The sequence below is a fragment of the Ascaphus truei genome, chromosome 23 (assembly GCF_040206685.1).
Source record: "Ascaphus truei isolate aAscTru1 chromosome 23, aAscTru1.hap1, whole genome shotgun sequence".
NCBI lineage: Eukaryota > Metazoa > Chordata > Amphibia > Anura > Ascaphidae > Ascaphus > Ascaphus truei.
In genome coordinates this window covers 7,281,693-7,353,165 of record NC_134505.1, presented here as the reverse complement: position 1 = coordinate 7,353,165, position 71,473 = coordinate 7,281,693, and the positions used below count along the sequence as shown (strand labels likewise).

The following is a 71,473-nucleotide window of genomic DNA, read 5'->3' as shown; positions in this document are numbered from 1 at the left end:
ATGGGGAGGTTAAAGGCAGGCTGGACATTGTAGTTGCCGTTACAAATATTTGAACTTGAAATATGGACGGATTAATTACAGGGGGGGGGGGGGGGCTCACCCCTGAGACAAACGCCGCTATTTTCCACTCTGGGGGCCCCTGGGTTCCCGAGATACGTAGCGGTGAAGTTAGCGGGATTTCAAAAATCGCCCTCGGGGGAACAAAAAATGGCCCGAGTCTCGGCCCGACGGAAGCTGGCGGCATCATCAGCTTCGTATCGGGCGGCCAATTGGAATCCCCTTTGGGAAGCCGGGGAGGGGGTAACGTCACCTGGGAGCTGGGAACGGTGCCGTTCAGTTCTGGAGGATCGCCCGCTTCCAAGCCTGGAAAAACGGAGATTACTTAGGGGGGAGAGTACTGCTTTAAAGTCAAGCAGGAAGTCAGTCGTGGAACAGGAAGTCACTGTGTTGTCACGCAGATGATGGCGCTTATAGGTACAGGAAGTCACTGTTGTCACCCGGATGATGGCGCTTATGGTACAGGAAGACACCGTGTTGTCACGCAGATGATTGCGCTTATGGTACAGGAAGTCACCGTGTTGTCACGCAGATGATGGCGCTTATGGTGCAGGAAGTCACCGTGTTGTCACACTGATGACGACGCTTATGGCACAGGATGTCACCGTGTTGTCACGTAGATGATGGCGCTTATGGTACAGGAAGTCACTGTGTTGTCACGTAGATGATGGCGCTTATGGTACAGGAAGTCACTGTTGTCACCCGGATGATGGCGCTTATGGTACAGGAAGTCACCGTGTTGTCACGCAGATGATTGCGCTTATGGTACAGGAAGTCACCGTGTTGTCACGCAGATGATGGCGCTTATGGTGGCAGGAAGTCACCGTGTTGTCACACTGATGACGACGCTTATGGCACAGGATGTCACCGTGTTGTCACGTAGATGATGGCGCTTATGGAACAGGAAGTCACCGTGTTGTCACGCAGATGATGGAACTTATCGCACAGGAAGCAACCGTGTTGTCACGCAGGTGATGGCGCTCATGGTGCAGGAAGTCACTGTGTTGTTACGTAGATAATGGCGCTTATGGTACAGGAAGTCACCGTGTTGTCACACTGATGAGGACACATGGTACAGGAAGTCACCGTGTTGACACGCAGATGATGTCGCTTATGGAACAGGAAGTCACCGTGTTGTCACGTAGATGATGGCGCTTATGGAACACAAAGTCGCCATGTTGTCACGTAGATGATGGAACTTATGGTACAGGAAGTCACCGTGTTGTCAAGTAGATGATGACGCTTATGGTACAGGAAGTCACTGTGTTGTCACGCAGATGATGAACTTATCGCACAGGAAGCAACCGTGTTGTCACGCAGGTGATGGCGCTTATGGTACATGAAGTCACCGTGTTGTCACGTAGATGATGGCGCTTATGGTACAGGAAGTCACTGTGTTACGTAGATAATGGCGCTTATGGTACAGGAAGTCACCATGTTGTCACACTAATGACGACGCTTATGGTACAGGAAGTCACCGTGTTGTTACGTAGATGATGGAACAGGAAGTCACCATGTTGTCACGTAGATGATGGCGCTTATGGTACAGGAAGTCACCGTGTTGTCACGTAGATGATGGCGCTTATGGTACAGGAAGTCACCTTGTTGTCACACAGATGATGGAACTTATGGCACAGGAAGCAACCGTGTTGTCACGCAGGTGATGGCGCTTATGGTACAGGAAGTCACTGTGTTGTCACGCAGATGATGGCGCTTATGGTACAGGAAGTCACTGTGTTGTCACGTTGATGATGGCGCTTATGATACAGGAAGTCACTGTGTTGTCACGCAGGTGATGGCGCTTATGGTACATGAAGTCACCGTGTTGTCACGCAGGTGATGGCGCTTATGGTACAGGAAGTCACTGTGTTGTTACGTAGATGATGGAACAGGAAGTCACCGTGTTGTCCCGTAGATGATGGAACAGGAAGTCACCGTGTTGTCACGTAGATGATGGCGCTTATGGTACAGGAAGTCACCGTGTTGTTACGTAGATGATGGCGCTTATGGAACAGGAAGTCACCGTGTTGTTACGTAGATGATGGTGCTTATGGTACAGGAAGTCACCGTGTTGTTACGTAGATGATGGAACAGGAAGTCACCGTGTTGTCACGTAGATGATGGAACAGGAAGTCACCGTGTTGTCACGTAGATGATGGCGCTTATGGTACAGGAAGTCACCGTGTTGTCACGCAGATGATGGAACTTATGGCACAGGAAGCAACCGTGTTGTCACGCAGGTGATGGCGCTTATGGTACATGAAGTCACCGTGTTGTCACGTAGATGATGGAACAGGAAGTCACCGTGTTGTCACGTAGATGATGGCGCTTATGGTACAGGAAGTCACCGTGTTGTCACGCAGGTGATGGCGCTTATGGTACATGAAGTCACCGTGTTGTTACGTAGATGATGGAACAGGAAGTCACCGTGTTGTCACGTAGATGATGGCGCTTATGGTACAGGAAGTCACCGTGTTGTTACGTAGATGATGGCGCTTATGGAACAGGAAGTCACCGTGTTGTTACGTAGATGATGGTGCTTATGGTACAGGAAGTCACCGTGTTGTTACGTAGATGATGGAACAGGAAGTCACCGTGTTGTCACGTAGATGATGGTGCTTATGGTACAGGAAGTCACCGTGTTGTTACGTAGATGATGGAACAGGAAGTCACCGTGTTGTTACGTAGATGATGGTGCTTATGGTAAAGGAAGTCACCGTGTTGTTACGTAGATGATGGAACAGGAAGTCACCGTGTTGTCACGTAGATGATGGAACAGGAAGTCACCGTGTTGTCACGTAGATGATGGCGCTTATGGTACAGGAAGTCACCGTGTTGTCACGCAGATGATGGAACTTATGGCACAGGAAGCAACCGTGTTGTCACGCAGGTGATGGCGCTTATGGTACATGAAGTCACCGTGTTGTCACGTTGATGATGGCGCTTATGGTACAGGAAGTCACCGTGTTGTCACACTGATGACGGCGCTTATGGTACAGGAAGTCACTGTGTTGTTACGTAGATGATGGAACAGGAAGTCACCATGTGTGTCACGTAGATGATGGCGCTTATGGTACAGGAAGTCACCGTGTTGTCACGTAGATGATGGCGCTTATGGTACAGGAAGTCACCGTGTTGTCATGCAGATGATGGAACTTATGGCACAGGAAGCAACCGTGTTGTCACGCAGGTGATGGCGCTTATGGTACAGGAAGTCACTGTGTTGTCACGCAGATGATGGCGCTTATGGTACAGGAAGTCACTGTGTTGTCACGCAGATGATGGCGCTTATGGTACAGGAAGTCACTGTGTTCCCACGCAGATGATGGTGCTTATGGTACAGGAAGTCACCATGTTGTCACACTGATGACAACGCTTATGGTACAGAAAGTCACCGTGTTGTCACGTAGATGATGGAACAGGAAGTCACCGTGTTGTTACGTAGATGATGGCGCTTATGGTACAGGAAGTCACCGTGTTGTCACGTAGATGATGGAACTTATGGAACAGGAAGTCACCGTGTTGTTACGTAGATGATGGAACAGGAAGTCACCGTGTTGTCACGTAGATGATGGCGCTTATGGTACAGGAAGCAACCGTGTTGTCACGCAGGTGATGGAGCTTATGGTACATGAAGTCAACGTGTTGTCACGTAGATGATGGCGCTTATGGTACAGGAAGTCACTGTGTTGTCACGTTGATGATGGCGCTTATGGTACAGGAAGTCACTGTGTTGTTACGTAGATAATGGCGCTTATGGTACAGGAAGTCACCGTGTTGTCACACTGATGATGGCGCTTATGGAACAGGAAGTCACCATGTTGTCACGTAGATGATGGTGCTTATGGTACAGGAAGTCACGTGTTGTCACGCAGGTGATGGCGCTTATGGTACAGGAAGTCACCGTGTTGTCACGTAGATGATGGCGCTTATGGTACAGGAAGTCACAGTGTTGTCACGTTGATGATGATGCTTATGGTACAGGAAGTCACTGTGTTGTCACACAGATTCTGACACTGATGGTACAGGAAGTCACCGTGTTGTTACGTAGATGATGGTACAGGAAGTCACCATGTTGTCACGTAGATGATGGTGCTTATGGTACAGGAAGTCACCATGTTGTCACGTAGATGATGGCGCTCATGGTGCAGGAAGTCACCGTGTTGTCACGCAGATGATGGCACTTATGATACAGGAAGTCACTGTGTTCTCACGCAGATGATGGCGCTTATGGTACAGGAAGTCACTGTGTTCTTACGTAGATCATGGTGCTTATGGTACAGGAAGTCACCATGTTGTCACACTGATGACGGCGCTTATGGTACAGGAAGTCACTGTGTTGTTACGTAGATGATGGAACAGGAAGTCACCATGTGTGTCACGTAGATGATGGCGCTTATGGTACAGGAAGTCACCGTGTTGTCACGTAGATGATGGCGCTTATGGTACAGGAAGTCACCGTGTTGTCATGCAGATGATGGAACTTATGGCACAGGAAGCAACCGTGTTGTCACGCAGGTGATGGCGCTTATGGTACAGGAAGTCACTGTGTTGTCACGCAGATGATGGCGCTTATGGTACAGGAAGTCACTGTGTTGTCACGCAGATGATGGCGCTTATGGTACAGGAAGTCACTGTGTTCCCACGCAGATGATGGTGCTTATGGTACAGGAAGTCACCATGTTGTCACACTGATGACAACGCTTATGGTACAGAAAGTCACCGTGTTGTCACGTAGATGATGGAACAGGAAGTCACCGTGTTGTTACGTAGATGATGGCGCTTATGGTACAGGAAGTCACCGTGTTGTCACGTAGATGATGGAACTTATGGAACAGGAAGTCACCGTGTTGTTACGTAGATGATGGAACAGGAAGTCACCGTGTTGTCACGTAGATGATGGCGCTTATGGTACAGGAAGCAACCGTGTTGTCACGCAGGTGATGGAGCTTATGGTACATGAAGTCAACGTGTTGTCACGTAGATGATGGCGCTTATGGTACAGGAAGTCACTGTGTTGTCACGTTGATGATGGCGCTTATGGTACAGGAAGTCACTGTGTTGTTACGTAGATAATGGCGCTTATGGTACAGGAAGTCACCGTGTTGTCACACTGATGATGGCGCTTATGGAACAGGAAGTCACCATGTTGTCACGTAGATGATGGTGCTTATGGTACAGGAAGTCACGTGTTGTCACGCAGGTGATGGCGCTTATGGTACAGGAAGTCACCGTGTTGTCACGTAGATGATGGCGCTTATGGTACAGGAAGTCACAGTGTTGTCACGTTGATGATGATGCTTATGGTACAGGAAGTCACTGTGTTGTCACACAGATTCTGACACTGATGGTACAGGAAGTCACCGTGTTGTTACGTAGATGATGGTACAGGAAGTCACCATGTTGTCACGTAGATGATGGTGCTTATGGTACAGGAAGTCACCATGTTGTCACGTAGATGATGGCGCTCATGGTGCAGGAAGTCACCGTGTTGTCACGCAGATGATGGCACTTATGATACAGGAAGTCACTGTGTTCTCACGCAGATGATGGCGCTTATGGTACAGGAAGTCACTGTGTTCTTACGTAGATCATGGTGCTTATGGTACAGGAAGTCACCATGTTGTCACACTGATGACAACGCTTATGGTACAGAAAGTCACTGTGTTGTCACGTAGATGATGGAACAGGAAGTCACCGTGTTGTCACGTAGATGATGGCGCTTATGGAACAGGAAGTCACGTGTTGTCATGCAGATGATGACGCTTATGGAACAGGAAGTCACCGTGTTGTCACGTAGATGATGGCGCTTATGGTACAGGAAGTCACCATGTTGTCACGCAGATGATGGCGCTTATGGTACAGGAAGTCACCATGTTGTCACGCAGATGATGGCGCTTATGGAACAGGAAGTCACCGTGTTGTCACGTAGATGATGGCGCTTATGGAACAAGAAGTCACCATGTTGTCACGTAGATGATGGAACAGGAAGTCACCGTGTTGTCACGTAGATGATGGCGCTTATGGTACAGGAAGTCACCGTGTTGTCACGTAGATGATGGCGCTTATGGAACAGGAAGTCACTGTGTTGTCACGTAGATGATGGCGCTTATGGTACAGGAAGTCACCGTGTTGTCACGTAGATGATGGCGCTTATGAAACAGGAAGTCACTATGTTGTCACGTAGATGATGGCGCTTATGGTACAGGAAGTCACTGTGTTGTCACACTGATGATGGCGCTTATGGTACAGGAAGTCACTGTGTTGTCACGTAGATGATGGCGCTTATGGTACAGGAAGTCACTGTGTTCTCACGCAGATGATGGCGCTTATGATACAGGAAGTCACCGTGTTTCCACGCAGATGATGGCGCTTATGGTACAGGAAGTCACTGTGTTCTCACGCAGATGATGGCGCTTATGATACAGGAAGTCACCGTGTTGCCACGCAGATGATGGCGCTTATGGTACAGGAAGTCACTGTGGCGTCACGTAGATGACACTTATGGTACAGGAAGTCACTGTGTTCTCACGCAGATGATGGCGCTTATGATACAGGAAGTCACCGTGTTGCCACGCAGATGATGGCGCTTATGATACAGGAAGTCACCGTGTTGCCACGTAAATGATGGCGCTTATGGTACAGGAAGTCACCGTGTTGTCACGCAGATGGTGGCACACATGGTACAGCAAGTCACTGTGTTCTCACGCAGATGATGGCGCTTATGATACAGGAAGTCACCGTGTTGCCACGCAGATGATGGCGCTTATGGTACAGGAAGTCACTGTGTTCTCACGCAGATGATGGCGCTTATGATACAGGAAGTCACCGTGTTTCCACGCAGATGATGGCGCTTATGGTACAGGAAGTCACTGTGTTCTCACGCAGATGATGGCGCTTATGATACAGGAAGTCACCGTGTTGCCACGCAGATGATGGCGCTTATGGTACAGGAAGTCACTGTGGCATCACGTAGATGACACTTATGGTACAGGAAGTCACTGTGTTCTCACGCAGATGATGGCGCTTATGATACAGGAAGTCACCGTGTTGCCACGCAGATGATGGCGCTTATGATACAGGAAGTCACCGTGTTGCCACGTAAATGATGGCGCTTATGGTACAGGAAGTCACCGTGTTGTCACGCACATGATGGCGCTTATGGTACAGGAAGTCACTGTGGCGTCACGTAGATGATGGCGCTTATGGTACAGGAAGTCACTGTGTTCTCACGCAGATGATGGCGCTTATGATACAGGAAGTCACCATGTTGTCACGTTGATGATGGCGCTTATGGTACAGGAAGTCACCGTGTTGCCACGCAGATGATGGTGCTTATGGTACAGGAAGTCACCGTGTTGCCACGCAGATGATGGTGCTTATGGTACAGGAAGTCACTGTGGTGTCACGCAGATGATGGCGCTTATAATACAGGAAGCCACCGTGTTGTTACACTGATGAGGACACATGGTGCAGGAAGTCACCGTGTTGTCACACTGATGACGACGCTTATGGTACAGGAAGTCACCATGTTGCAACGCAGATGATGGCGCTTATGGTACAGGAAGTCACCGTGTTGCCACGCAGATGATGGCGCTTATGGTACAGGAAGACACCGTGTTGTCACGCAGATGATGGCGCTTATGGTACAGGAAGTCACCGTGTTGTTACACTGATGAGGACACATGGTGCAGGAAGTCACCGTGTTGTCACACTGATGACGACGCTTATGGCACAGGAAGTCACCGTGTTGCAACGCAGGTGATGGCGCTTATGGTACAGGAAGTCACCGTGTTGCCACGCAGATGATGGCGCTTATGGTACAGGAAGTCACCGTGTTGTCACGCACATGATGGCGCTTATGGTACAGGAAGTCACTGTGGTGTCACGCAGATGATGGTGCTTATGGTACAGGAAGTCACCGTGTTGTCACGCAGATGATGGCGCTTATGGTACAGGAAGTCACTGTGTTGTCACATAGATGATGGCGCTTATGATACAGGAAGTCACTGTGTTGTCACATAGATGATGGCGCTTATGGTACAGGAAGTCACTCTGTTGTCACACTGATGACGACGCTTATGGTACAGGAAGTCACCGTGTTGTCACACTGATGACGACGGTTATGGTACAGGAAGTCACTCTGTTGTCACACTGATGACGACGCTTATGGTACAGGAAGTCACTCTGTTGTCACACTGATGACGACGCTTATGGTACAGGAAGTCACTCTGTTGTCACACTGATGACGACGCTTATGGTACAGGAAGTCACTCTGTTGTCACACTGATGACGACGCTTATGGTACAGGAAGTCACTCTGTTGTCACACTGATGACGACGCTTATGGTACAGGAAGTCACCGTGTTGTCACACTGATGACGACGGTTATGGTACAGGAAGTCACCGTGTTGTCACACTGATGACGACGGTTATGGTACAGGAAGTCACCGTGTTGTCACACTGATGACGACGCTTATGGTACAGGAAGTCACTGCGTTGTCACGGAGCGATGTATCGAAAACCAACTTCTATGCGCATCCTTGTTTCTGTTAATGTGTCTTCCCCCAAGGAAGGTCATTGTAATTACTGCAGGGAGCGGATCCCGGGCACAGCAATGTCATTCAGTGGGGTTTCATGAGGAATTCTCTCTCTTTACCCCCCTCCCCTCCTCCACCCCCTCTCCTCTCCCTTTCTACTCCCTCTCCATTATCTACTCCCTCCTCCCTCTCTCTCTACCTCTCTCTCACCCCCCTCCTCTCACTCTATTTCGCCATCTCTCTCTACACCCCCCTCCCTTTCTACTCCCTCTCTCTCTACACCCCCCTCCCTCTCTACTCCCTCTCTCTAATCCCCCCCGCCTCTCTCTCTCTAATCCCCCTTCTCTCTCGTCCCCCCTCTCTCTCTCTCTCTACTCCCCCCTCTCTCTCTCTACACCCCCCTCTCTCTCTACACCCCCTCCCTCTCTACTCCCACTCTCTCTAATCCCCCCTCTCTCTCTAATCCCCCCCTCTCTCTCTCTCTAATCCCCCTTCTCTCCCTAATCCCCTGCCTCTCTCTCACCCCCTTCTCTCTCTAGTCCCCCCCTCTCTCTCTCTCTAGTCCCCCCCCTCTCTCTAGTCCCCCCTCTCTCTCTAGTCCCCCCCTCTCTCTCTCTATTCCCCCCTCTCTCTACACCCCCTATCTCTCTCTACACCCCCTCCCTCTCTACTCCCTCCCTCCCTCTCTACTCCCTCTCTCTCTAATCCCCCCCCTCTCTCTCTCTACACCCCCCTCTCTAATCCCCCTTCTCTCTCTCTAGTCCCCCCTCCCTCTCTCTCTACACCCCCTCCCTCTCTACTCCCACTCTCTCTAATCCCCCCCTCTCTCTCTCTCTCTAATCCCCCCCTCTCTCTAATCCCCCTTCTCTCTCTAATCCCCCCCCTTCTCTCTCTAATCCCCCCCCTCTCTCTCTACTCGCCCCCCTCCCTCTCTACACCCCCCTCCCTCTCTACACCCCCCTCCCTCTCTACACCCCCCTCCCTCTCTACACCCTCTCTCTATAATCCCCCTTCTCTCTCTAATCCCCCTTCTCTTTCTACTCCCCTCCCTCTCCTCCCCCTCTCTCTCTCTACTCCCCTCCCTCTCCTCCCCCCTCTCTACTCCCCCCCCTCTCTACTCCCCCCTCTCTACTCCCCCCTCTCTACTCCCCCCCTCTCTACTCCCCCCCTCTCTCTTTACTCCCCCCCCCTTCTCTCTCTAGTCCCCCCATCTCTCTCTAGTCCCCCCCCCTCTCTACTCCCCTCCCCTCTCTACTCCCCTCCCTCTCTCTCTACTCCTGCCTTCTCTCTACTCCCCCCCTCTCCCCCATGAGATGAAGGGATTCTGGGGGGGATTGCTGGATTAAGTATGGAGTGGGGATGCAGCGCCGCCTAATGTTCAAATAGAGAACTGCATGTAACACTTACATTGTCACAGACCTTGTATGACCCAATCAATCCATTCTGTATGTGTCCCTGATGTCTGTGTATTAAGAGGGGGTGAGAGGTACGTGTCCCTGATGCCTGTGTATTAGGAGGGGGTGAGAGGTACGTGTCTCTGATGTCTGTGTATTAGGAGGGGGTGAGAGGTACGTGTCCCTGATGCCTGTGTATTAGGAGGGGGTGAGAGGTACGTGTCCCTGATGCCTGTGTATTAGGAGGGGGTGAGAGGTACGTGTCCCTGATGCCTGTGTATTAGGAGGGGGTGAGAGGTACGTGTCCCTGATGCCTGTGTATTAGGAGGGGGTGAGAGGTACGTGTCCCTGATGTCTGTGTATTAGAAGGGATAAGAGGTACGTGTCCCTGATGCCTGTGTATTAGAAGGGGGTGAGAGGTACGTGTCCCTGATGCCTGTGTATTAGGAGGTGGTGAGAGGTAGGTGTCCCTGTGTATTAGGAGGGGATGAGAGGTACGTGTCCCTGTGTATTAGGAGGGGATGAGAGGTACGTGTTCCTGATGTCTGTGTATTAGGAGGGGGTGAGAGGTACGTGTCCCTGTGTATTAGGAGGGGATGAGAGGTACGTGTTCCTGATGTCTGTGTATTAGGAGGGGGTGAGAGGTACGTGTCCCTGTGTATTAGGAGGGGGTGAGAGGTACGTGTCCCTGTGTATTAGGAGGGGTGAGAGGTACGTGTCCCTGTGTATTAGGAGGGGTGAGAGGTACGTGTCCCTGATGTCTGTGTATTAGGAGGGGGTGAGAGGTACGTGTTCCTGATATCTGTGTATTAGGAGGGGGTGAGAAGTACATGTCCCTGATGTCTGTGTATTAGGAGGGGGTGAGAGGTACGTGTCCCTGATGCCTGTGTATTAGGAGGGGTTGAGAGGTACGTGTCCCTGATGTCTGTGTATAAGGAGGGGGTGAGAGGTACATGTCCCTGATCTCTGTGTATTAGGAGGAGGTGAGAGGTACGTGTCCCTTATGTCTGTGTATTAGTTGGGGGTGAGAGGTACGTGTCCCTGATGCCTGTGTATTAGGAGGGGGTGAGAGGTACGTGTCCCTGATACCTGTGTATTAGGATGGGGTGAGAGGTACGTGTCCCTGATACCTGTGTATTAGGAGCGGGTGAGAGGTACGTGTCCCTGATGCCTGTGTATTAGGAGGGGGTGAGAGGTACGTGTCCCCGATGCCTGTGTATTAGGAGGGGGTGAGAGGTACGTGTCCCTGTATATTAGGAGGGGGTGAGAGGTACGTGTCCCTGATGCCTGTGTATTAGGAGGGGGTGAGAGGTACGTGTCCCTGATGTCTGTGTATAAGGAGGGGGTGAGAGGTACATGTCCCTGATCTCTGTGTATTAGGAGGAGGTGAGAAGTACGTGTCCCTTATGTCTGTGTATTAGTTGGGGGTGAGAGGTACGTGTCCCTGATGCCTGTGTATTAGGAGGGGGTGAGAGGTACGTGTCCCTGATACCTGTGTATTAGGAGCGGGTGAGAGGTACGTGTCCCTGATGCCTGTGTATTAGGAGGGGGTGAGAGGTACGTGTCCCCGATGCCTGTGTATTAGGAGGGAGGGTGAGAGGTACATGTCCTTATCTATTTCATGGACCTCTGTATTGTACCATACCTCTGTGTTGTAAAATGTAGTGTATACAGAGGTGTGTAGATACTTTGTTTTGTATACACACACAGGTACCACACCTCAACTCCGTCCCACAATCCCCTGAGTCTGCAGCGGCCTTCACACCCTATAATTATAGGGAGGAGTTATATGGGGTAATAGGAGGAGTTATAGGGAGCGGGTATATGGGGTAATAGGAGGAGTTATAGGGAGCGGTTATATGGGGTAATAGGAGGAGTTATAGGGAGGGGTTATATGGGGTAATAGGAGGAGTTATAGGGAGCGGCTATATGGGGTAATAGGAGGAGTTATAGGGAGCGGTTATATGGGGTAATAGGAGTTATAGGGAGCGGTTATATGGGGTAATAGGAGGAGTTATAGGGAGCGGTTATATGGGGTAATAGGAGTTATAAGGAGGGGTTATATGGGGTAATAGGAGGCGTTATAGGGAGCGGCTATATGGGGTAATAGGAGGAGTTATAGGGACAGGTTATATGGGGTAATAGGGGGAGTTATAGGGAGGGGTTATATGGGGTAATAGGGGGAGTTATAGGGAGGGGTTATATGGGGTAATAGGAGTTATAGGGAGGGGTTATATGGGGTAATAGAAGGAATTATAGGGAGGGGTTATATGGGATAATAGGGGGTTATAGGGAGGGGTTATATGGGGTAATAGGGGGAGTTATAGGGAGGGGTTATATGGGGTAATAGGAGGAGTTATATGGAGCGGTTATATGAGGTAACAGGAGGAGTTATAGGGAGCGGTTATATGAGGTAACAGGAGGAGTTATAGGGAGATGTTATATGGGGAAATAGGAGGAGTTATGGGGAGCGGTTATATGGGGTAATAGGAGTTATAGGAAGGGGGTATATGGGGTAATAGGGGGAGTTATAGGGAGCGGTTATATGGGGTAATAGGAGGAGTTATAGGGAGGGGGTATATGGGGTAATAGGAGGAGTTATAGGGAGGGATTATATGGGGTAATAGGAGGAGTTATATGGGGTATTAGGAGGAGTTATAGGGAGCGGTTATATGGGGTAATAGGGGGAGTTATAGGGAGCGGTTATATGGGGTAATAGGAGGAGTTATAGGGAGGTGTTATATGGGGTAATAGGGGGATTTATAGGGAGCGGGTATATGGGGTAATAGGAGTTATAGGGAGGGGTTATACGGGGTAATAGGGGGAGTTATAGGGAGCGGGTTATATGGGGTAATAGGAGGAGTTATAGGGAGAAGTTATATGGGGTAATAGGAGGAGTTATAGGGAGGGGTTATATGGGGTAATAGGGGGAGTTATAGGGAGTGGTTATATGGGGTAATAGGAGTTATAGGGAAGGGTTATATGGGGTAATAGGAGTTATAGGGAGGGTTAGATGGGGTAATAGGAGGAGTTATAGGGAGCGGCTATATGGGGTAATAGGAGGAGTTATAGGGAGCGGTTATATGGGGTAATAGGGGGAGTTATAGGGAGGGGTTATATGGGGTAATAGGAGTTATAGGGAGGGGTTATATGGGGTAATAGGAGTTATAGGGAGGGGTTATATGGGATAATAGGGGGTTATAGGGAGGGGTTATATGGGGTAATAGGGGGAGTTATAGGGAGGGGTTATATGGGGTAATAGGAGGAGTTATAGGGAGCGGTTATATGAGGTAACAGGAGGAGTTATAGGGAGAGGTTATATGGGGTAATAGGAGTTATAGGGAGATGTTATATGGTGTAATAGGAGGAGTTATAGCTAGCGGTTATATGGTGTAATAGGAGGAGTTATAGGGAGGGGGTATATGGGGTAATAGGGGGAGTTATATGGGGTAATAGGAGGAGTTATAGGGAGGGGGTATATGGGGTAATAGGAGGAGTTATATGGGGTTATAGGGAGTATACATCCCTACAGCACTGAGCAGGTTAAATGTACTCTGGGTTCTAACTACAAGTGCAAGCATGCACTGGGAAGAGTAACACACAGCCCCCACCCCCCATTGATCCCGCCTTCCTTTTAAATCGAGGCGTGACACGCACAGAACAACCAATCAGAACATGCCACACATACCTAAGCAGATGGAGGTAAAGAGAATCCCTTTGCTATTGGAGGAGCCCGTGGCACGAGGGGGGCGGCCGCTCAAATGTCGACGTCATTGCGGATTCAGCCAATCGCATGCCTCCCCCCGCCCTAATCCTGCGGCCTGCTCCGGTTTCCGAATCCCCGGCCTCGCGTGATTCCCTCACCCCGCCGCGGAGGGGGCTTGGCCGGACTGGCACTACCGGCTGTTCCGGAGGGAAATAAGCTAGGAGGGCCCGGTACCGAGCACAGTGTATGTCACAGCAGCAAGATATCTGCAGCACAGACACAGAGGGTGAGAATTATAGCATAACAACACGGGTATATACATATCTATAAATAAACACATTATATATAATACACACACAGTAGGAATATATATATATATATATATATATATATATTATACACACACATTATATATAATACACACAAAGTAGGAATATATATATATATATTATATTATACACACACACATTATATATAATACACACACAGTAGGAATATATATATATATATAATACACACACAGTAGGAATATATATATATTATACACACACATTATATATAATACACACACAGTAGGAATATATATATTATACACACACATTATATATAATACACACACACACAGTAGGAATATATATACATATATAAAATATATATATATATATTATACACACACATTATATATAATACACACACATTAGGAGACATACATAAAAACACACTATTTATATATAAAATGTTTGTGTGTATATTATATAGCGCCCGCAGTGTGCTCACAACTTTACAAACAATACACTGAGTTATAATAAGGGCAACAAACACAGACAAAAAAAATAGATATATAAAATGTACACACACACACACGATATATATATATAATCTTTTCTTTGAATATATTCTGTAGCGCATTAACCATTATACTCTCCATCTGTACCCGTCTCGTACCGGTTTAACTTGGAGCCTTCAGCTCATCACAGCTTAGAGACCAATTTCATTAATGATCATTTATCACGGGCTGACCCTTTAACCCATCCCTGTCATATGGTCACTTTGCCCCTACTTGGGACTGTCCCTTTAACCCATTAAACACGTCCCTGTCATTAGGTCACTTTGCCCCTAGGTGGGACTGTCCCTTTAACCCATTAAACACGTCCCTGTCATTAGGTCACTTTGCCCCTAGGTGGGACTGTCCCTTTAACCCATTAAACACATCCCTGTCATTGGGTCACTTTGCCCCTACGTGGGACTGAATCTTTAACCCATTAAACACGTCCCTGTCATTAGGTCACTTTGCCCCTACGTGGGACTGACCCTTTAACCCATTAAACACGTCCCTGTCATTAGGTCACTTTGCCCCTACGTGGGGCTGTCCCTTTAACCCATTAAACACGTCCCTGTCATTAGGTCACTTTGCCCCTATGTGGGACTGACCCTTTAACCCATTAAACACGTCCCTGTCAGGTCACTTTGCCCCTACGTGTGACTGACCCTTTAACCCATTAAACACGTCCCTGTCATTAGGTCACTTTGCCCCTACGTGGGACTGTCCCTTTAACCCATTAAACACGTCCCTGTCATTAGGTCACTTTGCCCCTACGTGGGACTGTCCCTTTAACCCATTACACACGTCCGTGTCATTAGATCACTTTGCCCCTACGTGGGACTGACCCTTTAACCCATTACACACGTCCCTGTCATTAGGTCACTTTACCCCTACGTGGGACTGACCTTTGGCGTGCTATTATTGCTGCTGTAATGGAGCGATGATCAGAGTTCACCTTTGATCCGGGACACTGGGATCTCTGTATCACACGGCGGGGACAAGCTGCGCTCCCGTCCCGTACAAACCCCACGTCTTATCGCAGAGATCGTCCAAGCGTTACTGTGTCGCAGCGACCACCCCCCCCCGAGTATGCGCTGGCGTGATGGGGACAGACCAGGACGAGATGGGACATCAGAGACAGTTCAACGCGGCGGTGACGGTCATACAGGGTCTGCCTAAAAATGGTACGTAAATCTGTGTGTGTGTGTACAGTATGTATTTTTATGTGCGAGTCTGTGTGTATTTTTGTGTGTGTATATTTTGGTGCGGGTTACATATACAGTAGTCACACAGTCACATACTAGATGAGGTTGAAAAAGACATCCGTCCATCAAGTTCAACCTATGCTAAATGTAGACGACAGATATTTATCCTATATCTATACTTACTTATTGATCCAGAGGAAGGCAAACAAAAAAACCCAGTGTCATATCATCCAATGATATCTCATAAGGGATCCAAGAATTGGCAATCGGATTACTCCCTGGATCAACATCCTTCCCATGTTTACTTATTTGGTATATCCCTGTATACCTTTCTAAAAAGATGTCCGACCTTTCCTTACACATATCTCCTGTATCTGCCCTCACAGTCTCCATGGGTAATGAATCCCACACTGTAACTGCCCTTACTGTAAAGATCCCTTTCCTTACACATATCTCCTGTATCTGCCCTCACAGTCTCCATGGGGAATGAATCCCGCACTGTAACTGCCCTTACTGTAAAGATCCCTTTCCTTTGTTGCTGGTGAAATCTCCTTTCCTCCGACCTTAAGGGATGCCCCCGAGTCCTTTGTACTGCCCTTAGGATAGTTATTTTGAAAGCTACCTGTACTGTCCCTAAATATATTTGTATATAGTTATCATATCCCCTCTTAGACACCTCTTTTCTAATGCAGATAAATTTAATTTAGCTAGTCTCTCCTCATAAGCCAGACTGTCCATCCCCTTTATTAATGTGTATGTATTTGTGTGTATGTGGATTTTTGTATGTGTGGGTGTGTGTAGGTGTGCAAACACACATTCCCCAGAGAGCGGGCAAAAGCAACACTTGACAAAAATGTATAATAAAATACAAATTTATTAAACAAACATTTGTATGCCAGTTCCCTGACGTTTCGGGTCCCAGAGGTATCTAGTTACAGCCTCTCTTCTCTACATCGCTCCCACACATTCCCTCATCCCAATGTGTGGGAGCAACGTGGAGAAGAGAGGCTGTAACCGCAGGACCTGGGGGATCACTGGGGAGGCTTCATCCAGCAGTGGGGAGACACGGGCTGGGGAGGATGGGATGAGGGAATGTGTGGGAGCGACGTGGAGAAGAGAGGCTGTAACCGCAGGACCTGGGGGATCACTGGGGAGGCTTCATCCAGCAGTGGGGAGACACGGGCTGGGGAGGATGGGATGAGGGAATGTGTGGGAGCGACGTGGAGAAGAGAGGCTGTAACCGCAGGACCTGGGGGATCACTGGGGAGGCTTCATCCAGCAGTGGGGAGACACGGGCTGGGGAGGATGGGATGAGGGAATGTGTGGGAGCGACGTGGAGAAGAGGCTGTAACCTCAGGACCTGGGGGATCACTGGGGAGGCTTCATCCAGCAGTGGGGAGACACGGGCTGGGGAGGATGGGATGAGGGAATGTGTGGGAGCGACGTGGAGAAGAGAGGCTGTAACCGCAGGACCTGGGGGATCACTGGGGAGGCTTCATCCAGCAGTGGGGAGACACGGGCTGGGGAGGATGGGATGAGGGAATGTGTGGGAGTGACGTGGAGAAGAGAGGCTGTAACCGCAGGACCTGGGGGATCACTGGGGAGGCTTTATCCAGCAGTGGGGAGACACGGGCTGGAGAGGATGGGATGAGGGAATGTGTGGGCGCGACGTGGAGAAGAGAGGCTGTAACCGCAGGACCTGGGGGATCACTGGGGAGGCTTCATCCAGCAGTGGGGAGACACGGGCTGGAGAGGATGGGATGAGGGAATGTGTGGGAGCGACGTGGAGAAGAGAGGCTGTAACCGCAGGACCTGGGAGATCACTGGGGAGGCTTCATCCAGCAGTGGGGAGACACGGGCTGGAGAGGATGGGATGAGGGAAGGTGTGGGCGCGACGTGGAGAAGAGAGGCTGTAACCGCAGGACCTGGGGGATCACTGGGGAGGCTTCATCCAGCAGTGGGGAGACACGGGCTGGAGAGGATGGGATGAGGGAATGTGTGGGAGCGACGTGGAGAAGAGAGGCTGTAACCGCAGGACCTGGGAGATCACTGGGGAGGCTTCATCCAGCAGTGGGGAGACACAGGCTGGAGAGGATGGGATGAGGGAATGTGTGGGAGCGACGTGGAGAAGAGAGGCTGTAACCGCAGGACCTGGGAGATCACTGGGGAGGCTTCATCCAGCAGTGAGGAGACACGGGCTGGGGAGGATGGGATGAGGGAATGTGTGGGAGCGATGTGGAGAAGAGAGGCTGTAACCGCAGGACCTGGGAGATCACTGGGGAGGCTTCATCCAGCAGTGAGGAGACACGGGCTGGGGAGGATGGGATGAGGGAATGTGTGGGAGCGATGTGGAGAAGAGAGGCTGTAACTGCAGGACCTGGGAGATCACTGGGGAGGCTTCATCCAGCAGTGAGGAGACACGGGCTGGAGAGGATAGGATGAGGGAATGTGTGGGAGCGACGTGGAGAAGAGAGGCTGTAACCGCAGGACCTGGGGGATCACTGGGGAGACTTAATCCAGCAGTGGGGAGACACGGGCTGAAGGTTGTCACAATTAGAGTGTAAGCTCTTGGTCCCGGGGGGGTTTCACTTTGTCTCCCTCTCCCCTCTCAGGCTCTTACCGTCCATCCTACGAGGAAATGCTGCGTTTCTACAGCTACTACAAGCAAGCCACGGCTGGGCCCTGCACCATCCCACGGCCTGGCTTCTGGGATCCCATTGGCCGATACAAGTGGTAAAGGGACAGGGCATGGCAGGAAGCAGGGAGAGGGTTAACTTATTGGGATTCAAAGTCTCTGTGTCTGTATGAACCTCCAATCCCTTACCCCAGGGCTAATCCACTCCTGTCACTGCCATTAGTACACTTTGCCCCTAGGAGGGACTGACCCCTTAACCATGTCACTGCCATTAGTACACTTTGCCCCTAGGAGGGACTGACCCCTTAACCATGTCACTGCCATTAGTACACTTTGCCCCTAGGAGAGACTGACCCCTTAACCATGTCACTGCCATTAGTACACTTTTCCCCTAGGAGAGACTGACCCCTTAACCCTGTCACTGCCATTAGTACACTTTGCCCCTAGGAGGGACTGACCCCTTAACCATGTCACTGCCATTAGTACACTTTGCCCCTAGGAGGGACTGACCCCTTAACCATGTCACTGCCATTAGTACACTTTGCCCCTAGGAGGGACTGACCCCTTAACCATGTCACTGCCATTAGTACACTTTGCCCCTAGGAGGGACTGACCCCTTAACCATGTCACTGCTATTAGTACACTTTGCCCCTAGGAGAGACTGACCCCTTAACCATGTCACTGCCATTAGTACACTTTGCTCCTAGGAGGGACTGACCCCTTAACCATGTCACTGCCATTAGCACACTTTGCCCCTAGGAGACACTGACCCCTTAACCATGTCACTGCCATTTGTACACTTTGCCCCTAGGAGGGACTGACCCCTTAACCATGTCACTGCCATTAGTACACTTTGCCCCTAGGAGAGACTGACCCCTTAACCATGTCACTGCCATTAGTACACTTTGCCCCTAGGAGGGACTGATCCCTTAACCATGTCACTGCTATTAGTACACTTTGCCCCTAGGAGAGACTGACCCCTTAACCATGTCACTGCCATTAGTACACTTTGCCCCTAGGAGGGACTGATCCCTTAACCCTGTCACTGCCATTAGTACACTTTGCCCCTAGGAGGGACTGACCCCTTAACCATGTCACTGCCATTAGTACACTTTGCCCCTAGGAGGGACTGACCCCTTAACCCTGTCACTGCCATTAGTACACTTTGCCCCTAGGAGGGACTGACCCCTTAACCGTGTCACTGCCATTAGTACACTTTGCCCCTAGGAGGGACTGACCCCTTAACCATGTCACTGCCATTAGTACACTTTGCCCCTAGGAGGGACTGACCCCTTAACCATGTCACTGCCATTAGTACACTTTGCCCCTAGGAGGGATTGACCCCTTAACCATGTCACTGCCATTATTACACTTTGCCCCTCAGAGGGATTGACCCCTTAACCATGTCACTGCCATTAGTACACTTTGCCCCTAGGAGGGACTGACCCCTTAACCATGTCACTGCCATTAGTACACTTTGCCCCTCAGAGGGATTGACCCCTTAACCATGTCACTGCCATTAGTACACTTTGCCCCTAGGAGAGACTGACCCCTTAACCATGTCACTGCCATTAGTACACTTTGCCCCTAGGAGGGACTGACCCCTTAACCATGTCACTGCCATTAGTACACTTTGCCCCTAGGAGGGATTGACCCCTTAACCATGTCACTGCCATTATTACACTTTGCCCCTCAGAGGGATTGACCCCTTAACCATGTCACTGCCATTAGTACACTTTGCCCCTAGGAGAGACTGATCCCTTAACCATGTCACTGCCATTAGTACACTTTGCCCCTAGGAGGGACGGACCCCTTAACCATGTCACTGCCATTAGTACACTTTGCCCCTAGGAGAGACTGACCCCTTAACCATGTCACTGCCATTAGTACACTTTGCCCCTAGGAGGGACTGACCCCTTAACCATGTCACTGCCATTAGTACACTTTGCCCCTAGGAGAGACTGACCCCTTAACCATGTCACTGCCATTTAAATCTAACATGACTCCCCTATGGATTGTGTCTGAATAAAACATTTCCACGAGCACCTTTCGGCACGCTGGCGTGTCCGTGACAACATTCCCCAGCCAATCGGTGTGCCGTGACCCTGAAAGTGCCCCAAGCTCCCTCCGAAACGGAGCATTCCGATTGGTCGATGACGGAGACCCGGCTCCCAACGGCTCCCTTTCCTTGCAGGGACGCGTGGAGCAGACTGGGGGGGATGAGCCGGCAGGACGCCATGCGCTCGTACATCAAACAGATGAAGATGGTGGCACAGAAGGTGAGGCGGTGCTACGGCGGCCGAGAGACGGACTCACTAGGGCCATGTTTGCCAACCAGCCGCCAAAGACTCCTCCCAACCCCGGGAGGTCTTACACGGGCAGACATGGGGCGGTCAAGTCCTATGCGTTGGGTTTGTGTACGTTGCTAGTGACCTGTCCAGGAGTGTAGACCTGGATCCCAGACGAAGAGACTGGGATCATGGAACGGCAGCGTAGTCACGGGTCCAAGGTCCGGGTAGGAGGGGCAAGGGCGCCCCAGACAGGAAGCAGAGTACAGGGCAGGAACACAAGAGCACTTTGCGCAGGCAAGGAGAGGGCTGGAATGAAGGCCGAGGCCAGGCGACGCCAATGGCCGTTCCAATCTCGAGGCTGACTCCCTGTAGAGGCGGCCATCTTGGTGCACCCGGCGGAGGCAAGAAGCATCCGTGCTGGCATCAGCGAATCCTCGCACCGTTTCTTATGGCAGAAGAGTGCTTAGTAAACATGGGCCAGAAAGCCTTAGCCGCCTCCTCCTACGTCACAGAGTTTCAGTTGCACAATTCAATGCATTCACTAATCGGCGTGTGTTCCCTTTCTCCCCTGCCCCGTGTGACCGCCCCAACCCGTGTGACCGCCTCCCACCCCGTGTGACCGCCCCCCGCCCCGTGTGACTGCCCCCCACCCCGTGTGACCGCCCCCCACCCCGTGTGACCGCCCCCCACCCCGTGTTTCCGCTTCCAGATCATCGACACGGTGCCGCTGAAAGAGACCTCTCCCGAAATGTTTGAACCCTTCCGCCCCCTGTACGAAGTGATCCCCGACATGCCGCGGCCCCCAGACTCCTTTTTTGGGGGAGAAAACGGTGAGCGGAGCCAGACGCGCTTCTCGCACAACACACTCGCCCGCCATTTATTCGGTTGTCATGTTTAAGGAGAGGGGGGGGGGGGCGGGGGAGAGAAATCTCACATAGTCGGGCAATAGAATTTCTTTGGAGCCTCTTAATGGGGGAAGGGTTTGTCAATCGTGTTTTCTTTCCCCTTGTCCCAGTCCCCCCCCCACTTGTCCTTATCTGAGAGCCAATAAAGATAAGGGGAGGGGGAGAGGGGGGGGGGCGCGGTCACTGCCATTAGTACACTTTGCTCCTAGGAGGGACTGACCCCTTAACCATGTCACTGCCATTAGTACACTTTGCCCCTAGGAGAGACTGACCCCTTAACCATGTCACTGCCATTAGTACACTTTGCCCCTGGGAGAGACTGACCCCTTAACCATGTCACTGCCATTAGTACACTTTGCCCCTAGGGGAGACTGACCCCTTAACCCCGTCACTGCCATTAGTACACTTTGCCCCTAGGGGAGACTGACCCCTTAACCATGTCACTGCCATTATTACACTTTGCCCCACGGAGGGATTGACCCCTTAACCATGTCACTACCATTAGTACACTTTGCCCCGAGGAGAGACTGGCCCCTTAACCATGTCACTGCCATTAGTACACTTTGCCCCTAGGAGGGACTGACCCCTTAACCATGTCACTGCCATTAGTACACTTTGCCCCTAGGAGAGACTGACCCCTTAACCATGTCACTGCCATTAGTACACTTTGCCCCTAGGAGGGACTGACCCCTTAACCATGTCACTGCCATTAGTACACTTTGCCCCTAGGAGGGACTGACCCCTTAACCATGTCACTGCCATTAGTACACTTTGCTCCTAGGAGAGACTGACCCCTTAACCATGTCACTGCCATTAGTACACTTTGCCCCTAGGAGAGACTGATCCCTTAACCATGTCACTGCCATTAGTACACTTTGAGCCCCTATTAAGTTTCAGTTTGCGGGTCAGATTTGCACGGAGGAGCAGCGATCGCTGTGGGTAGCACTGGAATAGCAGAGAAATGCAAGTCGGGGATAAGACGCAGCAATACCGAAATAACAGAGGGGGTGGAGGTAATCTTTCTACGGGAGCCCGTAAATTGGATACTCGGTCCTAATAACCGCATGGACTTTTCCCTTCTTGCAGAGGAGAAGCCGTCCCGCGAGACAGAGGACGGCAGGCAGTCCCAGGAGGAGGGGATTGAGGAGCCTCGGGTGCCGGGGATTGACGTCCCAGGTTGTCAGCGGAGAGGAGTGGCAGAGTCCGACCCCCAGCCGGGGCAGGAGGGAGGAGACAGGCAGAGGGGACCTGTAGGTCTGTGTGTATAACCCAAAACCCCCAACCCTATAACCGCCCATGTGTACCAAGCGGTGGGGTGACTGCCCCAAAGGGCTCAGCCCCATTTTAGCAGGTATGGGCCTGCTTGCTCTTTTACCATCTGTCCCCCTGCCCCCGCTCTTTGTTTTCAGGGGGGGACGCTTTCCCGGGGGAGGGGAGCAGAGGTCAGCGCTGGGAGCCTGAACTGGAAGACTTCTGCGACACCGTGGAGCAGCTGCAGCCAGAGAAGGTGACGCCTTTCCCCGGGAAGAGGGGGGGGGGGGGTGTTGAAAGGGACGGTGTCCTGTCCCACTGTCACAGTAAGGGACATGTTTTGGGCGCCGTCTGCGTCTCAGATGGATGATTTTCAGTTCTGTAAGGCAGCTTCAGCACCGGTGGGTCAATCAGAGGCTCAGTCGAAGACAGAGAAGGGGGCCCCTTCAAAGTTAAGTGTCTCTGGGAAACGGGGTCCCCGCAGCCGAGATTCACGTGGTTGAGTTCTGGGTCGGCGCCCGACTTCCCGCTTGACTATCCACCACAAGATGTATGCTAGTGCGAGAGTGGCCGCTACTCCGACGCGTTTCGTGGCTTACCCGAGCGAATCATAGTGGCAGCCACAGGGCTTTGGTCGTAATAATCGACATCTCTCGAGGGGTGTTGATCGGACTCGTGTGCTGCAGGATTCTGAAGATCCGAAGTATTCCGCCGACGATTCGTGGATCCGCCCTCACATTTTCCAGCCGGTCCCCGACACACGCACAGTGTCAACGACGCCAGACAGGAGGCAGGGAGGGGGCGTGTGCCTGGAGCATGACACAGAGACGGGTACGTAGACCATGTTTGAATAGGAGAGAGAGAGCAGTGACAGGCGTGTGTAACGCGAGTACTGGAGTAGGAGATGCTTGGGAGGATTGAGGTGCAGTGTGATGGTGGGAGAAGTGTTGGAATAGCAGGGACGCACACAGGCACTGGAACAGCAGAGGGATGGAGGTGCAGTGACAGACCTGTGTATGGACCACTGCAGAAATGGGGGGGCTTCAGGGGTGGATCACATCAGACTCCTCCCTCTTACCCTTGCAGTGCTGCAATCGGCTAGCGATCCCTGGCAGGGGCACATCAGCGGGGCATGCAGCACAGACAGCACCAGAGGATCACAGAGTGGGATGGGGAGCCCACAACCCCAGCTGGGGCCCCAGATCAGAGCCACGGTGCAGGCTCTGCAGGCATCCATCCAGGGCCTCTGTCATCGTCTGGAAAACCTAGAGAAAGCTCTGCAGGTAATCGTGGGGGATAATATTAAAGCAAAGTGACCTAATGACTGGGACGTGTTTAATGGGTTAAAGGGTCAGTCCCACGTAGGGGCAAAGTGACCTAATGACAGGGGCGTGTTTAATGGGTTAAAGGGTCAGTCCCACGTAGGGGCAAAGTGACCTAATGACAGGGACGTGTTTAATGGGTTAAAGGGTCAGTCAGACATAGGGGCAAAGTGACCTAATGACAGGGGCGTGGTTAATGGGTTAAAGGGTCAGTCCCACGTAGGGGCAAAGTGACCTAATGACAGGGACGTGTTTAATGGGTTAAAGGGACAATCTCACGTAGGAGCAAAGTGACCGAATGACAGGGGCATGTTTAATGGGTTAAAGGGTCAGTCCCACGTAGGGGCAAAGTGACCTAATGATAGGGACGTGTGTAATGGGTTAAAGGGACAGTCCCACGTAGGGGCAAAGTGACCTAATGACAAGGACGTGTGTAATGGGTTAAAGGGTCAGTCCCACGTAGGGGCAAAGTGACCTAATGACAAGGACGTGTGTAATGGGTTAAAGGGTCACTGTCACTTGTTTTGTAGGATCTGCAACCGATGGAACGTCCCCACAGACCCAGCAAACTGACGGTATGTCATCCCGCAGAGAAATCCCGCCGCACACAGCGGGCTTCATACAGTGAGAAGAGCCAAGCGAGTGATAGACGGCTATCTCGGGGTCAGACGATCCTAGCGAGAGATAGCCGTGTATCTCACCTCTCTCTCTTTACCTCTCCAGAAGCCCTGGCTGTGTCTCCCCATCCCCTCCCGGACTTTACTTCTCCTCCTCATTTGGCCTTTTATTGTCCACTGGCTACTGCGTAAATCTTTCAGCCGCAAAAGATGACCCGGATCCCGCCTCGTTCCAGTGTCCATGGGTCTTCCTTTTTTGGGGGGGGGGGGGGGTGGACCCATAAAACCCAAGCCTGAGGTGCATCAGGCCCCCAACACACACACAGTCCTATTCTAATGGAGGATCTTCTGCTCTCCTCCCACTTCAGAGGCTGCTCTGGAATGCCAGTGACTGCCTCCAGCTGAACACACACACGGACCCTGCCTCGTTCCCTCCTCCCCACGGACCCTGCCTCGTTCCCTCCTCCCCACGGACCCTGCCTCGTTCCCTCCTCACCACGGACCCTGCCTCGTTCCTCCTCACCACGGACCCTGCCTCGTTCCTCCTCACCACGGATCCCGCCTCGTTCCCTCCTCCCCACCGACACGGACCCTGCCTCGTTCCCTCCTCCGCACCGACATGGACCCTGCCTCGTTCCCTCCTCACCACGGCCCCTGCCTCGTTCCCTCCTCACCACGGACCCTGCCTCATTCCCTCCTCCCCACGGACCCTGCCTCGTTCCCTCCTCCCCCATCGACACGGACCCTGCCTCGTTCCCTCCTTCCCACGGACCCTGTCTCGTTCCCTCCTCCCCCATCGACACGGACCCCGCCTCGTTCCCTCCTCCCCACCGACATGGACCCCGCATCGTTCCCTCCTCCGCACCGACACGGACCCCGCCTCGTTCCCTCCTCCCCACGGACCCTGCCTCGTTCCCTCCTCCCCCCCCATCAGCACGGACCCCGCCTCGTTCCCTCCTCCCCACCGACACGGACCCCGCCTCGTTCCCTCCTCCCCACCGACACGGACCCTGCCTTGTACACATACCCACCCACCCTCACCGGGAAGGGGTTACACAGCGGAGCGCAGCTTCGAAGACGTCTGAAACGGGGAGAATTTCATCGAGGACACTGGGGGGGGGGGGGGGGGGGGGGGGTGTAAGAGACTGTGGGGACCCCCCTGGCCCCTCAGAGCACTGCGATGGGTTACAGATCTCTGCACTTTGTGATACCCTCCTATTGTGTTATCTTGGTTTTAGGGCAATAAGGCACTCAGGAGTCGTGCTACCATGCAATCAACCGCCGTGTCTTAATCCCCATCCCTCTCTCCTCTCCCTGCACCCTTCTCTCTCCGCTGTCTCGCACTCTCACTCCCCCACTCCATTTTCCATAGGTGTAATTAAAAACTTAAATGGTTCCGTCCCAGGTAACGGCTCAAAAAAATGTACATTGTTAAATGGCCTCCTTAGAAAGATGCAATCCTTTTGACGGAACTGTATCTGGTGAAAACATGAATTAATCTGTGCTTGGAGAGGGGAAAGATGGAAGTGGGGTGAGAGAGAGAGGAGGGAGAGGGAGGTGGGATGAGAGAGAAAGGAGGGAGGGATGGTATCTGAGAGAAAGAAGGAAGAGGGGGTGAGAAAGGAGGGAGTAGGGTGTGACAAAGGATGGAGAGGAGGTGTGTGAGAAAAGGAAGGAGTGGTATGTGGGAGAAGGGAGGAGTGTGAGAGAAGGGAGCAGTGTGTGAGAGAAGGGAGGAGTGTGTGAGAGAAGGGAGGAGTGTGTGAGAGAAGGGGGGAGAGGGGGGTGTGAGAAGGGAGGGAGAGGGGGGTGAGAATGGATGGAGGGGAGTTGAGTGTGAGAAAAGAGGCAGAGGGGGTGTGTGAGAGAAGGGAGGGAGGGGGGGGAAGGGTCCCTTTACGGCAAACCAAAGCATAAAACAAAGACCTACTCCCCTTTGGGAGACTGACAAGCACGTCCCTATCTGTCCAACTAGGTAGCTAGACCACGTCCAGTTTAACACTACTGTACAACAGTCACATGCACAAGAGAGCGTGCTTAGCTTTGAGGTGCAGGGGAATCCCTCCCAGGGTCTCCAGGTAATTCCTCTGGAACGTCGCCACCTGGCTCCCTCAGCAGGGTTGGAACGCCGGCGGTTCCTTGTTTACCAGGGCTGCGTTCAGCAAGCTTGCTCACCCTTGTGGGCCCAGCAGACCCTGCTTCCTGCAGGCCTGGGGAACCAGAGACACCAGTGTCCTTCCTGGTTGGGGAAAGTCTCCCTTTCTCTGTGGCAGCTGCCCGACTGCCTTTCAAACCCCTTTTTTTAGGCAGGAGTTCAGCCTGCTTAATTAGCTGCAGGTGCAGCTAAATTCCTACTGAGGCATTTAACCTCTTACATGCTGGAAAACATACACCACTTCAGTCTAGGATAGGGGGGGTCACAGTATAGGACAGGGGGGTTCACAGTATAGGGAAGGGAAGGTAACGTTAGGGACTTTCCTGGGGTGGGATATTCTGGGGAGGGGCGACCTGATTACATTGGGTGAGAACGGGTCTCTGAGGGCGGGGCAAAGTCCCACTGCTTGTGATTAACTTCCACCTTCCCCGGCGGGTCTGCAGCCCTTCCCCATCATCCATTAGCATAGAGCGGTTCTACTGCAGCCAGGGATTCTGGGTAATGACATGCCAATGAGCACTCACGGCAGGCCACTCCTTGCCGCTTAGGCCGAGCTCGCGCTGTGTGCGATGGCAGATCTGTCTTTTCAAGCGGCGGCGGGGCTGCGTCACACGAGCGGCGCGGCCAATCGCGTCGAACCAGCTCCGTGATGTCATAGCCACACACCCCCATCGCCTACAACACTGAGCACAGCTCGCCTGTGCTGCAGCAGCGCGAGCTCGCACTCTCGCAAGCAAGGGGCGTGTATGAAGCTCGGCCTAACCCATTGTGACGTGGGACCCCTTATAAGCCGCTGCCTGCCGTATTACACAACTTTCTCAGCACAGGCCGGGTTACAGAAGTGCAGAGCCTGCAACCTACTCACAGACAGCTCTTACGCCCTTTTGGGTCTCCTCAGTGCGAGTCTGGTTTTACAATGTGCATCTGAGAGTGGGTATAACACACACACACACACACACACACACACACACACACACACACACACACACACACACACCTATTTTGGTTCACAATAAATGAGGATATTTTAGCTTGATGGACCCTCCTGACTTAGTTAGAATGATTTCAGCACAGGTGGCTCAATCAGTCCTCAGCTTCAGCACAGGTAGCTCAACCAGTCCCCAGCTTCAGCACGGGTGGCTCAACCAGTCCCCAGCTTCAGCACGGGTGGCTCAACCAGTCCCCAGCTTCAGCACGGGTGGCTCAACCAGTCCCCAGCTTCAGCACGGGTGGCTCAACCAGTCCCCAGCTTCAGCACGGGTGGCTCAACCAGTCCCCAGCTTCAGCACGGGTGGCTCAATCAGTCCCCAGCTCCAGCACGGGTGGCTCAACCAGTCCCCAGCTTCAGCACGGGTGGCTCAACCAGTCCCCAGCTCCAGCACGGGTGGCTCAACCAGTCCCCAGCTTCAGCACGGGTGGCTCAACCAGTCCCCAGCTTCAGCACGGGTGGCTCAACCAGTCCCCAGCTCCAGCACGGGTGGCTCAACCAGTCCCCAGCTCCAGCACGGGTGGCTCAACCAGTCCCCAGCTCCAGCACGGGTGGCTCAATTAGTCCCCAGCTTCAGCACAGGTGGCTCAATCAGTCCCCAGCTCCAGCACGGGTGGCTCAATCAGTCCTCAGCTTCAGCACAGGTGGCTCAACCAGTCCCCAGCTTCAGCACAGGTGGCTCAATTAGTCCTCAGCTTCAGCACAGGAAGCTCAACCAGTCCCCAGCTTCAGCACAGGTGGCTCAATTAGTCCCAGCTTCAGCACAGCCCCCCAAGCCAGAGAGGTAATACCAGTATATATACACACACACGTGTCAAGTATTACCTCTAATTTGTTACTGGACAGAGCGTCCAAATACAGGCCAGCAGGCGCACCCCTAATCCACGCGCCATTTCCGCTCTGCCCCGTGGAGCTGGCAATCTAAATATCCTCAGTGTCTGAGGCACGGAGGGGAAAGGTAGTGTGACATGGGGGACCGAGAGGCCGATGGGGGGAGGGGAGGGGTGGCGAATTCACCACTTCAAAGGCAGTGATGTGACCTGCCATAATAACCCCACTGACCACAGGGTGTCAGCTCCCTTTCTCATCTCCCACTTCAAAGACCAGCAGACCCCCCCCCCCCCGGAAAGTGGGGGCAGATTCCCTGTATGGATATCTGCCTCCTTATCCCCATCTGATACCCCCCCCCCGCAGTGTCATAGGGGGCAACAAGCTCTTTGGCAGGGAGGGGCCCATGTGGCCCCTGCCAAGGACTCTCCCTACATCCGGGTGGGGCCCCCAGTTCAGACATTGCCCCTTTAAGCCGGAACTTGATCAGCGCGCGGGGTCTGTTTACGCGCCTGCGCGCTGTGATTCCTAGAATTGCAAGGTGAGTGCTTCCGTAGCTTGGTATCCCTCCGCGCTGGGACTTGCTGCTTGCACCGGGCTCATGCCGACTGCTCGTCTTTGGTCTCCTCACGTCTTCAGATGGTGGTTATGTCGCGACATGGGGTTGGCGATAGTTGTGGCGTAACCCGCGTTAAATGAAGGGACTCTTTTATTGGACGGGCTGACCCATTTGTAGCGGGGTGGGGGGTTATATACGAGCGTGTTTTATATACGAGCTCCTCATATGTTGTCACTTACATTAAAAAAACAACCGTTAACCGTCTGCCTCCTACGTTGCAGTATCATTACATTAGGTGGCAGAATAACACAATATGCTACACACACACCCCTTCGGAAACTCCAAGTGGTATTGCCCTCACAGACGCGGCTCGCCATCCGCTGATTGGCTCCCCCGCCCCGCGCTCCAGACTGACTGTCGTGTCCACCAATCCCCAGCAGCCTCCGGCTTAGCAACAGCCCGCCCGACGCCTCGACCAATCACAACTCCGGAGGGGGCGGGCCTCGTCGGTGTAGTTCATTGGGCTGGGGTTTGGTGGGAAGATGCTGGAAGGGGGAACTACAACTCCCAGAAGCCCTTCCCCTTGCGGCGCGCGAGCACGCCCCCCGGCGTAGCTATAAAAGGCGGAGCGTCGGGCTCAGGAGCAGCAGTTGGAAGGCGGCTGTCGTGGAGGTCGGATCGAAGAAGGGAGGGCAGATAGGGGGACAGAGTCTCCCTGTGTATGTTCTGCTGGAGGCAGTCACTGGCATTCCAGAGCAGCCTCTGAAGTGGGAGGAGAGCAGAAGATCCTCCATTAGAATAGGACTGTGTGTGTGTTGGGGGCCTGATGCACCTCAGGCTTGGGTTTTAGGGGTCCACCCCCCCCCCAAAAGGAAGACCCATGGACACTGAAAGGTTAATGAGACGGCCGAGCAAGAGTGGACGTTGACACACAATCGCCACCTGGTCAAGAGGACGTACGCCCATCTGGTACACCCCCCCCCAAAGAGAGGGAAGGGGCCATCATGGCTGACGTAGGCATGCAGCCGTCCCAAAGTTTGGCCGAGCGAGGCGTTGGGGGCGGCTCCCCGCGGCTCAGTGAAGATGACACTGGCTGGCGCCCGGCAGGGGGCGTCCTCCCGGAGGAGGAGGAGGAGGAAGAAGAGAGAGGGGAGACCGCTGGGGTGGGACCGGATCCCGGCACGACGGGCGAACCCCAGAGACCCGGGCAGCAGCCGGGCAAGGGTAGACCGCCGGCAGACGATGAGTGGAGGGAGTCGGGCAAGAAGAAGCACCGGCGGAGGCCTTCCAAGAAGAAGAGGCGGTGGAAGCCCTACAACAAGCTGACCTGGGAGGAGAAGAAGGTGCTGGAAGAGCGCGAGTCCCTGCGGGCGGCCAGGGTGCGGGCAGAGATGTTCGCCAAGGGCCAGCCCGTGGCGCCTTACAACACCACCCAGTTCCTGATGGAAGACCACGACCAAGAGGAGCCCGACCTGTGCCACCCGCCCAAGCGGGCGGCCTCCCTGCCGCCGGGCCCCCACCCCAACGCCTCGTCGTCCAACAAGGGCGACAGCAGCGAGGACGACCTGGAGGAGGAGGAGGGCGGCGGGGCGGGCAGCGACGGCATGGGGGGCCACGGGGCCGGCGAGTTCCTCCAGCGGGACTTCTCGGAGACGTACGAGCGGTACCACGCCGAGAGCCTGCAGGACATGAGCAAGCAGGAGCTGATCCGGGAGTACATGGAGCTGGAGAAGTGTCTGAGCCGGATGGAAGACGACAACAACCGGCTCCGGCTGGCGGCGGCGACCACCAAGGCGGGCCCCCCTCCGGATGACCCCCGGATCGGCGAGCTGGAGACAGAGTTGGAGAGGCTCAGAGCCGAGAACCGGCGGCTGTTGAGAGAGAGGGAGACCTCCATGGATACACCAAGTGACCATTGACTGGCCTACACGCCATCGTAGCCCGGTGCCTCATTTTGAGGGTGGGGTGGGGGGTGCTTCATTTGGGGGCGGGGGCAGCATTGACTCGGTCTGCCGTGGAAGTGGGAGGCTCCGCGGTGGAAGTGGGAGGCTCCGCGGTGGAAGTGGGAGGGTCCGCGGTGGAAGTGGGAGGGTCCACCCTCAACTTGGGGCAGAACACTTTGATTTTTTTTTGGGACACGATTTGAACCCCTTGGCAGCTACACACCGGCCAGCAGAGGGGGTGGGTTACCGGAATACTGCCCTCGTTTTACCACCGGCGGAAGGCGGCCATTTAAAAAACCCATCTCCCCCCCCCCCCCCCCCTCTTCCCTCTCACCTATGGATTCGTTACGACTGGAAAGAATCAGAGTTTGGGGATAGAGACTTTGTGGCCCAGGGGGACACACACGGAGACTTTGTGGCCCAGGGGGGGACACACGGAGACTTTGTGGGTGCCCCGATGAGACGTTGGGGTTTGGGGGGGGGGGGGGGTAACTTTTCTAACATACCAGAAGAAGGCTTGGGGGTAATAAGCTCGGCGGCCGTAACAAACATGGTGTTTTTATGGTGTCTTATCATTTTTTATTTTTAATGATTGTGTAAGTTTTATTTTCCTTGTCCTCCGTATAAACGCCCGCTCTGTTTTATACCCTCCCTGTGCTGCGCTGTGTTTCTTTTTTGGGGGTGGGTGGGGGGTTGGTTGTGGTTTTTGGAGGAAATGGTGATAATTTAACCCTTTGGGGGGTAATCCCGGGGTCGGGGAGGTGGGCGATACGTGGTTTTTTTATTTTCTTCGTGCAGGGGAAGCTGTGTTTGGCGAGGTACGATAGCGAAGCCATTTTTATGGTGACCCGCTGTTAAATAAAATGCAATGTTTTTTTGGAAGGGGGCAGGGGGGGGGCGAATGCTTTTCCTGCTGGGGACGTTTGTTTAATGTGCTGAGTGCAACAGTGACACTCCCACTCGAGGCACTCGCACTCTGCACACACTCACTTGAGACTCACTCACTCGAGACGCACGCTCACTTGAGACACATGAGACATAAACATTTGAGACAGGTGCACACTCACTCGAGATGTGCACTCACTCGACCACACTCACTTGAGACGCACTCCACACTCACTCACTTGAGATGCACACTCACTTGAGGCACTCACGACACACACTCGAGACCACACTCACTCGAGATGTACACATTCAAGAGATGCTCACTCGACCGCACTCACTCGATCGCACTCTCACTCACTCAACCGCACTCGACCGCACGCACTCGATAGACCGCACTCGACCGCACTCACGCACTCGACCGCACTCACGCACTCACGCACTCGACTGCACTCACGCACTCGACTGCACTCACGCACTCGACCGCACTCATGCACTCGACCGCACTCGACCGCACTCACGCACTCGACCGCACTCAAAGCACTCAACCGCACGCTCACTCAAGACATACACATTAGAGACATACTAGAGACACACACACTCACTAACGACACACTCACTAGAGACACTACAGAGACACACTCGAGACACATTACACTCAATACTGACTAGACACACTAGAGCTAGTCTCGAGACACACTCACTAGACACCCTTGAGACACACACTCATTCGAGTCACACACCCAAACACTATAGACACACACTAACTAGACCTTGGGACACACTCGAGACAAACGCACACACTCGATACACACACTCACCAGAGACTCATTAGAGACACACTGACTCATGACACACTCACTAGAGACATACACATTAGAGAGAGACACACACACTCACTAGAGGCACACACTACAGACACACACTAACATTTCACACACACGCAAGGCACTAGACATACTCACTAGAGACACACACACATGAGACATGCTAGAGACTCACTCAATACACACACTCATTAGAGACACTAACTAGAGATATACAGACACTAGGGACACGCTAGAAATACACACTCACTTGAGACAGACACACACGAGAGACACGTACTAGAGACAGTCACGAGACACTCACTAGAGACAGACACACACTTGAGACACGTACTCACTAGAGACACACTCGAGACACTCACTCGAGACTCACACTAGACACCCTCGAGGCACTCACTCGAGACACACACCCAAACACTAGACACACTCACTAGACCTTGGGACACACACACTCAAGACACTCACGTCACACACTCACGAGAGTCACTAGAGACAAACACTCATTAGAAACACTGAGACACACTGACTCATGACACACTCACTCGAGACACACATTAGACATACTAGAGAGAGACACACACACTAGAGGCACACACACATGAGACACATACTAGACACACACACACACACACACACACACTAGAGACATACACCCACCCCAGACACACTAGAGACACAGTCACGAGACACACACGCAAACATGAGACATGCTGGAGACACACACTCGAGACACTCACACTCACTAGACACACACTCACTAGACACGCTAGATAAACTCACTAGACACACTAGAGACACACACTGACTAAACACACACACACACACACTAGACAGACACTCACTAGAGACACACACCCAAACACTAGAGACATACACATTATAGAGATACACTCGCTAGACACACAAACTCACTAGGGACACACTCATTCAAGACACACTCACTAGAGACACACACTCACTAGTCTCAGCCACGAGACACACACATACTCTTGAGACACACTCACTAGAGAAACACACACACATTCACGAGACACTCACTAGAGTCACAGGACACACACTCAAGACATACACATACTCACTAGAGAGACTCACTCGAGACACACAAACACTCACTAGAGAGACACACACACTAGAGACGAACTAGACACACACGACACACCCTCACTCACTAGAGACAGTCACGAGACACACTCACACGAGACACACTAAAGACACATGACAATCACTCACGGCACTCACTAAAGACTCACTCATGACATATACACTCAATAGAGAGACACTCACAAGAGACACATGCACACACTAGAGACATTAGAGATACACACTCACTAGAGAGACACTACAGACACACTCACACACTACAGACACACTCACTAGAGAGGCACTCACTAGAGACACTTACTCGCTAGAGACACTCACACTAGAGACACACTCCCTCGCCAGAGACACACACTAGTGTCTACACACTCACTAGAGAGACACACACTTGAGTGAGACACAGTCAAAGACACACACAGAGAATGAAACACATAGAAAGGAGCAAACAGAGATGCACACACACTCAGAAAGACACGCACAGAGACACTCACAAGCACAGAGAGACACGCGCGCGCAAGCCCAGAGAGACACACACAAGCACAGAGAGACATGCACACGCGCACAGACACACACAAGCACAGAGAGACACGTACACGCGCACAGACACACACACACATAGACACACAAGCACAGAGAGACACGTACACGCGCACAGACACACACACAGACACACAAGCACAGAGAGACACGTACACGCGCACAGACACACACACATAGACACACAAGCACAGAGACACGTACACGCGCACAGACACACACACACACATAGACACACAAGCACAGAGAGACACGTACACGCGCACAGACACACACACACATAGACACACAAGCACAGAGAGACACGTACACGCGCACAGACACACACACACAGACACACAAGCACAGAGAGACACGTACACGCGCACAGACACACACACACACAAGCACAGAGAGACACGTACACGCGCACAGACACACAAGCACAGAGAGACACGTACACGCGCACAGACACACACACAAGCACAGAGACACGTACACGCGCACAGACACACACACACACAGACACACAAGCACAGAGAGACACGTACACGCGCACAGACACACACACACATAGACACACAAGCACAGAGAGACACGTACACGCGCACATACACACACATACATAGACACACAAGCACAGAGAGACACGTACACGCGCACAGACACACACACACACACACAAGCACAGAGAGACACGTACACGCGCACAGACACACACACACAAGCACAGAGAGACACCAACACGCGCACAGACACACACACACACACAAGCACAGAGAGACACGTACACGCGCACAGACACACACACACACAAGCACAGAGAGACACGTACACGCACACAGACACACACATAGACACACACACACACAGGCACACACAAGCACAGAGAGACACGTACACGCGCACAGACACACACACAAGCACAGAGAGACACGTACACGCGCACAGACACACACACACAAGCACAGAGAGACACGTACACGCGCACAGACACACACACACACACAGACACACAAGCACAGAGAGACACGTACACGCGCACAGACACACACACACATAGACACACAAGCACAGAGAGACACGTACACGCGCACATACACACACATACATAGACACACAAGCACAGAGAGACACGTACACGCGCACAGACACACACACACATAGACACACAAGCACAGAGAGACACGTACACGCGCACAGACACACACACACATAGACACACAAGCACAGAGAGACACGTACACGCGCACAGACACACAAGCACAGAGAGACACGTACACGCGCACAGACACACACACACATAGACACACAAGCACAGAGAGACACGTACACGCGCACAGACACACACACAGACACACAAGCACAGAGAGACACGTACACGCGCACAGACACACACACATAGACACACAAGCACAGAGACACGTACACGCGCACAGACACACACACACACATAGACACACAAGCACAGAGAGACACGTACACGCGCACAGACACACACACACATAGACACACAAGCACAGAGAGACACGTACACGCGCACAGACACACACACACACAGACACACAAGCACAGAGAGACACGTACACGCGCACAGACACACACACAGACACACACACACACAAGCACAGAGAGACACGTACACGCGCACAGACACACACACACAAGCACAGAGAGACACGTACACGCGCACAGACACACACACACACACAAGCACAGAGAGACACGTACACGCGCACAGACACACACACACACAAGCACAGAGAGACACGTACACGCACACAGACACACACATAGACACACACACACACAGGCACACACAAGCACAGAGAGACACGTACACGCGCACAGACACACACACAAGCACAGAGAGACACGTACACGCGCACAGACACACACACACAAGCACAGAGAGACACGTACACGCGCACAGACACACACACACACACACACACACAGACACACAAGCACAGAGAGACACGTACACGCGCACAGACACACACACACATAGACACACAAGCACAGAGAGACACGTACACGCGCACATACACACACATACATAGACACACAAGCACAGAGAGACACGTACACGCGCACAGACACACACACACATAGACACACAAGCACAGAGAGACACGTACACGCGCACAGACACACACACACAGACACACAAGCACAGAGAGACACGTACACGCGCACAGACACACACACACATAGACACACAAGCACAGAGAGACACGTACACGCGCACAGACACACAAGCACAGAGAGACACGTACACGCGCACAGACACACACAAGCACAGAGACACGTACACGCGCACAGACACACACACACACACACACACACACACACAGACACACAAGCACAGAGAGACACGTACACGCGCACAGACACACACACACATAGACACACAAGCACAGAGAGACACGTACACGCGCACAGACACACACACAGACACACACACACACAAGCACAGAGAGACACGTACACGCGCACAGACACACACACACACATAAGCACAGAGAGACACGTACACGCGCACAGACACACACACACACACACAAGCACAGAGAGACACGTACACGCGCACAGACACACACACACAAGCACAGAGAGACACGTACACGCACACAGACACACACACATAGACACAGGCACACACAAGCACAGAGAGACACGTACACGCGCACAGACACACACACAAGCACAGAGAGACACGTACACGCGCACAGACACACACACAAGCACAGAGAGACACGTACACGCGCACAGACACACACACACACACACAGACACACAAGCACAGAGAGACACGTACACGCGCACAGACACACACACACATAGACACACAAGCACAGAGAGACACGTACACGCGCACATACACACACATACATAGACACACAAGCACAGAGAGACACGTACACGCGCACAGACACATAGACACACAAGCACAGAGAGACACGTACACGCGCACAGACACACACACACATAGACACACAAGCACAGAGAGACACGTAGACGCGCACAGACACACACACACAGACACACACACACACACACAAGCACAGAGAGACACGTACACGCGCACAGACACACACACACACACAAGCACAGAGAGACACGTACACGCGCACAGACACACACACACACAAGCACAGAGAGACACGTACACGCGCACAGACACACACACACACAAGCACAGAGAGACACGTACACGCGCACAGACACACACACATAGACACACAAGCACACACAGGCACACACAAGCACAGAGAGACACGCACACGCACACAGACACACACACATAGACACACAGGCACACACAAGCACAGAGAGACACGCACACGCACACAGACACACACACACACACACACTATATAACAAAGTGTCAGAATGGATTTGCAGTGTAACCCTCTCACTGCCACATGTGGCCGGCAGGGACTTGCCGTGGCAGCGTGGGCCTTCAGCTGGGAGGGCACGTGGCACAGATGGGGTTCATTTGTGGTGCTAAATGAATACAATGCGGTTTCATTGCCGTGTTCCTGCCAGCGAAGGGTTATCAGTGTACAGCCCAGCCGAGGAGTATACCCAGAGTACAGCCCAGGCGAGGAGTATACCCAGAGTACAGCCCAGCCGAGGAGTACACCCAGAGTACAGCCCAGCCGAGGAGTACACCCAGAGTACAGCCCAGCCGAGGAGTATACCCAGAGTACAGCCCAGCCGAGGAGTACACCCAGAGTACAGCCCAGCCGAGGAGTACACCCAGAGTACAGCCCAGCCGAGGAGTACACCCAGAGTACAGCCCAGCCGAGGAGTATACCCAGAGTACAGCCCAGCCGAGGAGTATACCCAGAGTACAGCCCAGCCGAGGAGTACAGCCCAGCCAAGGAGTATACCCAGAGTACAGCCCAGGCGAGGAGTATACCCAGAGTACAGCCCAGCCGAGGAGTACAGCCCAGCCGAGGAGTACACCCAGAGTACAGCCCAGGCGAGGAGTATACCCAGAGTACAGCCCAGCCGAGGAGTATACCCAGAGTACAGCCCAGGCGAGGAGTATACCCAGAGTACAGCCCAGCCGAGGAGTATACCCAGAGTACAGCCCAGCCGAGGAGTATACCCAGAGTACAGCCCAGCCGAGGAGTATACCCAGAGTACAGCCCAGCCGAGGAGTATACCCAGAGTACAGCCCAGCCGAGGAGTATACCCAGAGTACAGCCCAGCCGAGGAGTACAGCCCAGCCGAGGAGTACACCCAGAGTATAGCCCAGGCGAGGAGTATACCCAGAGTACAGCCCAGCCGAGGAGTACACCCAGAGTACAGCCCAGCCGAGGAGTACACCCAGAGTACAGCCCAGGCGAGGAGTATAACCAGAGTACAGCCCAGGCGAGGAGTACAGCCCAGCCGAGGAGTACACCCAGAGTACAGCCCAGCCGAGGAGTATACCCAGAGTACAGCCCAGCCGAGGAGTACAGCCCAGCCGAGGAGTACAGCCCAGCCGAGGAGTACAGCCCAGCCGAGGAGTATACCCAGAGTATAGCCCAGGCGAGGAGTATACCCAGAGTACAGCCCAGCCGAGGAGTACACCCAGAGTACAGCCCAGCCGAGGAGTACACCCAGAGTACAGCCCAGGCGAGGAGTATACCCAGAGTACAGCCCAGCCGAGGAGTACAGCCCAGCCGAGGAGTACACCCAGAGTACAGCCCAGCCGAGGAGTATACCCAGAGTACAGCCCAGCCGAGGAGTATACCCAGAGTACAGCCCAGCCGAGGAGTATACCCAGAGTACAGCCCAGCCGAGGAGTATACCCAGAGTACAGCCCAGCCGAGGAGTACACCCAGAGTAGAGCCCAGCCGAGGAGTACACCCAGAGTACAGCCCAGCCGAGGAGTACACCCAGAGTACAGCCCAGCCGAGGAGTATACCCAGAGTACAGCCCAGCCGAGGAGTACACCCAGAGTACAGCCCAGCCGAGGAGTACACCCAGAGTACAGCCCAGGCGAGGAGTACACCCAGAGTACAGCCCAGGCGAGGAGTACACCCAGAGTACAGCCCAGCCGAGGAGTACACCCAGAGTGCAGCCCAGCCGAGGAGTACACCCAGAGTGCAGCCCAGCCGAGGAGTATACCCAGAGTAAAGCCCAGCCGAGGAGTACACCCAGAGTACAGCCCAGCCGAGGAGTACACCCAGAGTACAGCCCAGCCGAGGAGTACACCCAGAGTACAGCCCAGACGAGGAGTACAGCCACAGTACAGCCCAGCCGAGGAGTATACCCAGAGTACAGCCCAGGCGAGGAGTATACCAGAGTACAGCCCAGCCGAGGAGTATACCCAGAGTACAGCCCAGCCGAGGAGTATACCCAGAGTACAGCCCAGGCGAAGAGTATACCCAGAGTACAGCCCAGCCAAGGAATACACCCAGAGTACAGCCCAGGCGAGGAGTATACCCAGAGTACAGCCCAGGCGAGGAGTATACCCAGAGTACAGCCCAGGCGAGGAGTATACCCAGAGTACAGCCCAGCCGAGGAGTACACCCAGAGTACAGCCCAGGCGAGGAGTATACCCAGAGTACAGCCCAGCCAAGGAATACACCCAGAGTACAGCCCAGGCGAGGAGTATACCCAGAGTACAGCCCAGGCGAGGAGTATACCCAGAGTACAGCCCAGGCGAGGAGTATACCCAGAGTACAGCCCGGACGAGAAGTACAGCCCAGCCGAGGAGTATACCAGAGTACAGCCCAGGCGAGGAGTATACCCATGTGCCTTATTCCAATTATTTATATATACCCTGCGTATCTGCTTAAAATAGCCTGTGTGTGTGTATGTAACAATATATATATATATTATAATTCAAATATAGAATGATGTATATTTGTATTACAATGTTCCCTATCTGTGTCCTTGTTACAAATGAACGTTCCGGACAAAGTAACGTTCCCTCCTGCGTTCTGCGCTTACATCCGCGATCCCCCGCAGAGGGGCTCCCCAAATAAAGTCTGTAATGGGGGACCCCCAGGCAGTAGAGTGGGGTCGAGAGCCCGAGTAAGGAGCGCACTTAGTAAAACCCCAAACTGCACCTTAGCGCGGGGGGGGGGGGGGGATCACTGACTGCAGGAGCTTCCCACAATGCTTTATAGCTACAGAAGCAAGGCATTGTGGGGCGTGACTTTGGAAGCTCCCCCAACACAGCTATACTCCCCCCATGCTGCGTGCACACACTGAGTGGTAGTTTGGGGAATTATTAAGCGTGTGTTCCCCCCACGCGCTCAGGACACTATATACTGCCTGGGATCGGGCACACAGTTTGGGGGATTATTATGCGTGTGTTCCCCCCACGCGCTCAGGACACTATATACTGCCTGGGATCGGTCACACAGTTTGGGTGATAATTAAGCGTGTGTTCCCCCCACGCGCTCAGGATGCTATATACATCCTGGGATCGGTCACACAGTTTGGGGGATTATTAAGCGTGTGTTCCCCCCACGCGCTCAGGACACTATATACTGCCTGGGATCAGTCACACAGTTTGGGGGATTATTAAGCGTGTGTTCCCCTCACGTGCTCAGGACACTATATATACTGCCTGGGATCGGGCACACAGTTTGGGGGATTATTAAGCATGTGTTCCCACCACGCACTCAGGACACTATATACTGCCTGGGATTGGTCACACAGTTTGAGGGATTATTAAGCGTGTGTTCTCCCCACGCGCTCAGGACACTATATACTGCCTGGGATCGGTCACACAGTTTGGGGGATTATTAAGCGTGTGTTCCCCCCACGCGCTCAGGACACTATATACTGCCTGGGATCGGGCACACAGTTTGGGGGATTATTAAGCATGTGTTCTCCCCACGCGCTCAGGACACTATATACTGCCTGGGATCGGGCACACAGTTTGGGGGATTATTAAGCGTGTGTTCCCCCCACGCGCTCAGGATGCTATATACTGCCTGGGATCGGGCACACAGTTTGGGGGATTATTAAGCATGTGTTCTCCCCACGCGCTCAGGACACTATATACTGCCTGGGATCGGGCACACAGTTTGGGGGATTATTAAGCGTGTGTTCCCCCCACGCGCTCAGGACACTATATACTGCCTGGGATCGGGCACACAGTTTGGGGGATTATTAAGCATGTGTTCCCCCCACGCGCTCAGGACACTATATACTGCCTGGGATTGGTCACACAGTTTGAGGGATTATTAAGCGTGTGTTCTCCCCACGTGCTCAGGACACTATATACTGCCTGGGATCGGTCACACAGTTTGGGGGATTAGTAAGCGTGTGTTCCCCCCACGCGCTCAGGACACTATATACTGCCTGGGATCGGGCACACAGTTTGGGGGATTATTAAGCGTGTGTTCCCCCCACGCGCTCAGGACAATATATACTGCCTGGGATCGGTCACATAGTTTGGGGGATTATTAAGCGTGTGTTCCCCCCCACGTGCTCAGGACACTATATACTGCCTGGGATCAGGCACACAGTTTCGGGGATTATTAAGCGTGTGTTCCCCCCACGCGCTCAGGACACTATATACTGCCTGGGATCGATCACACAGTTTGGGGGATTATTAAGCGTGTGTTCCTCCCGCGCACTCAGGACACTATATACTGCCTGGGATCGATCACACAGTTTGGGGGATTATTAAGCGTGTGTTCCCCCCACGCGGTCAGGAGACTATATACTGCCTGGGATCAGTCACACAGTTTGGGGGATTATTAAGCGTGTGTTCCCCCCACACGCTCAGGACACTATATACTGCCTGGGATCGGTCACACAGTTTGGGGATTATTAAGTGTGTGTTCCCCCCACACGCTCAGGACACTATATACTGCCTGGGATCAGTCACACAGTTTGGGGGATTATTAAGCGTGTGTTCCCCCCACGCGCTCAGGACACTATATACTGCCTGGGATTGGTCACACAGTTTGGGGGATTATTAAGCGTGTGTTCCCCCCACGCGCTCAGGACACTATACACTGCCTGGGATCGGGCACACAGTTTGGGGGATTATTAAGCGTGTGTTCCCCCCGCGCGCTCAGGACACTATATACTGCCTGGGATCGGGCACACAGTTTGGGGAATTATTAAGCGTGTGTTCCCCCCACGTGCTCAGGACACTATATACTGCCTGGGATCGGGCACACAGTTTGGGGGATTATTAAGCGTGTGTATCCCCCGCGCGCTCAGGACACTATATACTGCCTGGGATCGTTACACAGTTTGGGGGATTATTAAGCGTGTGTTCCCCCCACACGCTCAGGACACTATATACTGCCTGGGATCAGTCACACAGTTTGGGGGATTATTAAGCGTGTGTTCCCCCCACGCGCTCAGGACACTATATACTGCCTGGGATCGGTCACACATTTTGGGGGATTATTAAGCGTGTGTTCCCCCCACACACTCAGGACACTATATACTACCTGGGATCAATCACACAGTTTGGGGGATTATTAAGCGTGTACCCCCCATGCGCTCAGGACACTATATACTGCCTGGGATCGGGCACACAGTTTGGGGGATTATTAATCGTGTGTTCCCCCCCACGCGCTCAGGACACTATATACTGCATGGGATTGGTCACACAGTTTGGGGGATTATTAGGCGTGTGTTCCCCCCACACGCTCAGGACACTATATACTGCCTGGGATTGGTCACACAGTTTGGGGGATTATTAAGCGTGTGTTCCCCCCACGCGCTCAGGACACTATATACTGCCTGGGATCAGTCACACAGTTTGGGGGATTATTAAGCGTGTGTTCCCCCCACACGCTCAGGACACTATATACTGCCTGGGATCGGTAACACAGTTTGGGGATTATTAAGTGTGTGTTCCCCCCACACGCTCAGGACACTATATACTGCCTGGGATCGGTCACACAGTTTGGGGGATTATTAAGCGTGTGTTCCCCCCACACGCTCAGGACACTATATACTGCCTGGGATTGGTCACACAGTTTGGGGGATTATTAAGCGTGTGTTCCCCCCACGCGCTCAGGACACTATACACTGCCTGGGATCGGGCACACAGTTTGGGGAATTATTAAGCGTGTGTTCCCCCCACGTGCTCAGGACACTATATACTGCCTGGGATCGGGCACACAGTTTGGGGGATTATTAAGCGTGTGTTCCCCCCGCGCGCTCAGGACACTATATACTGCCTGGGATCGTTACACAGTTTGGGGGATTATTAAGCGTGTGTTCCCCCCACGCGCTCAGGACACTATATACTGCCTGGGATCGGGCACACAGTTTGGGGGATTATTAAGCGTGTGTTCCTCCCACGCGCTCAGGATACTATATACTGCCTGGGATCGGTCACACAGTTTGGGGATTATTAAGTGTGTGTTCCCCCCACACGCTCAGGACACTATATACTGCCTGGGATCGGTCACACAGTTTGGGGATTATTAAGTGTGTGTTCCCCCCACACGCTCAGGACACTATATACTTCCTGGGATTGGTCACACAGTTTGGGGATTATTAAGCGTGTGTTCGCCCCACGCGCTCAGGACACTATATACTGCCTGGGGTCGGTCACACAGTTTGGGGGATTATTAAGCGTGTGTTCCCCCCACGTGCTCAGGGCACTATATACTGCCTGGGGTCGGTCACACAGTTTGGGGGATTATTAAGCGTGTGTTCCCCCCACGTGCTCAGGACACTATATACTGCCTGGGATCGGGCACACACGTTCTGTTACTGATAGTCTGACGAGTCGCCGATAAGATTTACTAATTAGGGGGTCGGACAAAATAGCAATTTTATTGGTAATATTAATGTATTTAATTAATTAACTTAATGTAGTTGTAATTAGAAGTTTCTGTGTATTAATGATAGCTATTAATGACATTTCATACTATTAATGTTTAATAATAACAATGGTTATTATTGATATTTAATCATAATATTTAATAATATTACTGGTTATTATTGACATTTAATAATAATAGTAATTATAATGGTTATTGATAATTAATACTAATAAGTAATTATAGTAATACTGGTGGTTGATATTTCATAATAATCATATTAATAATATTTACTAATAGTAATAATGGTTATTATTGCTATTTAAGCATAATAATAATAATAATAATAATTATAATAATGGTTATTATTGATATTTAATCATAATAATACAATTTAATAATCGTAATAATGGTTATTATTGATATTTAATCATAATAATACTATTTAATAATCGTAATAATGGTTATTATTGATATTTAATCATAAAAATACTATTTAATAATAGTTATTATTAATATAATAATACCTAATATTGATATTTAATTATAAATGTAATTATAAATGTTAAGACGACACTGGGATCCCAAATCCAAATAGTCCACTTCAAAGGACAGCTAAATGGCTGGATAGAGTTAAATACTCGGTACCCCTATACCGCGCGGCACAGATCCATTATCTATCACTCAAAGCCGATCTCCCCCCCTTATCTTCCAAACGATGACGAACATTTTGTTGGCACGAGCTGGTCTCATTTATCGGAGAGAGAGAGAAGAAACAAAAACAACCCAGCTCCAGCACACTGGATAGAACAAAATGGCCGCCATCCACGGCCATCTTTTCCCAGCTCCGAACACATCATCTTATTAATGTGTAGATTTTATTTTTGAACTCTTTGAAATACAGAATATATACACACACATATATATATATATATATAAAAATAGATTTTACCAGATTGGAGTCCGGAAAAAACGAGACAGCACAAAAAACGAGACTCGCAGCAAACCTAGACACTCCGCGCATGCGCGTGTTTGCCGCGTCTCGCCCAAGCTGTATTTGCCTGTAACCCAGAGATCACTGTGTCCCTATACTGGCGGTTCGCGCATGCGCGAGTCCCACAGTGTCCCATGATATAGTACTGCATGATGCCTGTGTCTCACTGTGTGTCTGACTGCGTTCCTATTACAAGCAATAAGTGTACATGCGCACGACTGTGGCTTGAACTTCCTATGGTCAGCGTGACACTGGCACAAAAAGTAGGACTGGTGTAATTTAGTGCATCCACAGAGTGGGCAACATACCATAACTGCAAATAAGTTATATATATATATTTTAAAGGGAGGTTACTTTATAATGAAAAGAAGTATCAAATATGTGGGCCACTTAGAAAAATAGAAAGAAGATCCCAGTCAAATTTAATATACAATACAAGCGGTTAAATGGGCTTTTATTTGTATGAACAAATATATATATAATATAATTACATGCACATCATACATATGTATAATGTATCAATTAATAATGTATCAATTAAAGTATTACATTGTGTAGAATGTGTGTGTGTCCGTGGCACAATGTGTGATAGTGTGTGAATGTGTGTGTTTTTGTGTGTGACTGTGACACAATGTCAAACCCAAACAAGACAAACCCAAACATATCACTGAGACACACACACATCACTGAGACACACACACATCACAGAGACACACACACACACACACACACACACACACACACACACACACACACACACACACACACACACACACACACACACACACACACACACACACACACACACACACACACACATCACAGAGACACACACATATATCAGAGACACACACACACCACACACACACACATCACAGAGACACACACACACACACACACCATAGAGAGACACACACACACACATCATAGAGACACACACACACACACACACACACATCATAGAGACACACACATCATAGAGACACACACACACACACACACACACACACACATCATAGAGACACACACATCATAGAGACACACACACACACACACACACATCATAGAGACACACACACACACATCATAGAGACACACACACACACATCATAGAGACACACACACACACACACACACACACACACACACACACACACACACACACACACACACACACACACACACACACACACACACACACACACACACACACACACACACACACACACACACACACACACCCCCCTCTCTCTCTCTCTCTTTGCCGGGAGGGAAGTTTTACATGAAATCCCATTACAATGAATGTAGGCCTCTTCCGATCCCTAGGCCGCAAAGCCGCGGCCTGGAGTAAGAGCCGAAGCCGGCGAGGGTGCACTGAACCCGGGCAGGGGGAGCAGGAAACTCCGGCTCCCCCACTCTTAACATTATTTTTTAATGAAATGCGGTGCAGCCGCCTATATGAGCAGAGGGGTTAAACACACACCATCATTACTTATTAATTATATCAATTAATACGATAATAATTATCTAATAGGACAAAAGACACTTTAGACAGGATTTTTGTGTAAAAAGGGCCCTTTTTGATTGTTGTGTTATATACACTGTGGGGCCATATCCCCGCCTTATTTGTTCAAGTACATTATTATTAATATTATTATTATTGAAGTTATAATTATTCATGATGTATTTGTTTATTACACGGAGGTAAACGGGCGGGGCTTATCGGGGACAAGATCCAATCAGAGAGTGCTATCTGTGGATGGGCAGGTCAAGCAGCCAATGAGGAGGCTGCATTTGGATAATGGGTGAGGACTACAAGTCCCGGCGTGCCTTGCAGTGTGTGTGTGTGTGTGTGTGTGTGTGTGTGTGTGTGTGTGTGTGTGTGTGTGTGTGTGTGTGTGTGTGTGTGTGTGTGTGTGTGTGTGTGTGTGTGTGTGTGTGTGTGTGTGTGTGTGTGTGTGTGTGTGTGTGTGTGTGTGTGTGTGTGTGTGTGTGTGATTTTGTCACATTACAATAGAGGGGTGTGACATTAAAGTGTCACATTAAAGGAGACTCAGTTGTGCACATACTGACCGTACACACACACATAGTGACAAACGTGTCACTCGCTCAAACACACACACACACACACACACACACACACACACACACATTGTGTCATGCTCACACACTGTCACACACACACATTGTGTCACACTCACATTCAAACACACTCAGTGTGTCACACTAACACTAACACTGACACACACATACAGTCACACATGCACACACACTGGGTAATAGGAGGAACTAATTTTTATTGAACACATTTTCCATCATTACATTTCACAGAACTATCAATTTACAAACAAAAACTTCATCCTCCAAAATATACACATTTTTGATTGAAACCTGGCACCTAGCCACCCACAAATTATACTTAACAATTGCTATTATCAGGAAAATTGTACCTTCATTACACTTATGTTTATTCTTAAAAATTCCATAGATACATTCTGAATATGTAAGTTTCCCCCAAATTGGTGTCTTAAAAAAACCCCAAACCATTCTTTCCCAAATCGCTTAATATTACTTCGTACAAATAATTTGCCACGAAAGGCTAACCAGGTAATATCCTTATATTTTGGTGGAATTCTCTTGCTATTCAAATTTTTTAATGCTTTAACTCAAATCTCCCCCCCCCCCCCCCCCGCACAATCTCTCAGGTTTTATGGGGAAGAAAAGCAATTTCTCAATAATGTTCTCACAAATGTGTTATCCCATTTCTATCTCCCCTACGGCTTTATTTATAGCACCTCATGTCAACCTCTTAAAATAAAATCGCCACGCCTTCATAAAGGTGTAACTCCCATGGACCAAAATGGAGGGCCGTGGGTGCCAGTCTCGCTTGGCTTCGTAAATGTCACTTTTTGTATTTAATGGCGTTTCCTGTAAGAACATGATATTTGCATCACCGTGTTTTAATACATTGTCAGCTACAACTCGGGCTTTCCCACGATTTTATACTTGCCACATTAACAGTTATTACCTTAAAAGGGTTGCTTATGGAAACAGACATTTTTAGCCAAAGATGGTGCAATATTACTTATTTTTCTTTCCCCCCCCCACATTATCCCCAAATGACCCAAACCTCTTAATGGTCACTGAAAGTGGGATCATGTCCGATTCTGTCACTATGGAAATGTCCATCTTATGCTCCTCTTCGGATAAGGAAAGTTCCTCTACGTCGGTGGGTGCGCAACTTATAAAGTGAAACGGCCCAAACTGGTCCAAGGAAAGCAGAATCACGACTCTTACCTCCCCCCTCACGACTCTTACCTTCCCCCCCCCTCATGACTCTTACCTTCCCCCCCCCTCACGACTCTTACCTTCCCCCCCTCACGACTCTTACCTTCCCCCCCTCACGACTCTTACCTTCCCCCCCTCACGACTCTTACCTTCCCCCCTCACGACTCTTACCTTCCCCCCCTCACGACTCTTACCTTCCCCCCCTCACGACTCTTACCTTCCCCCCCTCACGACTCTTACCTTCCCCCCCTCACGACTCTTACCTCCCGCCCTCACGACTCTTACCTTCCCCCCCTCACGACTCTTACCTTCCCCCCACCACGACTCTTACCTTCCCCCCCTCACGACTCTTACCTTCCCCCCCTCACGACTCTTACCTTCCCCCCCTCACGACTCTTACCTTCCCCCCCTCACGACTCTTACCTTCCCCCCCTCACGACTCTTACCTTCCCCCCCTCACGACTCTTACCTTCCCCCCCTCACGACTCTTACCTCCCCCCCTCACGACTCTTACCTTCCCCCCCTCACGACTCTTACCTTCCCCCCCTCACGACTCTTACCTTCCCCCCCTCACGACTCTTACCTTCCCCCCCTCACGACTCTTACCTTCCCCCCCTCACGACTCTTACCTTCCCCCCCTCACGACTCTTACCTCCCGCCCTCACGACTCTTACCTTCCCCCCCTCACGACTCTTACCTTCCCCCCCTCACGACTCTTACCTTCCCCCCCTCACGACTCTTACCTTCCCCCCCTCACGACTCTTACCTTCCCCCCTCACGACTCTTACCTTCCCCCCCTCAAGACTCTTACCTTCCCCCCTCACGACTCTTACCTCCCCCCCTCACGACTCTTACCTTCCCCCCCTCACGACTCTTACCTTCCCCCCCTCACGACTCTTACCTCCCCCCCTCACAACTCTTACCTCCCCCCCTCACGACTCTTACCGGTGGCGGGGTGCGGCGATCTCCATCTTCTCCCCTGAATATTCTGTTTCCCCTGCAGGTCCTGAAACAAAATGGCCGAGTGGCATCAAAATGCCATGGCAACGGGACGCCGTCAAGTCACGCAACATGGCGCCGCGTGACGTCACGACATCACTTAGCATCCCCGTTGTCACGGATCACGTCGCGGCCATTTTTTTTTTCAGGACCTGCAGAGGAAACAGTAGAATTTTCAGGGGGGAAAGACGGAGATCGCCGTACCAGCCGCAGGACCCCACAGGCCGCACAGCGAGTCCAGGCGGGCCGCATGTTGTGCAGGCCTGCTCTACTTCATCAGGGTCTTCAGCTCTTGACCCCCCAATCCTTCCTAAGCACAGAAAAAAACGATTCTTTACAGGCACCTGAAGAACGTTACCAGCAGGACCTGAAGGATGTCGAAGAGTCCCTCCAAGTCTTTTTACCGTAACCTTCTTCCAGCCTGTACCCAATCCTGTGCTCTGCCTTTTTATTTATTTGTTCCCACTTGGGTTACCATCATAGTAGGATCATCTATTTCCCCAGATCGGTCCCCTGCTGGAAGTAAATGTGAGGAGGTTCCCTCTAAAGGGTCTTCTGACATTCCCTGGGCCCTGTTTACACTATCTATAATGATTTCTTCTGTAAGTGGATCTGGGTAAACTCCATCCATAGGCGGATCAGGACAAGCTCTGTCCCCAGGAGGATCAGGACAAACGCCATCGCTAGGCGGGACCAGACAAACCCCGTCTGCAGGAGGATCCGGACTTATTCTGTCTGCAACTTTCAGGGCTCGGTCACAGAGTGCTTCATTGTCTTCAAAGTCCACTTCCTGCTCCCGTACTCTTGAAATATTATGCCAGGCTTCTGCGCTATTTGTACAGGAATATCCAAATTTATCGCATAAATTACATTTAATCTTTGTACAACTTGCCTTCTTGGGGCCCAAGGACTGGCACAAGTTGCATTTTAGAACATCACAAGAATTGCTTAAGTGCCTGGCTGAACCACATCTATGGCACAAGGTTGGCTGACCATAGTAAAAACAGTGACCTTTTTCTCTTCCAATGAAGAAAGAGTTGGGCAGATGTTTTGTAACATTGCCATGTCGCCTAAGTCTGACTTGCACTTTCCAGCCTCCTATCCAGATTTCCTCTTCATCCATGATTCTTGTAGGTGGAGCCAGTACTTCACATTGTCTGCCAAGCCATATCAGAATATCTGATATTGGGACTGATTCGTGCCTGAAGAGAATTGTTACAGACTTTATTTCTGATTTAATCACAGGAATAGCTGCAAAAGACTTCCACAATTCAGTGTTTTTAAGACTCTCATATCTTGTCCAGAAATAATCCAAAGATTGCGGTCCCTTAAAGCTGACATCATACTCACAGGAGCCCGGAACATGGATAAGTGCATAAATTTCATCTGCTGTGAAGCCCAGGGATTCTTTTAATAGATGTCTTCCAACAAAAATCCTGTCAGGGTTCATCTCCTCACCGCCTTTATACCTCAACGTTACCACATTCCTCCTTTTTAAAGGTTGTGCATTTCTGGCCACAGCGCTCACAAAGGATCTCCTACTCCAGGCTGAATGTGGTGCTGTATGAACTCGGGTTACCTTAATACCATTACTTTGCTTTACCCCATCTTCTGATTGGGCCACTCTATTATCAGGAACTATCTGCATAGGAGCAGCAATTTCAGTCTCTACAACCTTCATTTCACTCCCAGGCACTACAGAGTTAATGCTGTGTCCATTGCTGCTAATTACCACCTGCTGTTCTCCCCTCTCAGAGTTCTGAATCACATGACCTGCTAATAAGCAGGGGGGTGGTTCTGTAAGTCCAGGTGAGCATGGGCTCTCTGGCTCACTGCTCTCAGGCACAAACTCCATTTCCAGCTGCTCCTGATCTTCACCCTGCCGTTCCAGGTTTTTACTTTTGCTGCTCTCCAGAGTTCCCTGTAATCTCTGCAACTTCTCCCAGGGTGGGAGGCTGAGATAACCTAACCTCACAAGTATCTGCTGCTTTCTTTGCATGCAATGGGCTTTTTACCAAATCTTTTGCTGCACCTGCTATTAACCCCTGAGACGCTGGAAGCTCTGGAACAGATCCTTGCTCACAGTCCGATACACCCCGAGATGAGTCCCCTTCCCTGAAGTCTTTGGACCCTATTACAGGGCTGTTACCTTCTCCTGTGGAAACCTTTAGCTGCCGGTCCTTTGCTTTCCTTTCTTTAGCAGCTTTACCCTTTGGGGTTTTCTTGGCAGTTGATCGATTTTAAGCTGTCAGGATCTGAGATTTCCTGGGATAAGTTCTCTGTTTTATCTTTAGACTTTGCAGACTTGTTCTGGGATCTAGTTTCTCTCCCACTTCTCGTAGGCGTCTCCACACTTATCTTTTCTTGAGAGCTTTTAATGTGGCTCTTGCTGAGGGTTCTGGCTTCTCGTTCCGCAACATGAATCGGCACCTTGCTCTGCGTTAGAAAGGCAGGGGTCCCAAAAAAGGGGGCCGTCGCCCTCCGTGAGGGCTGCTGTGCTTCCAGAGGGTGGGAGCTGTGGCTGGCTCTCGCCTCCCCCCTCACCTCGAGGGTTTTCAGATTCACGCGCGTGTCCTCTGCCGACCAGCTCGCAGGAGAGCGCGTCGGGACCGGAGCCTCGGGCTCCGTACTGCACCGGCGGGGACGGAGGAGAAGCTGCAGCACGCAGAGGAAGTCCCACCTCCTCAGCCTCACTCCGGTGCCTGCTTGTCAGTCCGTGCAGGGAGAGAGACGCCGGCTCCAGCCACTGCCAGGGAGGTGAGAGAGACTTCAGCTGCACTGATCCCCTCCCTCACAGCCTCCGCCTATCCCCACACAGCATCTCTGTGAGACCCTTCTCCCACAGCCTCCGCCTATCCCCACACAGCATCTCTGTGAGACCCTTCTCCCACAGCCTCCGCCTATCCCCACACAGCATCTCTGTGAGACCCTTCTCCCACAGCCTCCGCCTATCCCCACACAGCATCTCTGTGAGACCCCCCTCCCACAGCCTCCGCCTATCCCCACACAGCCTCTCTGTGAGGCTCCCCTCCCACAGCCTCCGCCTATCCCCACACAGCATCTCTGTGAGACCCTTCTCCCACAGCCTCCGCCTATCCCCACACAGCATCTCTGTGAGACCCTTCTCCCACAGCCTCCGCCTATCCCCACACAGCATCTCTGTGAGACCCCCCTCCCACAGCCTCCGCCTATCCCCACACAGCCTCTCTGTGAGGCTCCCCTCCCACAGCCTCCGCCTATCCCCACACAGCATCTCTGTGAGACCCTTCTCCCACAGCCTCCGCCTATCCCCACACAGCATCTCTGTGAGACCCCCCTCCCACAGCCTCCGCCTATCCCCACACAGCCTCTCTGTGAGACCCCCCTCCCACAGCCTCCGCCTATCCCCACACAGCCTCTCTGTGAGACCCCCCTCCCACAGCCTCCACCTATCCCCACACAGCCTCTGTGAGACCCCCTCCCACAGCCTCCACCTATCCCCACACAGCCTCTCTGTGAGACCCCCCTCCCACAGCCTCCACCTATCTCCACACAGCCTCTCTGTGAGACCCCCCTCCCACAGCCTCTGCCTATCCCCACACAGCCTCTCTGTGAGACCCCCCTCCCACAGCCTCCACCTATCCCCACACAGCCTCTCTGTGAGACCCCCCTACCACAGCCTCCGCCTATCCCCACACAGCCTCTCTGTGAGACCCCCCTCCCTCAGCCTCCGCCTATCCCCACACAGCCTCTCTGTGAGACTCCCCTCCCACAGCCTCCACCTATCTCCACACAGCCTCCCTGTGAGACCCCCCTCCCACAGCCTCCACCTATCCCCACACAGCCTCTCTGTGAGACCCCCCTCCCACAGCCTCTACCTATCTCCACACAGCCTCTCTGTGAGACCCCCCTCCCACAGCCTCTACCTATCTCCACACAGCCTCTCTGTGAGACCCCCCTCCCACCGCTCCACCTATCCCCACAAAGCCTCTCTGTGAGGCTCCCCTCCCACAGCCTCCACCTATCCCCACACAGCCTCTCTGTGAGACCCCCCTCCCACAGCCTCCGCCTATCCCCACAGCCTCTGAGAGACTCCACTCCCACAGCCTCCACCTATCCCCACCCAGCCTCTGAGAGACTCCACTCCCACAGCCTCCACCTATCCCCACACAGCCTTTGAGAGACTCCACTCACACAGCCTCCACCTATCTCCACACAGCCTCTCTGTGAGACTCCCCTCCCACAGCATCCACCTATCCCCACACAGCCTCTGAGAGACTCCCCTCCCACAGCCTCCGAGAGACTCCCCTCCCACAGCCTCCACCTATCCTCCCACAGCCTCTGAGAGACTCCCCTCCCACAGCCTCCACCTATCCTCCCACAGCCTCTGAGACCCCCCTCCCACAGCCTCCACCTATCCCCACAGAGCCTCTCCGTGAGACCCCCCTCCCACAGCCTCCACCTATCCCCACACAGCCTCTCCGTGAGACCCCCCACACACAGCCTCCACCTATCCCCACACAGCCTCTCCGTGAGACCCCCCACCCACAGCCTCCACCTATCCCCACACAGCCTCTGTGAGGCCCCTCTCCCACAGCCTCCACCTATCCCCACACAGCCTCTCTGTGAGACCCCCCTCCCACAGCCTCCACCTATCCCCACACAGCCTCTCTGTGAGACTCCCCTCCCACAGCCTCCACCTATCCCCACACAGCCTCTCTGTGAGACCCCCCTCCCACCGCTCCAGCTATCACCACACAGCCTCTCTGTGAGACCCCCCTCCCACAGCCTCCACCTATCACCACACAGCCTCTCTGTGAGACCCCCTTCTCACAGCCTCCACCTATCCCCCCACATCCTCCACCTATCCCCACACAGCCTCTCTGTGAACCCCCCTCCCACAGCCTCCATCTATCCCCCCACAGCCTCTCTGAGAACTCCCCCCCACAGCCTCCCCAATACCCCCCTCCCACAGCCTCCACCTATCCCCACACAGCCTCTCTATGAGACTCCCCATCCCACAGCCTCCGCCTATCCCCACACAGCCTCTCTATGAGACTCCCCATCCCACAGCCTCCACCTATCCCCCCCACATCCTCCCCAAGACCCCCCTCCCACAGCCTCCACCTATCCCCCCACAGTCTCTCTGTGAACCGCCACCACAGCCTCCCCAAGACCCCCCTCCCACAGCCTCCATAAGACCCCCACAGCCACTCTGAGACCCCCCCCCCGGCTGCCCAGATACCAACCCCTTTGGATGACCAGCAACTCCCCCCCCTGGATACCAAGGTACCCCCCCTGGATGCCCAGGACCCCCCACCACCGGATGCCCAGATAGCCCCCCCCACAGCTGCCCGGAGCCTCCCCACGCTGGCACCGATCCCCTCCACGGTTGCAGCGGAGTTCCCCCCGCCGCCGGAGTTCCCCTGTCTTACGCCCCCGCTCCTGTCACCCCTGTGCCTTTCGCACCCACCCCTGCGTCTCACGCACCCGCCCCTGCGTCTCACGCACCCGCCCCTGCGTCTCACGCACCCGCCCCTGCGTCTCACGCACCCGCCCCTGCGTCTCACGCACCCGCCCCTGCGTCTCATGCGCCTGCACCTCAGACACCCGCCCCTGCGTCTCACGCACCCGCCCCTGCGCCAGCCCTGGATCCACCCCCGGCAGCCCCTGGGTGTCACCCGGTCATCCCCATTGTCCCGGCACCCCCCCCCCCCCCGGGCACCCCCCCCCGGCAGACACGCCGGTACCAGGGGCGCAGGGAAGCGCCACCGGTCCGGGGAACAACAGACCGGTCACCCAGGCGTCCAAGCAGGGGGACCAGGCGAGCGTGATAATTATATTATATATTATATATATATAATTATATAATAATAATGGTTGGAAAGTGATGATGATGTTAGTGATGTGGGGGCTAATATGACAGGGGTTAGAAGACAGTACGATTATTACCCTACTAGCTGATATACCCGGCGTTGCTCGGGATTTAATTTTCCCGCTCCCCCTCTCTCTCCGCTCCCCTCCCTTCACAGCTGCGTTCACCCCCCCCCCTGCGTTCACATGTCTGATTTCCCCCCCCCCCCTTTCACAGCTCCATTCACCCCCCCTTCCCAGCTCCAATTTCCCCCCCTTGGTCACAGGCCGTGACTAGGTGGGTGGGTGTCAGTGACTGGGTGGGTGTCAGTGACTGGGTGGGTGGGTGTCAGTGACTGGGTGGGTGGGTGTCAGTGACTGGGTGGGTGGGTGTCAGTGACTGGGTCAGTGGGAGGCAGTGACTGGGTGGGTGGGTGTCAGTGACTGGGTCAGTGGGAGGCAGTGACTGGGTGGGTGGGTGTCAGTGACTGGGTCAGTGGGAGGCAGTGACCATAGTGACTGGGTCAGTGGGAGGCAGTGACTGGGTGAGTGGGTGGCAGTGACTGGGTGGGTGGGTGTCAGTGGGAGGCAGTGACTGGGTGGGTGTCAGTGACTGGGTCAGTGGGAGGCAGTGACTGGGTGGGTGGGTGTCAGTGACTGGGTCAGTGGGAGGCAGTGACTGGGTGGGTGGGTGTCAGTGACTGGGTCAGTGGCAGGCAGTGACCATAGTGACTGGGTCAGTGGGAGGCAGTGAGTGGGTGGCAGTGACTGGATGAGTGTCAGTGCCTGGGTGGGTGGGTTGGAGGTAGTGACTGTGTTGGGAGGCAGTGACTATGGGAGGCAGTGTTGGGCAGTGACTATGGGAGGCAGTGACTGGGTGGGTGGGTGGCAGTGACTGGATGAGTGTCAGTGCCTGGGTGGGTGGGCTGGAGGTAGTGACTGTGTTGGGAGGCAGTGACTTTGGGAGGCAGTGACTTAGGCAGTGACTGGGTGGGTGCAAGACAGTGTTGGGCAGTGACTATGGGAGGCAGTGACATCAGTGACTGGGTGGGAGGCAGTGACTTTGGCAGTGACTGGGTGGGAGGCAGTGACTGGGTGGGAGGCAGTGACTGGGTGGGAGGCAGTGACTAGGCAGTGACCTTGGCAGTGACTGGGTGGGAGGCAGTGACTGGGTGGGAGGCAGTGACCGGGTGGGAGGCAGTGACCTTGGCAGTGACTGGGTGGGAGGCAGTGACTGGGTGGGAGGCGGTGACTGGGTGGGTGGGTTCAGTGGGAGGCGGAGACTGGGTGGGTGGGTTCAGTGGGAGGCGGTGACTGGGTGGGTGAGTGTAAGGGAGGCAGTGACCTTGAGAGGCAGTGACTGGGCGGGTGGGAGGCAGTGACACTTGGGAGGCAGTGACTGGGCGGGTGAGAGACAGTGACTGGGCGGGTGGGAGGCAGTGACACTTGGGAAGCAGTGACTGGGCGGGTGGGAGGCGGTTACATTGCGGTGGGTGGGAGGCGGTGGGTGGGAGGCGGTGACTTAGGCGGTGGGTCGGCGGGAGGCGGTGGGTGTCAGTGACTGGGTGGGAGGGAGGCGGTTACATTGCGGTGGGTGGGAGGGATGCGGTCGGTGGGTGTCAGTGACTGGGTGGGTGGGAGGCAGTTACATTGCGGTGGGTGGGAGGCGGTGGGTGGGAGGGAGGCGGTGACTTAGGCGGTGGGTCGGCGGGAGGCGGTGGGTGGGTGTCAGTGACTGGGTGGGAGGGAGGCGGTTACATTGCGGTGGGTGGGAGGCGGTGGGTGGGAGGGAGGCGGTTACATTGCGGTGGGTGGGAGGCGGTGACTTAGGCGGTGGGTCGGCGGGAGGGTGTCAGTGACTGGGTGGGTGGGAGGCAGTGAATTTGGGAGGCAGTGACTTAGGTAGTGACTGGGTGGGTCCCCGGCACTCGTTCTCCCCCCCCCCTCCCCAGCACTCGTTCTCCCCCCCCCCCTCCCCGGCACTCGTTCTCCCCCCCCCCCCCCTGGTCCCCGGCACTCTTGCGGGTAAGGGGTGAGTTGGGAGGCAGTGCGGCGGCTATGTGTGAGGCGGCGGGTGATGCGGGAACCGGCGCTCATTCCCCCCCCCCCCTCCTGTCCCCGGCGCTCGTGCTCCCCCCCCCCCCTACCTCGGTCCCCGGCGCCCATTCTCCCCCCTCCTGTCCCTGGCGCTCCTGCTCCCCCCCTACCCTGGCGCCCGTTCTCCCCCCCCTACCCCGGTCCCCGGCGCCCGTTCTCCCCCCCTACCCCGGCGCCCCCGCGGGTGATGCGGTGAGTCGGGAGGCAGTGCGGCGGCGGGTGACGCGGGAGCCGGCGTCGATGTGAGGCGGGAGGGTGTAGGGTGTGAGGGACGGTGGGTTAAGGTTAGGCGCGGCGGTCGGGTGGGGGTGGTGTGACTGTCACGCCCTGCTGTGACGTAAGCCCACCCCACACCCCGCCCGCCGGCCAATCACAGGGGGCACAAATACACACAAACATTATTTCAGTCTTATATATATAGATATATATAGATATAGATACGAGAAACCCTTTTTGCTGTAAATGTTTTATTGCGTTTTTATTAGCCGAAGGATACACACTATAAACACCCCCCCTCCCCCATACATATGTGTACGAACGCGCAGCAATCCCGCCGTTTCCGCAACGAGCGCGGCCCGAGTATCGCGGGGGTCCGGAGCGATGTAGCACGTCTTAGTGACCTGCGAGGCGTTAAGCCGCAGCCCGCGTGCAACGTTTAGCTGCCGTTATCGGCTGGGTGCGGCGCACGCGTCACTGCCTGGCCCCGCGTGTGCCGCCCTGCGACCTATCGTTCTAGCCCGCTGAGCTTACGCTCTAGGCGAGGGGTAGAGGGAAGTCGTATCTCAGGAAGGGGAGCCGGAGACCGCAGGGGGTATTCAGCCCGGCGACGTTTACGGGGGGGGGGGGGGGGGGAGGGAGGGTTGTAGGAGTTGCAATAAAAGGGTGAGACATCAGACCGCCCATCACTTATATAGGGTCACACTCACTCCGCGCCCCCCTAGCCTCGCACGTTTAATAGGGTCAACTCAGCCGGATTAACATTTTTATATAAAATGTGTAACATTCCCAAACCCCCGCCCCCCACCCCCCGGTGAACGAAAGCTTTGGATGGGATTTGACACCCTTTATGTAAATGTCTCTGAGCGATAAGACTGTTTGTCAGCCCTCTTTGCGCGCTGTTCTTTGTTTGCCAAGCCGTGTAAATCAGCTCTCCCTCCCTTCCCTCCGGCACAGGACACCTCCCCGTTTGTGCGCGGGTGTAAGGTCCGAAGTTGAGGGGTGGACCCCGTCGGGAGGAGGGGGTCTGCGTCTCAGGACCACTCAGCGCTGGGGTCAGGCGGGCGAGTCCTGGGCGCTGCCAGGCAGCGCGACGGGCGGTTTTTTCCCGCTCCGCCGCCCGGCGTCCGTCCTTCTGTAGGGCTGGTTCCGCAGGTCTGTGAGCGAGAGGACACACGGACCGGTCACTCCCCGGCCATACAGGGAGGGGTCATATAGGGGGATAGGGAGGGGGTATAGAGAGGGGGTCTATGGGGTAATAGAGAGACGTTATATGGGATAAGGAGTTATGGGGTAATAGGGAGACGTTATACGGGATAAGGAGTTATGGGGTAATAGGAGGCAGCAGGACAGAGAGACAGTAATGGGGACAGTGTCCCTGCCCCTGACCTGTGATGATGCAGCAGGACAGAGAGACAGTAATGGGGACAGTGTCCCTGCCCCTGACCTGTGATGATGCAGCAGGACAGAGAGACAGTAATGGGGACAGTGTCCCTGCTCCTGACCTGTGATGAGGCAGCAGGACAGAGAGACAGTAATGGGGACAGTGCCCCTGCCCCTGACCTGTGATGATGCAGCAGGACAGAGAGACAGTAATGGGGACAGTGTCCCTGCCCCTGACCTGTGATGATGCAGCAGGACAGAGAGACAGTAATGGGGACAGTGTCCCTGCTCCTGACCTGTGATGAGGCAGCAGGACAGAGAGACAGTAATGGGGACAGTGTCCCTGCCCCTGACCTGTGATGATGCAGCAGGACAGAGAGACAGTAATGGGGACAGTGTCCCTGCTCCTGACCTGTGATGAGGCAGCAGGACAGAGAGACAGTAATGGGGACAGTGCCCCTGCCCCTGACCTGTGATGATGCAGCAGGACAGAGTGACAGTAATGGGGACAGTGCCCCTGCTCCTGACCTGTGATGCAGCAGGACAGAGAGACAGTAATGGGGACAGTGTCCCTGCTCCTGACCTGTGATGATGCAGCAGGACAGAGAGACAGTAATGGGGACAGTGTCCCTGCCCCTGACCTGTGATGATGCAGCAGGACAGAGAGACAGTAATGGGGACAGTGTCCCTGCCCCTGACCTGTGATGATGCAGCAGGACAGAGAGACAGTAATGGGGACAGTGTCCCTGCTCCTGACCTGTGATGATGCAGCAGGACAGAGAGACAGTAATGGGGACAGTGTCCCTGCCCCTGACCTGTGATGCAGCAGGACAGAGAGACAGTAATGGGGACAGTGCCCCTGCCCCTGACCTGTGATGAGGCAGCAGGACAGAGAAACAGTAATGGGGCCCTGCCCCTGCCCCTGACCTGTGATGATGCAGCAGGACAGAGAGACAGTAATGGGGACAGTGTCCCTGCCCCTGACCTGTGATGATGCAGCAGGACAGAGAGACAGTAATGGGGACAGTGTCCCTGCCCCTGACCTGTGATGATGCAGCAGGACAGAGAGACAGTAATGGGGACAGTGTCCCTGCTCCTGACCTGTGATGATGCAGCAGGACAGAGAGACAGTAATGGGGACAGTGTCCCTGCCCCTGACCTGTGATGATGCAGCAGGACAGAGAGACAGTAATGGGGACAGTGTCCCTGCCCCTGACCTGTGATGATGCAGCAGGACAGAGAGACAGTAATGGGGACAGTGTCCCTGCCCCTGACCTGTGATGAGGCAGCAGGACAGAGTGACAGTAATGGGGACAGTGTCCCTGCCCCTGACCTGTGATGATGCAGCAGGACAGAGAGACAGTAATGGGGACAGTGTCCCTGCCCCTGACCTGTGATGCAGCAGGACAGAGAGACAGTAATGGGGACAGTGCCCCTGCCCCTGACCTGTGATGAGGCAGCAGGACAGAGAAACAGTAATGGGGACAGTGCCCCTGCCCCTGACCTGTGATGAGGCAGCAGGACAGAGAAACAGTAATGGGGACAGTGCCCCTGCCCCTGACCTGTGATGCAGCAGGACAGAGAGACAGTAATGGGGACAGTGTCCCTGCTCCTGACCTGTGATGATGCAGCAGGACAGAGAGACAGTAATGGGGACAGTGTCCCTGCTCCTGACCTGTGATGATGCAGGACAGAGAGACAGTAATGGGGACAGTGCCCCTGCCCCTGACCTGTGATGAGGCAGCAGGACAGAGAGACAGTAATGGGGACAGTGCCCCTGCCCCTGACCTGTGATGAGGCAGCAGGACAGAGAGACAGTAATGGGGACAGTGTCCCTGCCCCTGACCTGTGATGAGGCAGCAGGACAGAGTGACAGTAATGGGGACAGTGTCCCTGCTCCTGACCTGTGATGATGCAGGACAGAGAGACAGTAATGGGGACAGTGCCCCTGCCCCTGACCTGTGATGATGCAGCAGGACAGAGAGACAGTAATGGGGACAGTGCCCCTGACCTGTGATGAGACAGCAGGACAGAGAGACAGTAATGGGGACAGTGCCCCTGACCTGTGATGAGACAGCAGGACAGAGAGACAGTAATGGGGACAGTGCCCCTGCCCCTGACCTGTGATGATGCAGCAGGACAGAGAGACAGTAATGGGGACAGTGCCCCTGCCCCTGACCTGTGATGATGCAGCAGGACAGAGAGACAGTAATGGGGACAGTGTCCCTGACCTGTGATGATGCAGCAGGACAGAGAGACAGTAATGGGGACAGTGTCCCTGCTCCTGACCGGTGATGAGGCAGCAGGACAGAGAGACAGTAATGGGGACAGTGTCCCTGCCCCTGACCTGTGATGAGGCAGCAGGACAGAGAGACAGTAATGGGGACAGTGCCCCTGCCCCTGACCTGTGATGCAGCAGGACAGAGAGACAGTAATGGGGACAGTGTCCCTGCCCCTGACCTGTGATGCAGCAGGACAGAGTGACAGTAATGGGGACAGTGTCCCTGCCCCTGACCTGTGATGAGGCAGCAGGACAGAGAGACAGTAATGGGGACAGTGCCCCTGCCCCTGACCTGTGATGATGCAGCAGGACAGAGAGACAGTAATGGGGACAGTGCCCCTGCTCCTGACCTGTGATGAGGCAGCAGGACAGAGAGACAGTAATGGGGACAGTGTCCCTGCTCCTGACCTGTGATGATGCAGCAGGACAGAGAGACAGTAATGGGGACAGTGCCCCTGCTCCTGACCTGTGATGATGCAGCAGGACAGAGAGACAGTAATGGGGACAGTGTCCCTGCCCCTGACCTGTGATGCAGCAGGACAGAGTGACAGTAATGGGGACAGTGCCCCTGCTCCTGACCTGTGATGATGCAGCAGGACAGAGAGACAGTAATGGGGACAGTGTCCCTGCTCCTGACCTGTGATGCAGCAGGACAGAGAGACAGTAATGGGGACAGTGTCCCTGCTCCTGACCTGTGATGATGCAGCAGGACAGAGTGACAGTAATGGGGACAGTGCCCCTGCTCCTGACCTGTGATGATGCAGGACAGAGAGACAGTAATGGGGACAGTGTCCCTGCCCCTGACCTGTGATGATGCAGCAGGACAGAGTGACAGTAATGGGGACAGTGTCCCTGCTCCTGACCTGTGATGATGCAGCAGGACAGAGAGACAGTAATGGGGACAGTGCCCCTGCTCCTGACCTGTGATGATGCAGCAGGACAGAGAGACAGTAATGGGGACAGTGTCCCTGCCCCTGACCTGTGATGATGCAGCAGGACAGAGAGACAGTAATGGGGACAGTGTCCCTGCCCCTAACCTGTGATGCAGCAGGACAGAGTGACAGTAATGGGGACAGTGTCCCTGCTCCTGACCTGTGATGATGCAGCAGGACAGAGTGACAGTAATGGGGACAGTGTCCCTGCTCCTGACCTGTGATGCAGCAGGACAGAGAGACAGTAATGGGGACAGTGCCCCTGCTCCTGACCTGTGATGATGCAGCAGGACAGAGAGACAGTAATGGGGACAGTGTCCCTGCCCCTGACCTGTGATGAGGCAGCAGGACAGAGAGACAGTAATGGGGACAGTGTCCCTGCTCCTGACCTGTGATGCAGCAGGACAGAGTGACAGTAATGGGGACAGTGTCCCTGCTCCTGACCTGTGATGATGCAGCAGGACAGAGAGACAGTAATGGGGACAGTGTCCCTGCTCCTGACCTGTGATGCAGCAGGACAGAGTGACAGTAATGGGGACAGTGTCCCTGCTCCTGACCTGTGATGATGCAGCAGGACAGAGAGACAGTAATGGGGACAGTGTCCCTGCTCCTGACCTGTGATGAGGCAGCAGGACAGAGTGACAGTAATGGGGACAGTGTCCCTGCCCCTGACCTGTGATGCAGCAGGACAGAGAGACAGTAATGGGGACAGTGCCCCTGCTCCTGACCTGTGATGAGGCAGCAGGACAGAGAGACAGTAATGGGGACAGTGCCCCTGCCCCTGACCTGTGATGATGCAGCAGGACAGAGAGACAGTAATGGGGACAGTGTCCCTGCCCCTGACCTGTGATGATGCAGCAGGACAGAGAGACAGTAATGGGGACAGTGTCCCTGCTCCTGACCTGTGATGAGGCAGCAGGACAGAGAAACAGTAATGGGGACAGTGCCCCTGCCCCTGACCTGTGATGAGGCAGCAGGACAGAGTGACAGTAATGGGGACAGTGTCCCTGCCCCTGACCTGTGATGATGCAGCAGGACAGAGTGACAGTAATGGGGACAGTGTCCCTGCCCCTGACCTGTGATGATGCAGGACAGAGAGACAGTAATGGGGACAGTGCCCCTGCCCCTGACCTGTGATGAGGCAGCAGGACAGAGAGACAGTAATGGGGACAGTGTCCCTGCTCCTGACCTGTGATGAGGCAGCAGGACAGAGAGACAGTAATGGGGACAGTGCCCCTGCCCCTGACCTGTGATGCAGCAGGACAGAGAGACAGTAATGGGGACAGTGTCCCTGCTCCTGACCTGTGATGATGCAGCAGGACAGAGAGACAGTAATGGGGACAGTGTCCCTGCTCCTGACCTGTGATGATGCAGGACAGAGAGACAGTAATGGGGACAGTGCCCCTGCCCCTGACCTGTGATGAGGCAGCAGGACAGAGAGACAGTAATGGGGACAGTGCCCCTGCCCCTGACCTGTGATGAGGCAGCAGGACAGAGAGACAGTAATGGGGACAGTGTCCCTGCCCCTGACCTGTGATGAGGCAGCAGGACAGAGTGACAGTAATGGGGACAGTGTCCCTGCTCCTGACCTGTGATGATGCAGGACAGAGAGACAGTAATGGGGACAGTGCCCCTGCCCCTGACCTGTGATGATGCAGCAGGACAGAGAGACAGTAATGGGGACAGTGCCCCTGACCTGTGATGAGACAGCAGGACAGAGAGACAGTAATGGGGACAGTGCCCCTGACCTGTGATGAGACAGCAGGACAGAGAGACAGTAATGGGGACAGTGTCCCTGCCCCTGACCTGTGATGCAGCAGGACAGAGTGACAGTAATGGGGACAGTGCCCCTGCCCCTGACCTGTGATGATGCAGCAGGACAGAGAGACAGTAATGGGGACAGTGTCCCTGCTCCTGACCTGTGATGCAGCAGGACAGAGTGACAGTAATGGGGACAGTGCCCCTGCCCCTGACCTGTGATGATGCAGCAGGACAGAGTGATAGTAATGGGGACAGTGTCCCTGCTCCTGACCTGTGATGATGCAGCAGGACAGAGAGACAGTAATGGGGACAGTGTCCCTGCTCCTGACCTGTGATGCAGCAGGACAGAGAGACAGTAATGGGGACAGTGCCCCTGCTCCTGACCTGTGATGATGCAGGACAGAGAGACAGTAATGGGGACAGTGCCCCTGCCCCTGACCTGTGATGAGGCAGTAGGACAGAGAGACAGTAATGGGGACAGTGTCCCTGCTCCTGACCTGTGATGAGGCAGTAGGACAGAGAGACAGTAATGGGGACAGTGCCCCTGCCCCTGACCTGTGATGAGGCAGCAGGACAGAGAGACAGTAATGGGGACAGTGCCCCTGCTCCTGACCTGTGATGATGCAGCAGGACAGAGAGACAGTAATGGGGACAGTGTCCCTGCCCCTGACCTGTGATGATGCAGCAGGACAGAGAGACAGTAATGGGGACAGTGCCCCTGCTCCTGACCTGTGATGAGGCAGCAGGACAGAGAGACAGTAATGGGGACAGTGTCCCTGCCCCTGACCTGTGATGATGCAGCAGGACAGAGTGACAGTAATGGGGACAGTGCCCCTGCCCCTGACCTGTGATGAGGCAGCAGGACAGAGAGACAGTAATGGGGACAGTGTCCCTGCCCCTGACCTGTGATGATGCAGCAGGACAGAGAGACAGTAATGGGGACAGTGCCCCTGCCCCTGACCTGTGATGAGGCAGCAGGACAGAGAGACAGTAATGGGGACAGTGTCCCTGCCCCTGACCTGTGATGATGCAGCAGGACAGAGAGACAGTAATGGGGACAGTGTCCCTGCCCCTAACCTGTGATGCAGCAGGACAGAGTGACAGTAATGGGGACAGTGTCCCTGCTCCTGACCTGTGATGATGCAGCAGGACAGAGTGACAGTAATGGGGACAGTGTCCCTGCTCCTGATCTGTGATGCAGCAGGACAGAGAGACAGTAATGGGGACAGTGCCCCTGCTCCTGACCTGTGATGATGCAGCAGGACAGAGAGACAGTAATGGGGACAGTGTCCCTGCCCCTGACCTGTGATGAGGCAGCAGGACAGAGAGACAGTAATGGGGACAGTGTCCCTGCTCCTGACCTGTGATGCAGCAGGACAGAGTGACAGTAATGGGGACAGTGTCCCTGCTCCTGACCTGTGATGATGCAGCAGGACAGAGAGACAGTAATGGGGACAGTGTCCCTGCTCCTGACCTGTGATGCAGCAGGACAGAGTGACAGTAATGGGGACAGTGTCCCTGCTCCTGACCTGTGATGATGCAGCAGGACAGAGAGACAGTAATGGGGACAGTGTCCCTGCTCCTGACCTGTGATGAGGCAGCAGGACAGAGTGACAGTAATGGGGACAGTGTCCCTGCCCCTGACCTGTGATGCAGCAGGACAGAGAGACAGTAATGGGGACAGTGCCCCTGCTCCTGACCTGTGATGAGGCAGCAGGACAGAGAGACAGTAATGGGGACAGTGCCCCTGCCCCTGACCTGTGATGATGCAGCAGGACAGAGAGACAGTAATGGGGACAGTGTCCCTGCCCCTGACCTGTGATGATGCAGCAGGACAGAGAGACAGTAATGGGGACAGTGTCCCTGCTCCTGACCTGTGATGAGGCAGCAGGACAGAGAAACAGTAATGGGGACAGTGCCCCTGCCCCTGACCTGTGATGAGGCAGCAGGACAGAGTGACAGTAATGGGGACAGTGTCCCTGCCCCTGACCTGTGATGATGCAGCAGGACAGAGTGACAGTAATGGGGACAGTGTCCCTGCCCCTGACCTGTGATGATGCAGGACAGAGAGACAGTAATGGGGACAGTGCCCCTGCCCCTGACCTGTGATGAGGCAGCAGGACAGAGAGACAGTAATGGGGACAGTGTCCCTGCTCCTGACCTGTGATGATGCAGCAGGACAGAGAGACAGTAATGGGGACAGTGTCCCTGCTCCTGACCTGTGATGATGCAGGACAGAGAGACAGTAATGGGGACAGTGCCCCTGCCCCTGACCTGTGATGAGGCAGCAGGACAGAGAGACAGTAATGGGGACAGTGCCCCTGCCCCTGACCTGTGATGAGGCAGCAGGACAGAGAGACAGTAATGGGGACAGTGTCCCTGCCCCTGACCTGTGATGAGGCAGCAGGACAGAGTGACAGTAATGGGGACAGTGTCCCTGCTCCTGACCTGTGATGATGCAGGACAGAGAGACAGTAATGGGGACAGTGCCCCTGCCCCTGACCTGTGATGATGCAGCAGGACAGAGAGACAGTAATGGGGACAGTGCCCCTGACCTGTGATGAGACAGCAGGACAGAGAGACAGTAATGGGGACAGTGCCCCTGACCTGTGATGAGACAGCAGGACAGAGAGACAGTAATGGGGACAGTGTCCCTGCCCCTGACCTGTGATGCAGCAGGACAGAGTGACAGTAATGGGGACAGTGCCCCTGCCCCTGACCTGTGATGATGCAGCAGGACAGAGAGACAGTAATGGGGACAGTGTCCCTGCTCCTGACCTGTGATGCAGCAGGACAGAGTGACAGTAATGGGGACAGTGCCCCTGCCCCTGACCTGTGATGATGCAGCAGGACAGAGTGATAGTAATGGGGACAGTGTCCCTGCTCCTGACCTGTGATGATGCAGCAGGACAGAGAGACAGTAATGGGGACAGTGTCCCTGCTCCTGACCTGTGATGCAGCAGGACAGAGAGACAGTAATGGGGACAGTGCCCCTGCTCCTGACCTGTGATGATGCAGGACAGAGAGACAGTAATGGGGACAGTGCCCCTGCCCCTGACCTGTGATGAGGCAGTAGGACAGAGAGACAGTAATGGGGACAGTGTCCCTGCTCCTGACCTGTGATGAGGCAGTAGGACAGAGAGACAGTAATGGGGACAGTGCCCCTGCCCCTGACCTGTGATGAGGCAGCAGGACAGAGAGACAGTAATGGGGACAGTGCCCCTGCTCCTGACCTGTGATGAGGCAGCAGGACAGAGAGACAGTAATGGGGACAGTGTCCCTGCTCCTGACCTGTGATGAGGCAGCAGGACAGAGAGACAGTAATGGGGACAGTGTCCCTGCCCCTGACCTGTGATGATGCAGCAGGACAGAGAGACAGTAATGGGGACAGTGCCCCTGCTCCTGACCTGTGATGAGGCAGCAGGACAGAGAGACAGTAATGGGGACAGTGTCCCTGCCCCTGACCTGTGATGCAGCAGGACAGAGTGACAGTAATGGGGACAGTGCCCCTGCCCCTGACCTGTGATGAGGCAGCAGGACAGAGAGACAGTAATGGGGACAGTGTCCCTGTCCCTGACCTGTGATGAGGCAGCAGGACAGAGAGACAGTAATGGGGACAGTGTCCCTGCCCCTGACCTGTGATGATGCAGCAGGACAGAGAGACAGTAATGGGGACAGTGCCCCTGCCCCTGACCTGTGATGATGCAGCAGGACAGAGAGACAGTAATGGGGACAGTGCCCCTGCTCCTGACCTGTGATGAGGCAGCAGGACAGAGAGACAGTAATGGGGACAGTGCCCCTGCTCCTGACCTGTGATGATGCAGCAGGACAGAGAGACAGTAATGGGGACAGTGCCCCTGCCCCTGACCTGTGATGAGGCAGCAGGACAGAGAGACAGTAATGGGGACAGTGCCCCTGCTCCTGACCTGTGATGATGCAGCAGGACAGAGAGACAGTAATGGGGACAGTGCCCCTGCCCCTGACCTGTGATGAGGCAGCAGGACAGAGAGACAGTAATGGGGACAGTGTCCCTGCCCCTGACCTGTGATGAGGCAGCGGGACAGAGAGACAGTAATGGGGACAGTGCCCCTGCCCCTGACCTGTGATGAGGCAGCAGGACAGAGTGACAGTAATGGGGACAGTGCCCCTGCTCCTGACCTGTGATGATGCAGCAGGACAGAGAGACAGTAATGGGGACAGTGCCCCTGCTCCTGACCTGTGATGATGCAGCAGGACAGAGAGACAGTAATGGGGACAGTGTCCCTGCCCCTGACCTGTGATGATGCAGCAGGACAGAGAGACAGTAATGGGGACAGTGCCCCTGCCCCTGACCTGTGATGCAGCAGGACAGAGAGACAGTAATGGGGACAGTGCCCCTGCTCCTGACCTGTGATGCAGCAGCAGGACAGAGTGACAGTAATGGGGACAGTGCCCCTGCCCCTGACCTGTGATGATGCAGCAGGACAGAGTGACAGTAATGGGGACAGTGTCCCTGCCCCTGACCTGTGATGCAGCAGGACAGAGAGACAGTAATGGGGACAGTGCCCCTGCTCCTGACCTGTGATGAGGCAGCAGGACAGAGACAGTAATGGGGACAGTGTCCCTGCTCCTGACCTGTGATGAGGCAGCAGGACAGAGAGACAGTAATGGGGACAGTGCCCCTGCTCCTGACCTGTGAAGCAGCAGCAGGACAGAGTGACAGTAATGGGGACAGTGTCCCTGCTCCTGACCTGTGATGATGCAGCAGGACAGAGAGACAGTAATGGGGACAGTGTCCCTGCCCCTTACCTGTGATGCAGCAGGACAGAGTGACAGTAATGGGGACAGTGTCCCTGCCCCTGACCTGTGATGCAGCAGGACAGAGAGACAGTAATGGGGACAGTGTCCCTGCCCCTGACCTGTGATGAGGCAGCAGGACAGAGAGACAGTAATGGGGACAGTGTCCCTGCCCCTGACCTGTGATGATGCAGCAGGACAGAGAGACAGTAATGGGGACAGTGTCCCTGACCTGTGATGAGGCAGCAGGACAGAGAGACAGTAATGGGGACAGTGTCCCTGCTCCTGACCTGTGATGATGCAGCAGGACAGAGAGACAGTAATGGGGACAGTGTCCCTGCCCCTGACCTGTGATGAGGCAGCAGGACAGAGAGACAGTAATGGGGACAGTGTCCCTGCCCCTGACCTGTGATGAGGCAGCAGGACAGAGAGACAGTAATGGGGACAGTGTCCCTGACCTGTGATGAGGCAGCAGGACAGAGAGACAGTAATGGGGACAGTGTCCCTGCCCCTGACCTGTGATGATGCAGCAGGACAGAGAGACAGTAATGGGGACAGTGCCCCTGCCCCTGACCTGTGATGATGCAGCAGGACAGAGAGACAGTAATGGGGACAGTGCCCCTGCCCCTGACCTGTGATGCAGCAGGACAGAGTGACAGTAATGGGGACAGGGTCCCTGACCTGTGATGATGCAGCAGGACAGAGTGACAGTAATGGGGACAGGGTCCCTGACCTGTGATGATGCAGCAGGACAGAGTGACAGTAATGGGGACAGGGTCCCTGACCTGTGATGAGGCAGCAGGACAGAGAGACAGTAATGGGGACAGTGCCCCTGCCCCTGACCTGTGATGATGCAGCAGGACAGAGAGACAGTAATGGGGACAGTGTCCCTGCCCCTGACCTGTGATGATGCAGCAGGACAGAGAGACAGTAATGGGGACAGTGCCCCTGCACCTGACCTGTGATGCAGCAGGACAGAGTGACAGTAATGGGGACAGTGCCCCTGACCTGTGATGAGGCAGCAGGACAGAGAGACAGTAATGGGGACAGTGTCCCTGCCCCTGACCTGTGATGATGCAGCAGGACAGAGAGACAGTAATGGGGACAGTGCCCCTGCCCCTGACCTGTGATGATGCAGCAGGACAGAGAGACAGTAATGGGGACAGTGCCCCTGCTCCTGACCTGTGATGAGGCAGCAGGACAGAGAGACAGTAATGGGGACAGTGCCCCTGCTCCTGACCTGTGATGATGCAGCAGGACAGAGAGACAGTAATGGGGACAGTGCCCCTGCCCCTGACCTGTGATGAGGCAGCAGGACAGAGAGACAGTAATGGGGACAGTGCCCCTGCTCCTGACCTGTGATGATGCAGCAGGACAGAGAGACAGTAATGGGGACAGTGCCCCTGCCCCTGACCTGTGATGAGGCAGCAGGACAGAGAGACAGTAATGGGGACAGTGTCCCTGCCCCTGACCTGTGATGAGGCAGCGGGACAGAGAGACAGTAATGGGGACAGTGCCCCTGCCCCTGACCTGTGATGAGGCAGCAGGACAGAGTGACAGTAATGGGGACAGTGCCCCTGCTCCTGACCTGTGATGATGCAGCAGGACAGAGAGACAGTAATGGGGACAGTGCCCCTGCTCCTGACCTGTGATGATGCAGCAGGACAGAGAGACAGTAATGGGGACAGTGTCCCTGCCCCTGACCTGTGATGATGCAGCAGGACAGAGAGACAGTAATGGGGACAGTGCCCCTGCCCCTGACCTGTGATGCAGCAGGACAGAGAGACAGTAATGGGGACAGTGCCCCTGCTCCTGACCTGTGATGCAGCAGCAGGACAGAGTGACAGTAATGGGGACAGTGCCCCTGCCCCTGACCTGTGATGATGCAGCAGGACAGAGTGACAGTAATGGGGACAGTGTCCCTGCCCCTGACCTGTGATGCAGCAGGACAGAGAGACAGTAATGGGGACAGTGCCCCTGCTCCTGACCTGTGATGAGGCAGCAGGACAGAGAGACAGTAATGGGGACAGTGTCCCTGCTCCTGACCTGTGATGAGGCAGCAGGACAGAGAGACAGTAATGGGGACAGTGCCCCTGCTCCTGACCTGTGAAGCAGCAGCAGGACAGAGTGACAGTAATGGGGACAGTGTCCCTGCTCCTGACCTGTGATGATGCAGCAGGACAGAGAGACAGTAATGGGGACAGTGTCCCTGCCCCTTACCTGTGATGCAGCAGGACAGAGTGACAGTAATGGGGACAGTGTCCCTGCCCCTGACCTGTGATGCAGCAGGACAGAGAGACAGTAATGGGGACAGTGTCCCTGCCCCTGACCTGTGATGAGGCAGCAGGACAGAGAGACAGTAATGGGGACAGTGTCCCTGCCCCTGACCTGTGATGATGCAGCAGGACAGAGAGACAGTAATGGGGACAGTGTCCCTGACCTGTGATGAGGCAGCAGGACAGAGAGACAGTAATGGGGACAGTGTCCCTGCTCCTGACCTGTGATGCAGCAGGACAGAGAGACAGTAATGGGGACAGTGTCCCTGCCCCTGACCTGTGATGAGGCAGCAGGACAGAGAGACAGTAATGGGGACAGTGTCCCTGCCCCTGACCTGT

At 53.8% G+C, this 71,473-nt stretch overlaps 3 protein-coding genes across 3 annotated transcripts in view; 2 read left to right on the top strand and 1 right to left on the bottom strand.

Moving 5' to 3' along the window:
- The first annotated feature begins 13,779 nt into the window (after positions 1–13,779).
- ACBD4 (acyl-CoA binding domain containing 4) lies at positions 13,780–25,394 on the top strand. The gene is made up of 12 exons (XM_075580428.1): positions 13,780–13,982; positions 15,398–15,703; positions 18,337–18,457; positions 20,554–20,638; positions 21,360–21,480; positions 22,642–22,817; positions 22,907–23,062; positions 23,493–23,637; positions 23,893–24,089; positions 24,659–24,703; positions 24,852–24,971; positions 25,308–25,394. The coding sequence occupies exons 2-11, from the start codon at positions 15,622–15,624 to the stop codon at positions 24,957–24,959; spliced, it is 1,236 nt and encodes a 411-aa protein (XP_075436543.1). The 5' UTR covers positions 13,780–13,982; positions 15,398–15,621; the 3' UTR covers positions 24,960–24,971; positions 25,308–25,394.
- A 4,513-nt stretch (positions 25,395–29,907) lies between these two features.
- LOC142473192 (protein HEXIM1-like) lies at positions 29,908–31,869 on the top strand. Its single transcript, XM_075580393.1, has one exon. The coding sequence runs from the start codon at positions 30,280–30,282 to the stop codon at positions 31,192–31,194; it is 915 nt and encodes a 304-aa protein (XP_075436508.1). The 5' UTR covers positions 29,908–30,279; the 3' UTR covers positions 31,195–31,869.
- Positions 31,870–57,959: 26,090 nt separating this feature from the next.
- Positions 57,960–71,473, bottom strand: part of LOC142473191 (formin-like protein 1) — a 30,067-nt gene continuing 16,553 nt past the window's right edge. Inside the window, exon 8 of the mRNA XM_075580392.1 lies at positions 57,960–58,882. Coding sequence (XP_075436507.1) covers positions 58,782–58,882 — 101 coding nt within the window. The 3' untranslated portion in view covers positions 57,960–58,781. The remainder of the gene's footprint in view (positions 58,883–71,473) is intronic.

Excerpts from the sequence above, each read along its gene's own strand:
- ACBD4 (XM_075580428.1), top strand. The coding sequence starts at position 15,622 with ATGGGGACAGACCAGGACGAGATGGGACATCAGAGACAGTTCAACGCG. Across the intron at positions 20,639-21,359 it reads TGAAGATGGTGGCACAGAAG|ATCATCGACACGGTGCCGCT; the intron begins GTGAGGCGGTGC and ends TTCCGCTTCCAG. Across the intron at positions 24,090-24,658 it reads ACCTAGAGAAAGCTCTGCAG|GATCTGCAACCGATGGAACG; the intron begins GTAATCGTGGGG and ends CTTGTTTTGTAG.
- LOC142473192 (XM_075580393.1), top strand. The coding sequence starts at position 30,280 with ATGGCTGACGTAGGCATGCAGCCGTCCCAAAGTTTGGCCGAGCGAGGC.